General features: G+C 33.4%; 3 protein-coding genes across 3 annotated transcripts; all 3 read left to right on the forward strand.

Moving 5' to 3' along the window:
• The first annotated feature begins 541 nt into the window (after positions 1 to 541).
• Positions 542 to 2,780, forward strand: LOC119636765. The gene is made up of 9 exons (XM_038032363.1): positions 542 to 808; positions 934 to 999; positions 1,900 to 1,962; positions 2,029 to 2,061; positions 2,141 to 2,170; positions 2,262 to 2,282; positions 2,371 to 2,427; positions 2,501 to 2,530; positions 2,593 to 2,780. Exons 1-9 carry the CDS (start codon positions 701 to 703, stop codon positions 2,653 to 2,655), a joined length of 471 nt encoding a protein of 156 aa, XP_037888291.1. The 5' UTR covers positions 542 to 700; the 3' UTR covers positions 2,656 to 2,780.
• Positions 2,781 to 21,611: 18,831 nt separating this feature from the next.
• LOC119636351 lies at positions 21,612 to 23,111 on the forward strand. Its single transcript, XM_038031663.1, has 3 exons — positions 21,612 to 21,933; positions 22,008 to 22,137; positions 22,202 to 23,111. The coding sequence occupies exons 1-3, from the start codon at positions 21,612 to 21,614 to the stop codon at positions 23,109 to 23,111; spliced, it is 1,362 nt and encodes a 453-aa protein (XP_037887591.1).
• Positions 23,112 to 24,701: 1,590 nt separating this feature from the next.
• On the forward strand, positions 24,702 to 59,393 carry LOC119636352. Its single transcript, XM_038031664.1, has 6 exons — positions 24,702 to 24,765; positions 24,845 to 24,931; positions 24,988 to 25,326; positions 25,406 to 25,526; positions 25,589 to 26,511; positions 59,182 to 59,393. The coding sequence occupies exons 1-6, from the start codon at positions 24,702 to 24,704 to the stop codon at positions 59,391 to 59,393; spliced, it is 1,746 nt and encodes a 581-aa protein (XP_037887592.1).
• The last annotated feature ends 4,359 nt before the right edge of the window (positions 59,394 to 63,752 follow it).

Below are 63,752 nucleotides of genomic sequence, written 5' to 3' on the forward strand. Positions count from 1 at the left end.
GACTACGTTCGAGTTAACTTTAAAGGAAAAGACTCTTCTAACTTTCTACGAGATTGCGACAGTAAGAATCGATAAATAATAGTTGAAGCAAAGATTTCCATTAACTCACTAGATTCGCAATTAAGATAGAGCTTTCCTTCCGCCTTTCTCCATTAGATTGTACATAAAAAAATTTCATAGAAATTATACATCGAGTATGCTAATCGCACCAGTCTATCTTCGGTCTTGTTTAACCTTCTCTAACCCGTTCAACATGCAATGGAAAATTTTCCCAAAAAATGTTTACTTCAATAGCGTGCATGTTAAAGATAAATGATTAACTAAACGCAATTAAATAGAAAATATTGTTTTTAACAATTTAATTATACTTAATTTTTTTTTTTTTTTTTTTAATTTTCCAAAAATTAATCCTTTGTTTTTTTTTTCTGTGTTATCAAAAATCAATGCAATTCAAGCGGGAATTTTTCAATTATTTCGAATTTGCTTTTTTTTCAAAATTCGTTCATGTATAAATGGCGAACCCTTACTGGCGGGCATCATCAGTCGTTTTCTATTATTCAAGTCTCTAGTGTGATATACAATTTCATACGCGAAATAATTTTTGGGCAATTATTCAAATTTTGAAATTGAAATCTTTTTTTTAATTGAAAAATTTCCAAGTGGCATAACTATCGGTAGTGATAGTATTTCAACGAAAATCATGCAGCATTTAATAAAAGTGTTTGGTTTTATAACTTTGTTTATGCTGATTGCGTTGACTTACAACGGTCGACAGTCTTCAGTTAACGCGAACTCCTTGCATTCGAAAGTAAGTAAGAAGTGCTTGAAATGAAATAAAAAAAATTTGAATTTTAAAGAGAGAATTACAGAAGCTTTTCAAGGAAATCGCAAAGGAAAATAGTAAACATTTTCAAATTGCTATCGTCTTTTCAGATGGCTGAATTTTCTCATAGAATGAGGAGTGACGTTCCTGAACTTCATGCAGACGAAGAACCCCATGTAAGTGCTTTGTGATATATTTTTATTGTGAAATGAACTCAGCTTATGCTAGTTATGAGGAGCACAAAATTATTTGCAGAATGGCTTGTGCGTATTTTTGATAAGAACTCTGCAAGATATTGTGTTTTCGAAAGACTTGCATAAAACTTTTTGATATTAGAGCATTGCTCTTAAGAAGGGTAAACACTCGATTTCATATGCCAAGAGCCATACATTTAAGTTGATTGTCCTCTGGACAGAACCTGTAGTCTAAATGTTGCAAACAGCCATAAAAAGGTTCTTTAAACCAACATAAGAATTGTCGCCCTGCAGGCAACAACCGCACAGTTTCCAACGCGTACATCTGCTCAAAATTAGTGTACAATTGACTTATGCCAACAGAAGAAGTCGACTGTGTACACCAAAGTATTCAGAATTCGAGCGGTGACAAGCATGCGTACCTCCTGGACTCGGTTTATGCATAGCACCTACGGGTTCTTAAAAGATAAAGGCGGTTTATCAAACAACTCCTTCTTCCTCCTTTTGAAGTTTCCCATGCACTTCATGATACGCTATAGCTACGGATGGTTATCTTCCCGCTTTACTCGCCTTTTAAACCATCTATCTGCTACGGCTTTTTGCGCCGGTCCAAGTGTTATCACGTATATATATAAAAATACGCAACAGTCTGCTTCACCGTTCCTCTCTCTATAATATGTCCTCTATAATAAAACCATGTCCTCTATTGGAAAAGCATTGAGTAAAATAACGTAATAAGCTGGGTGAGGAAAACGAGGCTATATTTTGCAAGCATCTAATAGCAACGTCTGCTGATAGATGTAATCAGCGAAACTAGTGAAAAAGTTAAACTACTCTGAGTTTATTGCAAATGTTCATAGGATTATCTTCGTTTAATTGCAGCCGCCAGAAGTTACCAGGAAACGTCGTGAAGCTGCTGCAGATCCTCAGCCACAGCAGCCGGAAGTATGTAACTTTTTATGTTACTATGACTTTATGAAATCATATATTTTAAATTATTTTCTATTTCAGAGCGAATCCAAGATGGCCTCTCCACAAAACGCGGTAAGTAAAAAAAATTTTGGTTTACATCTATACATAATTCTGATAATATCGGTATGGTTTGTTTCTTTATTTCTAACAGCAAAGTGATGATTCCGCTCAAGGACCTAAGGTAAGTTGTAAAGAAATCATTTTTCAAGTTTTCTCAAAATTCAAATGATTTTAATTTTTTTTTTCTCTCTGTACAATCTGTGTTAAAACAGGCTAATCAACAACAAACCAGGGTGAGTTGAGATTATTCAAAAAGTAAAAAAAAGAATTGATTTATTAATAATAAAAATATTGTTTTTTTTTTCCTCCAATTTTTATTAGACTCGTCGCCAGGCACCACCCGAACAACCACCTAGTCGCAAATTTAATGCTGATATGGTAAGAAACATTTATTGATTAAAAAAGCATAATTAACTACCATTTTCTTCGTACTTTTTAATTACGTTTGCAGAGCGAGGACAAAGGATCCGGCATGATGCGTGTAAGTGAATAATTATTTAAGTTTTTTTGAAGAATTCTTACAAAATGTTATCGCTTTTCTAGACTAAACGTCAGATGCCAGCTCCTCCGTCCCCACCCGAGGGTATGCCAATGCCACCGATGTAAATTTAATTTATCGGAACCAGTATAAACAAAGTCCTATAGGTTCATACAAAAAAAGGGTTTAAAAGTTTAAACAGAGGGTCATACAGAATGTTTCATTAAAACTGTAAAAAAATAAATAATTCCAGCAAAGTTAGATATTAAGGATCACGCAAACAAATAAAAACCCAGCACAATATTTAAAATTAAAAAAAATCGCTTTACTTGAGTGTAAAAGGATTAATATATCATAAAAGAGACAGGGAGATCTTTCTAAGGGAAACATATGTCCTTGAAGATCATTCGTCTCATAGGTAGGTTGTATTTTTCAATTAAGAGCAAAATGACTTTACCTAAATCCCAATAGAATCTCACGGAATAAGTAAGTGTATTATCATCAAAGCGAGCGTTGAGCGGACATGAGGCCGACCTGTGTCTCGAAACAACTCGATAAAAACTAGTTATAAAGATTTTAATGTTAATTGCAAATTCGATAATTTACTTACATCTCTATGTTCACTTTCTCGATCATGCTTGCGTGTGCATGCTCTAACATGCAACGCGTAACGTATAAAACCTGCGAAGTTTTTTTTTTGAGAGAGGCGCCGAAAGCATTTATTTGTAACGAAAAATCTTCGAGAAAAGGGGTGAAGCAGTATATCCGCGTGGAGAAGCGTATTTCTATGTACATTGGTGTGTAAAAATTGCTACAAAATTTTTATAATGACTAAATAAGGAAATTATATTTGATCGTGATCGAATATTTTACACCCACCATCGTTGCCCTAAAAAAAGGCAAAAAAGGTAAAGGAACTAAGTTTTCATGCGCTATACTAGGGTGCGTAGGCACGTGGGCGTTTAGGCCAAAGAAGGAAAATCTGCTTCCCATTCTGCACCTAACATAAGCAATTGGAGTTCGAGTATGTCTTTGCCTTTTGTTTAAAAATCAAGCAAAAAGCCTTATAATGCTTGGTGTAGGGAAGACATTTCTCCTTTATTTATTTATTTTTTTTTTCCAAATAAGCCTGATTAGGAAGATACTATGAGAAAATTTTCTTAAATTCGCCTGTTTTTCTTACATTCCAGCCCACATTCAGTTAAACCGTTCAAAACGCTTGCAAAACATTTACTTTAAAGTGATGGTATACTTGGCATATGTAATAAAGCTTAAAGAGATCGTATTTATGTAGCAAATGCCAATACATAAGCATTATTACTTTGAAGCATCCAGGCGTACAAAGAGCAATACGAATAAGTGCATTGCCTGGTTTGTTCTCAGACATAGTTATTATTATTGTAATTTCAATTCTTTTTTTTCTCATATTCATTAGACGGAAACCATAATGTGCACAGCGAAGCGACAAAAATATTGTTTAAATGTGTAAATTTAAAGTGCTTGTGTACAAGTGTGTGAATGAATATATTCACATGTCCTCCTATAATGCTAACAATGCATTTGATAGCATATACATACGAACAAGTCTACTTAGAATCAAACGAAATCTTTGAGTATTTGGTTACAATTCCATGAGCAGCAAGCAAGCCAAGCCAGCCCAGTCAGTCTTTGAGTCAATATTGTTTTCTGTTCTTGTTGTTGTTATTGTTGTTATTGTTGTTGTTTACTTATGGTTGCCTTTGGTTGCAATATGTATGCAGAATGACGTTCCATTTCTTCTTTTTTTAAATTGTCGTTTACTTAAGTGGTGTTGTTTGCATAAAATTGTAATACAATATTCTTTAAATTGCGAGTGAATGTTATAGCAAATAAAAGGTACGAGCACACAAACACAAATATGCACCAATACCAAAGCCAATGTATATTCTACGCTCAGTTATTCGTATAGGAATGCATGCACATGTCTGCTCGCACATACATACATGAAAATGAGTAAGCTATGTGCGCCTTCAGGAGTATTTGGCATACTCAACATTTCAACATAATGTGTTCACTAGTCATTTGTTTGCCAGCTGTGTTCGTGTGTGTGTGTGTGTGTGTGTCAAATTTTCGATTCGAAGCTCAACGGTCTTTTTCACAATTCTAGTAAATATTTTGTAGGGAAGAAAGCAGCTTGTCGTCTCTTTTTCTATTTTTATTTTCCACGCTATTCCTATTAAAATATTTGTTTTTGCCCTTATCTCTCTTTCTCTCTCTCTCTCTCTCTCTCTCTCGCTCCATCTATTAACCTCTGTATATTTCCCTCTTTTGTTACTTCTCTGTCTTTGCTTTCGAATTTTTTTTTCATTTATATTGAACGTTTTATTTTATTCTTGATCTTTATCTTGCTCTTTGTCTTTGTCTTCTTTTTTATCTACAGCTTTGCTTCAGGCCTTGTTATGTCTACTCCTATACGCATCCACTTGATCATGGCTATGTCCATTTGTATCATGATCTTTATCTATATCCCCTACTAATTATAATCTTTATCTTTATTTTCCACTCCATCTCCATTTCTGCCTTTATATCTGCTTCCATCTCTATGCCTGTCTCTATCTCTTTTCGTTTCTATATCTACCTTCAATGTCATCACATTCCTTATATCAATTCCATTTTTTTATTTTTTTTTTCAAACATGGATGAACAGTGTGCTACAAACTCGTGGCTTTAAGAATTATAATACAAATATCCAACAACATAAGCTTCGATTATTTGACTGTAAGTTTGTATTGATCAATGACGAGATCACCATTCACTCTCCTGCTTAGTTACAGTTAGGAGTTCAAACAGGACAAACACCCCAGAGCCAGCGCCCATTACCTGATTGTAAGTTTGTATTGATCAATGACGAGTTCACCATTTACTCTCCTGCTTAGTTACAGTTAGAAGTTCGCTCTCTAGGGCAATTTTCTCAATTCTCGTTTTCTTTGAATGTCACTCCGTCTAAATGATCTCTTTCCAGATCAATTAAAAATGATCGAATCTAACTTAAACTCTATTCATGTTTTTCTCTACACGTTCTTCTATAGCCCTATGATCGTTTGACTCTATTCATTGGTTTGTCATCTTTTCTCATTTCTTTGCCATATACCAGTCAATGTATAATATTTAGCGGAGAAAGCACACAGAAATTTCTTTCTTTCCAAGCCAATATTTTGAGGAAATTCGAGTCATTCTGTCTAAGTAAATGATTATCTATTCGTTAAAAATATGATTTTTAGTTATAAACATCTTTCGCTTCAAAATTCGTGTTGTTGCAACTGATATAAGTTATTGTTACATTCGATTTGTGGATCTAGAAGTTCTGTCATTGAACGGCTGGACATGGCTATATGAGCCTAAAATGTTAGAATTGTTCAGAATATAATGAGTTTTTTTCAATTATTGAAACCAAAAGTGAGGATAAGGTTAGCGAGATATTTTGTTCGCTTTCGAACGGTTCAACCGGTAAAACACAGCGGGACCGCGCTTGGCAATAAAATTTGAATAATTGCAGAGCAACATAAACGTGGATAATGAAACCTAAAAAATGATGATTTTTAGAGTCAAACCGTTGTAAACGCTCCGACAAACTTAGTAAACTGGCATTGCATTGATGGAAGGTATAAATATATTGCATTACCATATAAGCATTCAGTAACAATATTACTATATGCAGAATGTGTACTTGTTTGCGCGAACCAGAATATTGCAAAAGGATTTCATTGCATTTTCAAATAAGTCGTTTGTTGTTTTCGAGGGAACACTTCTTTTTCCGGATTTTCTTTTATTCCTTTTTCTTTACGTATAAATATCTATCGCACACATGCACTATAATGTACGCTAATGTATACGTACATATGCATATATGTATGTTCGCATGCATGCATGTATGTATGTATGTATGTATGTATGAGAATGCAAAATATATATAATGTATGTGTACATTTAAGTACTTCCATATGTGCATATGTAAAGTTAACTGGAGAATAGGTTAAGAATATTTTCCCGATGTCTTTACAACGAATTCATAACACCTTACCAGTTTGTTTAGCAACTCGGTCCCAGTTACTGTCTAATGCCATTATGACATAAATTAGCTTAAGTTATTGCAGCGAAACAATTTTCTAATGAAATTGACTTTGTCTTGTCTCTAACTATGCGTAGCGACCGAATTTTCTTGCGGAGCAAAATAACAAAAGAAAACAAAATTAAAATTAAGAAACACAAATGTAGGTTGAAAATGCTTACATACATAAATATAAGTTAAATTATCTTCGTACATGTTTTATATATATATATATATATATTTATATACATATGATTTTTATTATTGTGGTTTTATTTGTTCCGTTGTTTGGTGCCACAGGACGAAGAAACCAGTTGGGTAAAAGTCTGACAACTTATGAATTTTCAAAAGTTTTCTTGCGTTTTTATTGCGAAAATATTTTAAATATTAATAAAAAGAAAGAAAAGGCAACAAATTGACGAAAAAGAACGATACGAGATAAAACCAGAGCTGAGTAAGTCTTAATTTAGCGGTTAAGTTGAATTTGAGAAAAGGGGCGAAAAATAATTTTTTAAATCTTTTAATATCGGAAATTTAATTTATATTAAAAGAAAAATAAAATAAATTAAAATTGAACTTAAAATTTTATCAAATAAAATGAAAACCATGAAAAAAGACATACCACATAACAAGCCTGACGTTCAAGGTTCTTCTGCCCCTTTGCTTATTATAGTGATATTATTATGTAATAAAGGTACAAAGCGCATAAAGCGAACAATGCTAGAATGAAGAATGCTTTCTGAGGATAACGAGAAGCGCTTTTCAGCTAAGTGGTTTTAATGTTCCCTGGCCGCCATACAGGGCCGAATGTCTTCATGATCGGCAAGTATGATATGAGATATATTAGCATCATTCGGCTCAGCAATGTTAACCGTTCTTGGGCAGCATTGGAGTGAGCATGGTCACGCTGAAAAATCAAGCTGTAATCTCCGCCACTCTGCTCTTTTCATTGTTGATAGCATTTTTCGGCGATAGTTTTTTTGACTTGCTGCACCTTCATCCTAAGTAAGGGTGCCATTTATGACGGACTTAGCTGTCATTTCATTCTTTTTTTTTTTTTTTTTTTAATATGACCTATCACCCAGGATATGTCAGCTCTTAGTCGGCAGAATATCGGCTGCGTGAGGATTGGTGTTGTGACTTTGCCGACTTTGAGCACTCCGAGCTCTATCGGAGTTCAGACTTGAACTTCTCGAACAGTAACTTGGTAGTCGCAGTTCTTACCTACTGGGCTACTCATGCAGAACGTTTGCTTTATATCATGGTTTGTTTAGCTTTGAATATTATAGGATATGCTCTCTTCTTTACCCGTCAAGAGTTAGTAGCATTTTCTTCCCAATTAGACAGGAATAGCAGAGCCCATTGTAAACGCGACTATTGTGGTCGACAACGATACGTTGGACTCGCTTCCACAGAATGAAATGAAGCGAGAATTACGCTTTAACATGAAGCTTATGATCTGCTTCGATTTAACGGTACGAGCGATCATTATTGCAAAATGTGCTTATATGTGCAAAGTTTAGACATCATTTTTAAAGTCATCTCTACTTACATAAAACTCATCTGCTAAAGAGCCAAAACCATGTAAACTTCTTCTTAAAAAAAGCGATTTCAATATAATTAGCGACACAAAATTGTCCTTTTTATGCTGTGGTCAGCATGGAAAGAGATATGATAAATTACTCGTACCGCGTGCAATGTTCAATATTGATCATAGCTTAACATTGAAGTGCTCTCGCAGAAATTCTAAAAACTCTGCAAGGCAATCTTCGAGAATCCGAAGCAGTAATGAATTCAGATTAGGGTCCAGTTCATACTCCGGAGATGTTCCGGGTTAACGGAGATATTTCTAAACAGATTTAATATATTACAAGAACCGCCTAGAGATCTCACCTCCTGTCTACCTAAAAGGAAAATTACTGTATGTTAGACAAATCTGTCAAACATGCTCGAGCTTGTGCATTACCGTAACCAATAAAACGCAAAGTGTAATCAAAATTCGTTGACTTACACATATATTATTATTATTATAACATGTTTTTCATTTTTTTTTTTTTTTTTTTTCATTTCCATTTTCTTCCATCCCTAAGGTCTTAAATAAAAAAGAAAAACAAAGCAACCGAAAGAGATAAGTTTTAAGATAAAAAATTGAAAGTAGTTAAACTTTTTAGTCACAAAAACCGTAAGTTTTAATGAGAAACTCTTTTCTTTTAAATATGTTAACTGAAAGTTGAAAGATTTTATAGTTTTACTGCTGCTAACAATCGCATCATTATTGTTGCCGTGATGGAACTTTATTCAGTTCTGGCTTATTGGTTTTCCACGACTCTGGGTACAATGCACATTAAAAACTTATATATTAATTTAATTTTTTTTTTTTTTCATTGAAAAAAAACCTTTCCCCTTGTTGGGCTTACTAAAGGAAGATATTTGACTTAACCGGAAATTTTTGGTTCAACTCCACAAAATATTTGATGTTTTTTTTTTTTTTTTATTTATTTTCGCTAACTACTCTTAGTGAAATAAAAAATGATTCTGGGAAAAACGAATCCCCCTAGACCACTATTCCGAGTGCACGCGATAACTTGGCAAATATGTTATAAACAGCATTTGCAAGTAGAAATGCTCAAAGCCGTTCCAGGGAAAAGAAAAGTTTTTTTCCAAACTGATATTTAAAACTTTAAACACTTGCTTCTTCAGTGTTAGATTCGTTCGCTTTAAACACTTAACTGAAGCTTTAACAATGAGAGTGAGCTCCAGTCAGCATCCAGCCTTTACTTGTTTATTGTTTTTCTTTTTATATTGTATGAGCAATTTCTGAACAATTTTTTTTTTTTTTTTTGTAAACGAAAGAAGCTGAAATTCATTCTAAATTCAAATTTTAAATCAATTTCTCAAGATATTCGCTAGACTACGTTAGGTTACAATGAAAAGTCGAAGCGGTTTTTTCCACGGTAAGGAGCTTCTTTTTGAAGGCTGCTCTCCTCAAACGATTCGAAACTGCCAAGCGCTTGAAGTTTATTGCCTCCGCTATTTCCTGGCAGTTGCAAAATTTCATCGACTTTTCCAATGACTGCGTGATGTGCGTCCTTGAAATTTTCGAAACGAAATCGAGGCAGTCACTCCTGTGTCCTTCGCTCACTCACCCCATTCTCAGCGTACACTTCACATACTGTTCGGTATGTTTTTTTTTTTGGCAACATTTTTATCTTTTTTGTAGTAAAAAAAAGCATCATACGGTGTATTTCTTCGGATATTTTACTCATTTCAAAATCGATATAACTTTTTATACGAGCAAAGAATAAGAAAACTATCTTCTGCTAAAATGTCGCGTTTTAAACACATGTTCATTCGAGACAAACAGGTGAGTGTTGACCGTTATCTAGGCAACAACACTATCCCGGGGAAAAAACCGCGAAGAGTTCTCCATATGATCTATTGTTTTGGGAACATTATTGTTTTCTCATGCTATAAACTAAATTGTGACCTGGACCGCCAACATGATCAGAGAAGTTCGAGAGAAGGAAGAATTGTTTAGCCAAAGCTATGATACCTTTACATTGGTTTTGAAATGCCTGAAAAAAATTTTTGACTTACCTTGAAGTTGATGCTCTCAAAAAAGTCACCTCGATGTCAAATAAAATACTAAATGATTGATATGCGTATGGAAAACTCTGTTCAAAATAAAAGTCTTATCTCTTGCAGATATATATATAAAATCGTATCACTAAACTATTCAGTGAGCTTTTGTTTTCATGCCTTCACAAACATATCAAAATTTTTGGTAGCAACAACTCATTTATCCATTCACATTCATTCCGCTGGACGATCGTGACAAACTCGAGTTGTCCGAGAATCCCTGGGTGGCCATTCAATGTCAGAATTTTATGAAATTAATAAAAAAATTCGATTTGATTGCTTATGTTTGTAACGAATCGCCTCCCTTTGCATGTTGTTGGCTTTAATCCTAATTTTAATTGAAACTGATAAGAGTGCAAACATATATCTCAGTGCCAAGCATTCACTAGCACACACTATTGCCAAATGACACCATTGACAAATAACAGCTTTAATGCTGTTGTTCAGTGATCAACAACAGTTGAAGAACGACAGCAATGTTTTCTGTTCTACAAGCATTATTTGCTCTGCCAAACCTTGGTTTCCCTTGAACAAAACCAGCTTATTCATATTTCCTCGTTAACCTTTGAATTATTGAGCCATTTGAACGATCTGCAACACGAAAACAACCAAATAAGAAAATTAAATTCGTTCGAGGCCGAATCCTTTATACCCATCACCGTATAACCCATAGATGGACAGACAAACATGTTTAAATCGATTTAGAATTTGACGGTGATTACGAATATATACACTTTATGTGGTCTCTGATGCTACCTTCTGGGCGTTGCAAATGTTTTGACAAACCGAATATACCCCTAGTACTTTGGTGATAGGTATAAAAACAATAAATTTTCCGAATATTGATTTTCAAGTTGGGATTACTTTAACTTTCCATTTCGAAAAATCCCTCTACTCTTAGGGAACTTGAAAAGAAAACTTGTCGTGAATGCTTACCAAAATTATTTTTAGGATTAAATCGACAGAATAGCATGTAACTTGTTTCCTAATATTAATCATTGCATTTTTGCACCTCTCAGAGTCTGCCAAATAATAAAAGGTTTATAGCGTTAAAAATATAAGTTAGAGCCGACATAGAGCAGGTACATACGTGATAGAAGGTAGCACTTTTCAAAGTGCTTTAAGACTTTTCTGGCATCGCACTGCCATATATATATAGGGGCATGTCATTGCGAAGTTCAGCCCGCAGGAAAGAGGACTTTATTTTTTTTTTTGCTCGTCGAAATTCCGTCCTGTCCGGATAGTAGTATATACATGAGGGAACCTCGGGTAAACACTTCCCCGCTACGACCACGTCACTCCTCACCCAAACAGACACGCAAACGGCTACGTACACCGTTCCCTCGCATGCATAACAGCTATCCTTCCCCTTCCCTTAAAGTAACTGCAGATGTTCTTTCTACAAACAATTCAAAATTCAACTCAAATTTACCAAGAAAAAAAAAAATTGTTCGTAAGGAAGTACGAAGAAAAATGAATAACATTATTACGTTGACAAAAGATGTCCTTCAATTGATCCGTTCTTTATTATATACTTCCCGATGAACAAATGACAAAAGGATTCTTTCAAGGACGCGAACGTGCGTATAAATACATGGATAAATTTCCAAGGGAAGATTACATTTTTTATATCGTAGTGAACGTATGAAAGCGTACGTGCCCCTGATTCCACATCAAAAGCCGAATCGATTTAAGCATGTCTGTCGGTCCGCCCGTCCATTTGTGTAATCTCAATAGTAAATATTTTTCTTCCGCAAAGATGAAGCTATCGGTTTCAAATTTGACAGAAAAATTCGAAGTTCTGACGTGCAGATTATATTGGAGAGGGGCCAAATCGGTCGAAGGAACAACATATCGTTTTCAAAAGAAAGGAAAAACTGATTTTTTGCCTATCGATCACAAACTACGGCCGATGAAACTATCAAAAATTTGCATGTATGTGCGTGCACGTAAGCGAACCTGTAGCGATTGTATAGAGAAAGGAAACCTATATTTTTTTGTCCAAGCCCTTATAAAGCCCAAAAGCAAACTCCAGCAACCTCTAAACCTCATAAACCATAGAAATTCTCGACCAATAACAAATTCGGAGTGCATCTAAGCATCTCAGCCTCTTCGTCTGTTTATCTGTTTGTCTGACAGTCTGTGCAATACAGATGATAAACAGGTTCCTATTCGTAGAAATGAAAATATCCCAAGGCAAGTCAAGAAATATCTTAACAGTGCAGCGTAAACTTTTTTACTCATTCCTCCTACACGAATTACGTGATAACACTTTTCATTTTCTACATAAATGGAGATGATCCAACCATGCCTATGCGATATTACAAAAAGTGAAAAGAGGGTGGGTATAAAAGATTCGGCCACAGCCGGATGTAATTTTCTTACTTGTTTTGATTATTTTGGGTTTTTAATTTCATTACGCGATCTAAAGAGATTCGAAAGGCAAAAAGTAAAATTCTTTTTCTCTCTTTTTTCTCCTTTTGTTGCATAGTTTCGTATCGTCGCTATGCTGTCACTTTATTAGTTAATCATTATTAAAGTATTTAAATAGAATTCAGGATTGAATTGCACAGATAATTAATATTGTCTGTTCCATCTTCGAAATTCTTTTCATCGCCTTCGCGGCCGAGTCACCAATAAAGTTAATTATCATGAAATAGACATTAAGCTAAATGCATCATTAAAATCAGAATTGAAATGTTCATGGTGAGGCCATTAAGTGTAGTTTTAAGAAGGAATACAAAAGAAAATGCTCTAGTAGAGGAAAATCTAACGACAAGAGCAAGAAAATCTTCTTAACTAAGTTTTTCGCTTCGTTTTGTTTTTCTCATTTCATTTTCTTTTTTTTTTTTGTTTTCCTTGTAGTTATTGGGGAAAAAAAGAAGCTATTAAATCAATGTTAAGAGTTTTCCACTGAAATCTATCCTTTATAAATATTATCAGAAAATTTATTTGACTTTTGCTCAGTTGCATTTTTTTACCGTTTAAATATATAAATTGGAAATTTAATTAGAAAATTTCGTAAAATACTAGCATAAAATAAATGCATTTTCGGCCATACTAATTCCCCTCCTTAACTCACTTATCTCACCATTTATCGCCCGCTTTTGCAACTATTGTATGACCCATGTCCACATTTCTAATGTCATATATCCTGACCGCACAATATTCGTTTAAAATTTTCATTTTCTACTTGAGTGCATTTTGTGTAACCTCTATCCAAAAGGTATTAGTGTACAGGGCACGACAGGTAACCGGGACAGATATATTTATATTTAGATTTATGCAAAAAGTTTACACATATATGCATATATATATATATATATATATATATATTCATAAAAATTTGTTGATATATATTATAAATGACAACAACATATGGTCAAAAGTTTGCATTGTTGAGCTGATTGTTGTTATTATTTTTGTTGATTACTTGATATGTTAGAGCGTTAAGCGTACCTGTAATTCGAAAATGTCAAAAATGCTGAAAACAGTCGCAAACTCCCTGGAATAGAATTTTACGAATGAAAAAAATTATTTTTGGAAAACATTTTTTCCAAAGGGAAGAAAAAATGAAGAAAAAGACGAAAAAAATTTAAAACAACTTCGCTGGTTTTTTTTTTTTTTTTTTTTGAATGCGATTGAAAGCGAATACACATGATAGCCTCAATAGAAACTCTTACACTAAGCAATGCTTACAGAATTCTCAAGTCAAAGAAAAAGAAAAAAAGTTAGTCAAGGCATTCGCAGAGATAACAAATGATATGAAGTCACGGTTTATGAATGAAAAGTTGACAATAAATGAGACGTTATGAAAAAGTCCTAAATCTCAGGAGGAAAGAGAATGAAGAAGAACATATAATCCTGAAAGGCAACCCTTACGATCTTGAGAGGACATGTGAATGGTAAAAATTAATGAAATATATACTACAATAAAAATGTATGGTAGCGTTAAAGTCCTTGTTCTCAAGACACTGTTTTGTAATCGGGCATGCAGCGTAGCTTGAACAATTTCCGTTCGAACTTTCAGTAAAATCTTTTAAATATTATTCTAAAGGAAAATATCGACGATATTTTTTATCATTTGTTATTGGAAGGGTAAGCTTTCTTTTATTTCAATTTATTTAAATTTACTAAAATCTATAAAACCATAGGTCATTATACATAATTACATTAGTATAAGTCATGGGCATCTAAAGAACTAAATTCTACTTGAATAATCATGTTGCTTTATCCCTAACCATTGTAATCGTTAGTTACCCTTATCAGACGTATTTAAGTGTTCAAGAATGAGGACCTCAAGATCAGCGATAGGACATAGGTTATAGTGAATGCTCAGTCAGTAAAAGCAACACACCATTCGTGCACCATGACTGCGCTACGATTATTCCCCATCTCTTTCTATTCCTCCACCTCTTCACGACCATCGGCGTGTTACACCTATAGGGGACATCCTCTGATCGGTCACATTAGGAAAAAAAAAGGAAATGCACAAAAATGCACTTGTTTCAATGAATTCATTGATTTTTGTTTATGATATGGCATTGTCCCTTTAAGGAATTGAAAAAACAAGCGCAAGATTATCATATCACTTATATTTCATTTAAATTAAAGCTTAAACTTACAATAAGTTATGAACGTAATTGTTTATAACTGTTGACAGATTCATTTTTTCTATCATCGTTAGGGCAAGAGGGCTTACACAAATATCCTCGCGTGAACTGTTAGCGTAGCAGTCAAGGCTATCAAGCACTGCTTTAAAGTAGATTTTTAATTATGACTTTTGTGGACGAAAATTCACATGTATATCTAGAAATAAATATTGAGCTCTAATCGATGCACTAACCTTTCCTAATGATGATATGTAAGCCGCAACTTTAACTTCTAATAGGCGTTAAGAGTAGAGAATTAAGCTCCGCACAGTGCATTGTTTTCAAACATAATATAAGCTTTTTTCTCTATATACCCATGAACGCAGGATCGGGGATCTATTCATTTTGTCAACACGTTTGCAACAAGGAAGCTTCAAAGACGCCATAAAGTATATATATTCTTGATCATCAACAAATCCTAAATCGATTTAAGCATTTCCGTCTGCGGGTCTGTCTGCCTGACCGCCTGTCCGTCTGTGTCATGTCTGTTATAACCACTCCCTTAGCCACAAAAATAAATCTATCGACTTTAAATTCGGCAGAAACATTGGAAGTTCTTGCGGATAGATTGCTACTGAAAATGGCCCAAATCGATCGAAGAACACGTTTGGAATGCAACGTTGGCTGGAATAAAAACTTGGTTTTCTAGACCATTAGTCATGAACTAGAGCAGATAAACAAAAATTGGAACGCATAATCCATGGGTGATATTCTAGTGCCTGTACAGAAATGGAAAAAAGGCTGACCACGCCTACCTCACATTATAATTATTCAAAATTTAGTTATTTTTTCAATGCCTTTATAACGCGCACAAACAAGCTTCAAAAACCCCATAAAGTGTACAAATTCTTGGCCAATTTCAAATCTTGGATGCACATACACATGTTCGCCTGTTCGTCCGTCCATCTGTTTGATTGCGCAACATTTAAGTAAATGCGGTAAACATTCCGCCTACAACGCCCACATGCCAAAAACTTTAATCTGGAAAATAGAAAAAATCGCCCGCGTCCACTTCATATTATAGACCCTAAGAAATTAGTTCTTTTACTTTTTTTGTCTTTTTTACGATAGCCGTGACGGATATAAAAGATTCGATCCCGAGCGAATTTAATTTTCTTACTTGTTTTTATTTCATAAGTTTTCTGAAAACTGGCTAATGGTGCAAACGGAAATATCTTTACTAAATTAAAAATTTCAATCCAATAATAAAAATTTTTTTTTTTTGACTTTCATTTCATTGAAAGCAAATTAGGACACTGGGAAAATTCCCAAGACCGACATAAAGGTTATATACTTTGTTCATTTATTACCTAATCTTACTTCTTCTATGTACCTGTGCAAGGACGCGCTGAAAACTCTTTCGAACCATAGGCAAAAAGTCAGCAGAAAACTGAACATTAAAGAATTATAAATATTTAGCAGGAAAGGCAAGGAAACACTGTCTCAATCATTTAAAAAATATACAAACAAACATTGATGTTGTTCATGCAGAAATGAAAACATACAACATTTCAAAAGCCAAGATAACATATAACAAATGTTTGCATATGCGGTACATAGCTATACTAGCATCATATTCACCCTTCTTTTTATCGACATGGATCATTTTTCCTGCTATTTGCACACGTATATATAATATAGTGCCAAGCAATGACTTACTTACTTGCTTACTTGGCTAATGTCGACTCAATGTGAACCACTTGATAGAACAAGTAAAAGAGAAAAAGAGCTTGAATTGGAAACGGAGTGAATGAAAAAAAAACACATACACACACACACACACACACACACACACACAAACATGTACGTAGCAGAGTATCACAAAACCACAACTACGTTGTACTTGCGTTAGAAGATTTTTTATTCATAGAAATTCACACACGTGCAAGTAAGAAGAAAGTTCGCCAACACTTACATAGTAAACATCCCTTTAAGGGGTTTACTTTCTAAATCTATCCATATATATATAAAACTTCTCTACTGCCATACTGCCATACGTGCATTCACAACTCCTGTTATGACAATATTGTCATCTGAGATGTCGGTACAATAGCTTTAAGGTATTTCATTATTTGTATTTCTGGTTATAACGCGACTAAAAGAGATTTTATGTTCACTTTGCTTAGGTGTCATCCTTAATATTAACTGATATCCGCATTTATGTGTGGCTGTTCATCCTTTTAGCGATTCTTTTGTAATTTTATGGTTAACATTGTTAAGACAAAAAGTGGGGAAATTTTATAAAAAGTCAATTTCACCATTAAATATTTTCATAGCGTTAAATTGCCATAAGTTAAGAATCGAATTATAATTTTAACGATAAATTGCTTAGAAAAAATGCATTTTATAAGTTATTTTAAAAATAGTTTTAAATGTATTTTAATTTTATTTATAATCATTATTTTACAACACACGACGAAAAAATTAAAATGTTATGGGTAACAAGTAACATCAGAGGACGCTGCTTCTGCTCCTCTAGTTATGGATGATGTCATGGAGAAGTTGGATCTTCAAAGATACATTGGAAGAAAAGTTAAAGAGAAAATTTTAGAAGGAAATTTACAATACCATCATCAACTGCTACTACTCTTCCATTAATTCTCAATTAACTCCACCTCTATATCCAACAAATGTTGAGAAAACCAAGATCCAAACATTTTCGAGAATTCGCCTTGGTCATACAATTGCAACTCACCAATGGATCTTGAAGAAGTCTTACTCCCTAATCTGCAGTTGTGGACAAACTCTCACTATAAAGCACATTCTCTACGCTGCCTTAACTTTTCTTTGGCTAGGAGTATTGCATTTGGAATTGGATTAACCCTATAGACATTCTAAAATCCGCTTCAGAAACGAATATCAATTCAATATATTACTTCATTAATACTACTAAGCTCATTATCTAATGTACATTTATTTAAATTAAAGCCGATAGCCGACAGTGTTGCTAGTGCTCAATGTCTTTTATTTAGTCTAAGAATTTATTTCATTAGTCTAAAGTTATAATAATAATAATAATAATAATATTACTTACTAGCGCCATCTATAGACTAACAAGAGAATTCAATAGAAAATCAATTGAATTTTGATGTTTCGTGTTTCCTACAAATAACGCTCTATCGTTCCAATCTTTCAACTCATTGGCATAAAAATACCCGCCCTAACCAAACGTGTTAAAGAGAAGGGTTTAGATATCATTATCTTATCAAATTTTCAAAGGAAACATGATCGAGGGAAAAAATTAATACATTGAGAATTTAATATTGAATTGAAATTTCTTTTAATTTTTATACCCGCCACTGTAAGATGGAGATATACTCACTTTGTTATTTTCCATAATGTACATGACACAAAAAGCGAAGCTGCAAAGACTCTACAAAGTATATATGTTCTTGATCAGCGGAAATTCTGGGTTAATTCAGCCATGTCCGTCCGTCTCGGTATTCTGTGTTATTGGCATTCCCCTGGTCAAAAAATGAAGCTATCGACTTCAAATTTTATAGAGACATTGGGAGTTTCTGCATACAAGTCGGTATTGCAAAAGGAGCTACATTGATCGGAGCGGAAGCGTCGAGTGAAGCGTAAACTGATCGCAGCTCCGTTTTTTTTAATAAAAATTTATGGATTTGTGCTCGTTACTCAACAATTATTAAAGCTAGAAGGCTGATAATTTCCGCATTTATTTTACGAAAGACTCTACTCTTTACGTCCAAAAGTAGAAACAATCGGCCACGCCCACACAAAGTTACAAGTAATCAAAATTTTATTTTTTTTCACTTTTTTTGAGGTTTTATGCTTATTTGTCATAAGCCAAGTAAGAAAGAGTATTTAATACCGCTTTGTACACTCCTCAAATGAAGATATATAATCTATCTAACCATGGGTTATTTCTAAAACGAATACGTTAGATACCACAATTACTTTTTTTTTAATAATACCAGCGATATGGGTATCAAATAAAAGAACTTGAAGAGTAGAAATTTAATTGATTCTAAGCTAGGCTCGGTAAGCCGAAGACCTGAACATGTCTTTCGCCGACTGTTACTGACGATGTCTATCGACGTCAATTACTTAAATTGAACAATGTATTACTGCAAAAAAGGCCAACAATTAGGTTAGTAAACGCAAATTCATCCTCTTGCTTAACAACATTCGGCCAAACGTTCGGAAGTTCTGCCGCACCCAGCATATTTGTCAGATATAGCGGCTTCTGATTGCCACTTATTCAAATTGATGCAGTATAGCTTGGCCGGCATGCAGTGTCGAAATGGTGAAGAGGCGTGAAAATGGGTTCATGATCGGATTGTTATTCCGACCCGGAGTTGCCATGCTGTAAAGAAGATGGAAAAAAGTTGTAGAAAATAATGGATAATATTTTCATTTATGTATATTGTACCAATTTTTCTCAATAAATACATTTTTGAACTGAAAAAATGATCAAAAGACCTGCAGGCATCTATTATTTGCCATTGCATTCTTTTCATTCCAATTGGGACGCGTCCAAAACACAGTTGTAAACGTATCAACGGTTTCTGACGATAAAAAATATTTTCCACGTTTTTCTATCTATTCTTCAAGTCCGCTTTCCAAATAAAGTCATTATGTACTAAATGAGCACTACACTAAGCGGAACAAAACCATTTTTAAACTGAAGCTATCGAGTAGGAATACATGTATCTTTATGTATTTATATGAATATTGTGGTGAATTTTTACTGCACTCAAGGCTTTAGTAACTGGTGCTAAAGTCCGGCCAGGCAAGAAAAAAATTTATATAGCACGGGACCGTTGCATATCGTGGACGACAGACAGAGCCTCTATACTAATTAATTTCTTGTAGTTAATCGTACATTGAAGCACTCTTCTTTACTTCACTTTTAGTTAATTTTACCTTGCTTCTACAAAATGTGATCTTGGCATGGTTTGCAATTTGGTTTCATGTTATAGTGACTTGCATGGAAAACAATCAGACTTTATATAATTTGACTTAGACTTTCTTCACGATGTCATTGCGTTTAATTTTTAGATCAACATTCATTTCTTTTGAAAATGCTTGGCAGATTTAAAAGAATAAATCGCATTTCACACGATCTCCTTTGATGAGCACAAAGTGCAATATGTAAGAAAAATTGAAGGGGAATTAGTCTAAATTTTATATTGGGAGGAGCGAAAATCGTTCCTCATTTTGATCTCACATGTTTTCTGAGTACAAGATGCTAGGAATTAAGTTAGGATACGTTAGTAACAACTAGCAGTAAATTAGCTTTAAGTAGAGTACAAAAGTGGGGGATTATTGGACACCTTAGCTGGAAACATTCGTTTTTAGTAGATATCCGGCTTTGCTCGCTCTCTTCTTCTATGAGTAATCAATGCGCGTAGGCACACCATGAAAATATTTGCGTAACTAAATTTCATTATCGCAAAGGGAAGGCATGATTTTACTTTATTATCCTCCTGTCAAACATTGACTCAAATGGCAATTATGTAACAACAAAATCTTTGAATAGCTGTTGCAATTGTTATTTTAGTACCAAATAAAAATGTTCATTGCAGCATTAATTACTGAACACTGGTCCTCATCTTTCGCATAAATAGCAAAGACTTCAGTTGCACTCGACAAAATAAAACTTAAGCAGGTGAAATATCGAGAATATATAAGTCTGATCGCATATATAATATATGTAAATACTTTGTAGTTATGACGACAAACGAGACCCTGGCCATAATAAATCGTTCTAGAATATTATCGAGTAAGATCACGTTCTACTCGCTTTGACACTGTTTCCCTAAAGCCTTTATTAGGCAACAAAATCAAAATTTTCGTATTTTACTATGCGAAATTTATCCGAAATAATATACAGTTACTATGCTAGATTTAAATCACAGCACCATATTCTTCGAGTTATATCCCATATGAAGATTCTTCTTCAAAATTCATCTGTACGTGGCAGCATGATCAAATTTTTATATCTTTTGAAAAAATTATAATATGGAAAGTGCGAATAGATTCTCTTATGTAACTTTTTAACTTTTTCAGCGAATCATTTTTGTTCATATTACTCTTCATAGTATTCTATAAAATTTCCAATTCTTGATTAATTCTCAATTTTGGATCGTAGCAGGCGAAGTGGCCTAGTATCGCCTATATATTTCAACTTGTTTTAAAAGAAAAATTTTTTTTTTTTTTTTTTATAAATGGTCACATAATTTTTTAATCATATTTGAATATTTAAAAAAAAAAAAAATTTCAATAGTTTTTTAAATGTTTTCACGTTTACATAATCGCGGGAATTACATACGAAAGAATATTAATTAGTCTGTCTTCCATATAATATTTGCGTATATTTATATTTATTAGAGAAATTCTAGAACAAAAGGAATTATTTTTCAATCAATAGAATGGATTCGCGTCATACGAGATTTGTGAGTGCAAGACTTGCGGTACCATTGTTCATGATTTCAAGTAGGTTTTCATTTAAGCAATTAACGCGTAAATAATTATAGTTTTAACGATTTATAGGAAACAATTTGAAATACAGCTACAGGAATACGTTGAGAAGATATTTAGGGAAAAATGTAAATTTGTATACGTCTGACTGCGTTTCAGGTAAAATTGTAGAGAAGATTGGTCGAATTACAAGATAAGTTCGAATATTTCTCTTTGCTTGCCTTCGACAGAAAACGCATTAGAGAACGAGACAGTTACTATGCGCCATTTTCAAAGATGTCTAAACGAGTTTTACTCAAAACCATTCAGCCAATGTGTTCAGCCGAGTCCACCTAAAGGCGATTGGCGCAGTTTAACTGTATATAAGCCGTGGCAAATGGCTCCTAATCGCTACGACACGCTAAAGGAAATGTATGCTAGCTTTAAGGGTTCAGGCGGAGCGTACTGGAAAAAGCTCTCAAAAGGCAAGCCAAGACCCAGAACAAATGAGGGCAAAGCACAGTTTAAGTTCTATAATATCCCGACCGAAATGGATCATTTATGGAGCAAAGCTCAAAAGCATAAAGGGGTAATGGGGGGAAGTAAGTGTGAAAATTGCGATTAACTCTTCTTTTCTTGATTGATAAGAACACCATTTGGTTATATTTCAAAACAGATGCTCGGCAAAGAAAACCCACGAGCCGAATAATGATATCGAATATGAGCGGTTGTTATAGAAACCCGGATGAGCCTGCACCCAATTCTTATCATACGCCCATGAAATGGGAAAAAGAAATCTTCCAAACGTAAGCGTTGCAATTAGAAATTTTGAAAATGCATTCGTACTTCAATGGTCCTTAACATTTTCAGTTGGGAAAAACAAAATCCTCATCTATTCTGTCGTTTTTCTTCGGCACCGGCTAAAATAAATAGCTGCCATCCCCGGCATGTGTCATTTAATCCTGCACCAGGCCGATATGAGATTCGATATCAAAAAGTGTGCGCCTGTAGTCCAAATTTGATATATCAGCCGGAAATCCAATTACTAATCGATCGTGAAAAACGCAACAAATTTCGTCGTCTGCCGTATGTCAAAATTAAAGCTCGTTTGTATTGTTCTCCCGACTGGCGTCATGTTCCCGGTCGCGGTTTTCGCCATCTTTTCAAAGGAGCCCCACCAAGGGCATCCAAGAAAACTACTACGAAAAAGTTGGCGAAAAGAGACATCAAGGTCAATTATGCAGATGCCAAATACATTCACAGTCTTAGTGATCCCTCTCGTCGTCTCATATCGTTGCGTTCTGAACCGTTGCCGCAAATACCTCCGCGCATAGAATTTAACACTCTCAGAAAGCCTATCATACGGAAAACACTACGGATTAATAAGAAAATCGTGTTTGGCAGCGGTCAGCCGCGCTTTAAAGAGGAAAAGCGTCTGGTTCAAACGCTTACAATCGCTCAACTTGAAGCTTTAAAAGAAACTCTTCCGTTAGAGCGTCAGTTGCGCGATCATCCAATAATGTCCAAAGCTCCGGAAGAAATTGCATCAAAACTGTATGTGATCACAAGGAAAGGACCTGAAATTGAAATACCGAAAAGTCTTAAAGACTTCAAATTTAGCCCATTACCTGATCCAAAAATTCTGGTCACCAGGGAAGATATACATGTTGAACGCTCGTCTCTACTCGGCCATTTCTTGCAACGCCCAAAACCTGAAACATTTTTCTTCACTAAAGAAGAAAAAGAGGCGATCGCAGCAAAGGCGGCTGCAGCAGAATAAAATCGAACAGATTCGAGTGAAATTAAATTTTTTACGTGACTATGAAAAATAAAAACAATACCTTATACATAACTTTATACATAAAACGGACGTCGAAGATTGGAAAAATTTTCAAAAGCTTTAGAAACTGCCACAACAAAGCGTCGCATGAAAACCTTAGGCATGTATTGGGTAGACTTACTCTAACGTAGCGATAGTTTGTTGTTTTGTTTACTTCTTTTAAATTGGCTTTAATTCACATTATAAGAACAGCAAAACAGGAAACCATAAACCTTCTCTTGTGAGATCTTTACATCAAAATCACACATCTTACGTTGTATATATCGATCTAATACTGAATATCATCTTATATCCACTATCCACATCGGAAGTCGTTATATTTGTAGATTCATTTTCATATGGTGTAGGTTATTGGGAACTGCGTGGTTATTAGGACAACGACTGTGCGGTGAAAAAAACCTGATCGATATACACTGCTTCATATACCGAGCGGGCCGTTCTTGTGGTCGCGTATAAATTTTCAAGTCCTTCGTCAAACATTGTATATCAATCGAAATTGATTATCTTGCTCTATTTCCCTATTATTAATTGCTGCTGGGAGGTTAATTTTCTGTAGGCTCCTACTACTTTTATTGGATCACCTTAAAACAGTCATGCAGTGTTGCTTTTTTTTAGAACTGGTTTGCCCAAATCCCATCGAGTGTGCATAATGTTTTTCAAAGAACACAAGGAGAGCTCTGAAGCTTTCTTCTCACAACTCTTGTGAACCATTCATTGAGAGATTTTTGGCTCGTTCGACATAGAAAATCTTCGCAAGTCTTTGTTATCTAAATTCTCACAGATATATAATGCTGACCGCCAGTCTTAAATGAGCTTCATATTGCTTGGCTCTGATGATAGATCCAATAGCATTTTTTTTTTTATGATATTTTGCACAATGCTTATCACTAGCGCTTGGATGCCTTTTCCCTACATGAAAACTGCTATCATGATTAAATTCGCCAAAGGCCTAACGACTAGAAGCCGTTGAAAATGTCGAGTTAAATTATGCAACTTTTTATTTAATGAATGTATTATTAATTTTGCGATGAAAATCTAAGACTACGCTTAAAAGTGCTGAGATCAGGTTTTCGCATTGCACACCAAGTTATTTCCCCTTTTTCCATAAACTAAGTAATAGATGCTTCCTCCGGAGTAGAAGTATAATTAGAGTCTTTTTCACATTTTATGCAACCCATCAAATTTCCTCTCTATCACGACTTAATTTCAACATCCTTCTTGCCAATCCTGCGTAGTTGAAGGTCTCTTTTTGATAACATTATTACCGAAAATCACCGTAACTTCATAAATATTTTCATAAATAAATATATATAAAATTGAAGTAGACCGGGAAGATGCCTTTCATGTCAATAGGAAAATTGATAAATTTCTTCTCATTTCTCGTTACATTTTTGCTTATGACAAACGGGTAGAGAAAATATATTAATTTTTATACGTTTTTTTTTTTACCTTTTTTATGGTTTTTTATATCACTTTTATATATTTTATATATATCTTGCGTTTTTTACATAAAATCAATTTTTCGTCAACATGTCTAAGATTAAAGCAAATTTTGTGCCAACAAAGTTAAATTTGCCTTTGTTTTTGATTTCGAGTAAGTTACGCTAATCGAAAAAAAAAAAACAAATTAAAGTCAAAATGATAGCAATATTGTGTGTCTCTTCGCTTTAAAGGAAATAGAATCAAAAGTGAACAATTGGATAATGCGAAGGGCTTAATAAGGAGAGGAGGCCTAGCTCAAGCAAAAAATTGTAAGAACGGTAGGTACGCAAGTGCGGGAATGTGAAGAAGAAGAAACGAATGTTCTTTTTTACAGAAAATGATATTGAAAAAGAAACAGTGGTCCAGCGTAAATTTCGCAATATGGTGGGCGATTATAAAGAGGATAAAAAGAAATGTATAGATAAGACGCACTTTAATAGCAGTGCAGGTCATTCGTTTAGAGAAGCGGCAGATCATTTACCACCAAATCGCTACGATGCTAGTGAGAAACCATTTTCACGTAAAACCGGTTCGAATGGCGCTTATATCAGCAAAATTGGGCGAAAACCTCTTCAAGCGCCTACTGGCATTAGCCCAAAGTGTAGCCCTATGGTTTCTTTCAAGGATAGATTGTATAATTATTCTAATAATTATAAAGGACTTTTTCTCAAAAGTGAGTAGGAATGCTTTTACTTTTTCTACTAATAGATCGATTTTTAAATAGACCGGAGTAAAATGTGACTTTCAAATAGATTCACCAATTTCAAGCAGCCGCACTATGGTATCGAGTTTAGTTACATGTCGAAAATATCCAAATGAACCCGGCCCAAGTGACTACGTAGTGATAAGAGATAAAAAGATAATATCTAAACCGTAGGTAAAGCGGCTTTATTTGGAAATCGCTTACTAACATAATTTTTTTAATTCATGCACAGGAGAGTGAAAGCTAATCCACATTGTTTTCATCGAAATTCTGTTGTACCGATCATCCAAAATGTGATACATAAGCGTCACACGTCATTTGCCCCTGGACCGGGACGATATGAAGCACGCTACTGGAAAATCTGCCCTTGTCCTTCTCACAAAATATACAAACCGAACTTGTATCTGTTGGTAGATCGTGAAGGGCGTCACAAATTACGTTGGGAGCAGTATCATAAAATAAATATTAAAAAATATTGTTGCCCCGATTGGGCGCATGTAATTGGGAGCGGCTACGCAAGGTTATTTAGAAGAATATTTAAGCGTTCGCAAGGTGAGCAAATTACCAAAACGAGTACACGGCGAACACCTCAAATTACTAAATGGGCGATTGCATTACATTCTATTCCGGCTCGAGTGAAAACACATCGGGAATTACCGGAAAAACCGAAAAAGATTATGTATAACACAACGACGGAGATCATAGTGCGGAGGCACTTGCGTTTAAATAAAGTCGCTTTTGGTAGCGGCGTTCTTAATCGTTTTTCTATTGACAGGCGTTCGAGAAAATCCACTGTAAGCGGCTTCGTCCCGAAAAGCCCCGTACACAAAACCAAATTGCGCAAAAAGATCAACTTTCCAATCTTGGACAAACCGTTTTCTGCGATCGGATCGAAATACAAAGAGGTGCCAACTCGTTACGCGGCATCTTTTCGGGTATTTTCGACAAAACATGAATTTAAGTTTCAACCTTTACCTGCACCTAAATTGCTCTTGTCCGATGAAGAGGCAACATTTACACGGAAATATCCAAATCTTTACAATAACCCACTGGATCCTCTAAAATATATTGACAATTCTGATCAAGTGACAAAAACGAAAGCTGCCGAAATACGCCACTTTGCTGCAGAAATGCAATTTTTCGGAACGGACAAGAGTGACCTTCTAAGCTTCGGCAGATTAAGCGTAATAAGATCTAAAGTATCATCGATGTTCTCATAAAACTTTAAAATTATTTTCAGTTTCATATTCTTATCGGTTAAGGCATTTAAAATAAATTCAAAATTTTCATCCTTTATAAAGTGTTACTAAAATCGATTATTTTAGACTTAGAGAACACACACGTCACATAAATCGCATATATTTACATAAATTGCTCCCATTTTACAAAGTAGTTTTACAAAGGTTTTGCAGACCAATTGTTTTAAGACTCACTTTGAATTTCAATTAATATGAGAGAAATGAAATGAACGAAAAGAGCAGACACAACCGCTACTACTAAACACTAAAGTCTAGATGGATTATTCGCGCTGAGAATGAAGTATCATCCCCACTATTATGCATTACTTGGAATTTATTCAATGATGCACTGAAATATAAAGTAAAACATTTCGCTATTCTTCGCATTCAAAGTGCGACAAACTTGTAACATAACATCTATTAACTTTACTTCTTGGCAAGAGTGAAAGTTTTTAACAGCCAGCTAAAGGCTAAAGGCTTCACAAATTTTGCCAGATAACTGTTTGGTGAGTAAAGCGATCATATTGAAGGCGCACGTCATCGATTTGTGGAAGGATTATGTTTCACTTAGCTTTGTCGATCCATTCTTTCGCATATTAATTTCTAAAGTATATTCTCAGACAAAGTTTGAGAACTGGAATGGGCGCATAATAGCAATAAAGATCTAAGAGCGAAAATTCACAGATAAATAAGAATATCACTGGCGTGTAGCCTATGAGAATTGGTCTTGTGCTTGCGGCTGAACGACGGGGGGATATACTCTTTTTCTTGTTGTGCATGAAGCGATCAAACGAAAGATTCAAAGACCCTGTAAAGTGTATATATTCTTGATTAGCATGATATTCTGTATTGACTCAGCCATGTTTATCCGCTTGCGGGCTTACATGAATTAGAAATTCTTCTGGTCGCAAAAATGGAAGAAGAAGTGCCCAGAAATCTCTTCACACAACTTGATATTGAAACTGCGACAAATTGCTTACATTTTACAAAGAGTACAAAACTTCAGCTTTCTACACATACCTCATGAAAAACTCAGCTATTTATGAGCAAAAACGGGAAAAATTGGCCCGGCACACGCAAAGTTATAACTGATTAAATTTCCGTTTTTTATGCTTATTAATCACGAGGCAGACAAGGCAATGTTTAAAGCTATTTTACATATTCTTCAACTGAAGATCAATTGTCCGCCTAAAAATGCATTACACGATCCCACGATCTGGACGATGGTGGATTCATTTATTCTTAATAATACCCGCGATATGGGTATCAAATAAAAGGTCTTGGAGAGTACAAGGCGACGAGATAAGTGTTAATTCTAAATTAATTATCGTGGTCGTCACGACGCCACGGATTAATCCTTTCGTTACAATACCGTTAATATGGACTTGAAGAGCAGGATGCAACAACCTAAATATGTTAATTCCAAATTAATTTTGGTGGACGTCACAAGGTGGTAGACTAAGCTTCCTTAACGATGACTTTTAATGAATTGAAGACTTTAATGGTGATGGGTAAGCAATATTTGGCCCCAGCCGGATATAAATTTCTTACTTGTTTTAACTAAACACCTTACATAATTTGTAGATTCCATTTTAATATTTTGCCAGCTTGAGATTCCTATCAAGCTTAACCTAAAGCGAATATACACAGAGCATCATATTGCAATCCTTAGGTGACGTAATCATTCCCAATAGCGTTTATATGGAAATTAAAATCTTGTGAAATCATACCACGACAACGGAATTCGATCGTAAATTAAAAGGGGAACATGATACCGGAAATACCAATTCTCTAAGAGAAACAATGGTAAGTTTTCTTTTGACCTTTAAACTATATCGTCTTGCAATACACGTATGACTACATATTTCAATTCATACATACCTACATATATATATATATACATATATATTTCTTTCAGGCGTGTCGCTGCTACTCGATCTGTATGCTTTAGTGAATTATGTGCTCAGTGTATTTTTAGATATATGTGAGCTGCAGTTTTGTAGACTAGTGTAACGGTGAAACATAAAAAAAAAAAAGAAAAAAAAATACGGGAAAAGCACGTGGAAACCAACAAACACATACATTTGAAAATTCGCAAACACATATGCGCATATCTATATGTGTGCGTCCATAAGCGATATCATCCCTACTTTAAATCGCATTAAATATTTAAAATCATAAAAGGTTTTTATTACAGTTGACAAAATAACAGCAAAACAAATAAAATCCAAGATTTAGATTAAATTTTCAAATGTTTGCAAAAAGCAAAGCTTTCAAACAAACAAATATTCTTTTTTATTTTTCCTTTTTTTTAAATATATTTTTTATAGCTAATTGGTCCACGTAGTGTGTTATTTTTCAAAGGTGAATAGAGTAAAGCAATGGAAACAAAAAGAAAAAGTGTTACAAAGTAAAAATGAAATTTTAGTCAAAAAGCCCCATTAACCGAGAATTAAACTCTTTAATCACATCTGGGAAAATTGCCGATGAGTAAAGGCGTAGAAAAAAAAAAAAAAAAACCATCAGAGCTGGAACAAAAGTAGGCTAAGTAGTCGTGACCTATAACCAATAATCTCAAGACTTTTACAAATGTCGTAATTCAATAAAAATTTCAAATACATATTAACTCAAGTGCATTTATATTAGTTTTCGTTCTTTTTCCCACTCTGCCTCATCTTCTGACACATTTTGTTCTTCTTGATAACACATTGTAGCAGACTTTTTAGCAAATTTTCAAACACTTGCAGTAATCTACTCTCTTACTTAAGTAAGAGGGAAAGAAAAATATATGCTGTTGTGACAAATTGTGCTTTGAGAAAATGTTTTCAATTATTCATTTGTAATCTGTCGCCAACACTGGGGATGGATAAATACGGAAAGGTTCCTTATGAACACACTTTCCATTTCTCTACCTCTTCCATTTACTGGGACATTCTCTTCTCTTCTTTTCTTCCCCTTCTTCTTACACTCTCACTCGGCCTCACTCACCCCCTCTCTCACCCACTCTCTCTTTCTTTTACTCTACCTATCTCTCTCTCTCTCGCTCTCTCTCTCTTATACTTTCTATTTTCCTTTCAAAAGCTGCTGGGAAGAGAAGATTTGAATAGATTTATTAACTAAGCGAAAGGTTAAAATAAGTTCACTAAAGATTAAAGACCGAGAAGATAAGCGCCATCGTGAAATAGGGTGTTTGGATTTGATTTGGAAAAAACTGTTGCTGCAAGGACTTTAATATTCGCCTGTAATTGCACGGATATTTTTCAATTTTATTCTGCTTCATAATATTTGTCACATACATTCCTCGACGAGGCCCGTACGAGTTACATTCAGTGTGTTCAACTTGACGTCAAAGTAAAAAAAAAGAGTATGAAAAAGCATTAAGAATTTGTAATGAATATGTTGGTGGGAATTGTTCTCTCATTTATTTTTTTATTATTTTTTTTTTTTTTTTGCGCTTTTTTAATAATTTATAAGATGTCCTTGCAGTACGTAAAGTAATTCTAAGAGAAACTATGCAAAAACAACAGTAACTTTACGAATTGAAAAAAATATCTTGCTTAAAAAGGTAGAACATGGAAATTCACTTAACTGATGTTAAACGTGTTATGAAACAAAAAGCCGGGCGTGTCAGAACTACGACAAAAAGACACTACGATGCCATACATTATCACGTTAGGTTGGCAAAAAAACAATATTCATTTCTTTTTTTTAATAGTATTTTTTCTCAAACGTTTCAGACTCTTTTTCCTTTGACTTTGAGTATTGATCGCGCGTACACACACACACACACACACACACACACACACACAACTAAATAGAAAAAATTTTAGATTTAGAATTCGTCTTAAACATGAAACTAAAATATTTACGGTTTTTTGCAGTCATAAAGCTTTTGCTGAGCTTTCAACTTAGCTCGAGGAGAATGACAAAGAATTACTCCAGACCAAGTTTGTTTTTCTGGGTAAAGCTTTAAAGATGCATTACGCTGCATACCAGAAGAACGGGAATTTCGCTTCGCATCCAGGATGACTTGTAAGCTAAAGCGAATGAAACTTATGAACTCGGGGAATTAATTATAAAGAACTTTAAAGACATAGAGCGTTCGTACTATGGAATTCATAAGCGCAGCTATTCATGAAGCTATACAATGTGTGTATATAGTGCAGACTCCACAAACGTTTAAAAAGTCGAAAGTCATTTGAAAGAGCGTAGATCGCTCCCAGCAAAGGAGCAGTATGAAGTATACACACACAGTTATTCCAATTTCTTTCCCGGATGTGTCAACTACAAAGTCACCAATTGGAAGGTGAGTTGATTCGTTGCGTACTTAGAGTCAACAGCAGATGATCCGCTGCATTATAAAGAAATTACCCGAAGTGAAAGCTTCTTGTCTGGACGTTACTGAAGTTAGAAGTTCGGTTTGCGAAATTTTTTTTTTATTATTTATTTTTTCCATATTTTGCTTTATTAAATCGCCTGTAAATCAATGTCTTATTATTTTTGCCTCTTTCGCGGCCACCGCGTCTTTTTTTTATATTTTTTTTTTCAATTTTTTAATATTTTTGGGCATGAAACGTCCGCAACGTCGCAAACAAATTCAAAGGCGCAATTTTAAAAACTTCAGATATGACGTTTGAAAATGCTGCTTTATTAAGTATTTCTTTGACAGACATTAATTTTGAGTGCTGTCCGTTAGTTTGTAAATTTAGGAAATGTTGGTCTTATTTTCGTGATACCGATCTTACATTTGAAAAGTCTTAGAACAATCGATATCAAATTTAAAAGCTAGTTTCTGGTCTAGAGCAGTTAAGTTGTTCGCTTAGAACAGCAACATATTATTTGGCGAATCTTAAACGAGGCCGTAGGAGCTGGCTGATATATGACAATCGTCGATCAAGTGCGTTCAACAAGCGGTAAACGCGAAGAAAAACTTCAAAGTCGTATTGGGTGTACGTCAAGCCACGTAAAGCATCCCGAAATGCAAAAAGCGCTTTACATGATATATCGGCTGAATATTTGGAGAAAAATTAGTTTCTATTTTAGTTTGGATCATCTTTACCTATTGTCGGCTAGTCTTAGTATGTCATTGGAAATAAATCTATGGTCTACAAAAGTAATTTTCTTCGCGAATGCTTTAACAGCATGGCCTTAGCCGGAACGTGTTCGCTTGAACTGTTTGCTACTAGTGAAAATTGACTAAAAGGTCATATCTCTAATTTTGCCCGCTCGCTACTGTGGTGTTACCTATCCAGAAATGACGGAGCAGTTGCTCGAGGGAGGAGTTTGGCTATATGTATACCTGTTAAATTCAATTACCAAGCTGTAGTACGAGTCATGGATGAAAGAACTTATGATTTTCTCTACTTGCCTAGAGGCTATATATTCCTCTTTGACAGAACCGCAGTGACTTGCTCTCTCTATTCAATAATATCACTGAAATGGGAAATTTTAACACTAATTTATTTCAGACCATTAAGCCTATTAATATCAAAGCCATGTTCTCGAAGAACGGCCTTTGCTACAGACATAACTGTCTTCTTTCAATACTCAACAGCAGTGTACTTCTCTTATTGATTATTTTCCCTTAAACGAGAATTTTAAGTTTGCCTGGAGCAGTTAGGCGGTAGTACCTGGTATTTCATATCATTCGTTAACCTTTCTTTCGCCACATATTAAAATTCCAAGGATGGAACCGATCTGCCACTATAAAAAATTTAAAAAGGCTTATTTGGACGCAATTGTTAAGTATGTGCATGAGATTGGCCTCAGCCCCCAGAGTAACAGAGTCGCAGAAGAGAATTCTTTACCGACTACGCTTATACCTTATACGGACTTATAATGCTACAAAGTTCATAATTTAGATATAAGCCACGTAGAATACAATGGGTCTCATCCGACATGCGAAATACGTAATTGATTGTGAATTTCTTTCTCTATATATGAATGAGAAGAATATTTGTTACATAAGCAACATAAACCGAATTTCTCCCTTTATTCTCTTCTAGTGATTGCCTGTGATGTCATAAGAAAAATGTGTTTTTCAATTACAAGAATTTTTTCCTAATATAAACTATGGTCTTCAACTTTGCGGAAATGCATTTCTAATTAAGCAAAGATGAGACAATGAAGCCGGACCATATAACATTTGTTAATTCTTTCGTTCAAAGCCTTCCTTCTCTTTCTCTCATTTCCGTCTACTGTTTTCACGTCACGGCCTTAATGAAGTTATGTCAAAATTTCTTTATGCACTTCCAATGCACATGAAACCTTGATTTTAAGACTTTGTTGAAAGGTCATCATATAACAACGAAGCAATTGTAGCAAAATTTTGATGAAATTTGCTTGTTTATAAAGGATAAGAGGGGTAAAGCGCTTGCCACTGATCTGTTGTTACGCTGATGTTGTTCAAATTTATTATTCATTTACTAAAATATGATTTAATGCTTTCCAGGGCAACACTACACTAGAAGTGATTAAGTGCTAATGCTATCGAGGGGAAATGAAAGAAAATGTAGCCGTAAAACGAGAACACGATATACAATCAAAAAAAAAAAAAAAAAACAAAAAACAAAAAACAAAACACGTCAGCCTTCGCAGTATGTCAATGCATGGTATTTGTATTAGTTACTCTTGCTAACGTTAAAACAAACGTTAAACAACAATTTACGTATTTTACTTTTCAGCGCAAAAATAACAATCGTTTTAGATGGATGGACTTGGATACATTGAGTAGTTTTGGGTTGAGGATAAAAGCTACCGGAAATGGATGGAATAGCAGCTTTTCTGTGGCAATTCTCCACAAATCGCCCCCTTTTGAAAAAAGTCTTTATATCAAAAAACATTGCAGTTTTTATAATGTCTTACCAAAAATCTATAGAAAATGGTAGTGTAGCATACAAAATATATGCTTGGATCGGATAAGACATTTTTTTTGACTTTCTGGCATATACAGACAATCTTGCGAAAATAAATTCTTATGTGGCAACAAAGTAAAGCTTTTCGAATTTAATGCTGAAGATAGGTCCGGGATATATAAGGATCTTTTTAGAAGTAAGACTTTGAATGTTGAAAAGAAAAGGTTCTTCAAAAAAAAAAAAAAAAAATTGATTTTATCCAATTTACACTACGTCGTTTCTTCTTTTGGTGTCTCTGTCTTCCAAGGATTTCCGAATAATTTTACGATTATAAAATTTTTGTTTGTTTCCATACTCTACACCAATTGTGATATATCAAGCTTGAAACTGGATGAGGAGCGAATATTTATTGAAAGTGCTCTAATGTAAACTTAGTACCAAAAGATAAAGCTTTATACGGCTACGAAATCTAACTTCCAGCAAATAAATGTTCTGTGCTAAATTTGGATCGCATGAGTATATATGTATTTTGTATCTTTGTAATGATTATCGTGAAAAAGATAGGCTTTATGCTGTAAAAAGAATCAATTTTTATTTTATGATGAAAGTAGAAAAAGATTGGAATTGATGCATTCAATAGCCGGTCTTGCCTGCCCATAAAGATGCGCCGTTCTTTTCTACTATACACCACTTGTGGCACAAGGAATAGCAGGATTGTGCACACATATGTAAGCTTGACTCACTTTTAAGACAGACTCACCTTTTATTATTCTGAGTCAATCTAAACTTGTCTGACCGTCTGATGTCTGCCCATGAATTTTTGTGTTCAACCTGGAGACCGAAGCCCTTGAGATATTTTAATCGAATTTGTGACACTGGCTTTTTTTGTACAAAGACGAATGCTATTCAGAATGAGTGCGATCGATTCACTTCTTCGACCACTCACCAAAAAATTCCTTATTTCGAGAAACCATTACATGGAAAAAAATTGCACTTTTTAAGATTTCTCGACAAAAGTCCATCTGTGATATTATTTCAAGATTCTGAATTAATACGAAAAATTTGGTTCGGCTGGAACAATATCTTGAACACCTCTTATTCAAACTTTTTTATGTTAAACTGGATCCTTATATGCTGTAAAAGTTGACTATGAATTTGGACTACTTAGGTCTATTTCCTTGATACCACCGCGTAAATGGTTTCTCAGGCAATGTAAGCCCTTATATGCCAAAAACGTGTAATTGTTAATGTTTTGTAAAAAAAAATTGGTTCATTATAACAGTTTGCCATAAAAATTAAGTAGACTAAATTTGATCTACAGGGGTCCACTTCTTGGAACCCATTTAACATACGAATTTTCACGAATAGTAAGCCGTTCAGAGAACAATATAATTTTTGATATTTTATAATGAAAATTGGTAGCCATCGTACCTACATTATTAAAAAAATTAATGGTAGAACATTTTAACCAAATAGTTCTATTTACTAAACCACAACAAATATAGGTGTTCTTGTGAACAACAAACCCTTATATGAAGAGAAAGTTTAATTTTGGGTTTTTTTGGGTTCCGCTAATATACGGGCTTTCATGAAAAATATGCCTTTGCCTGGAAGCAATTTACTGAAACGAGTGATTAACTGCATTAGGCGAAGTGATATAGTGCCGGCCTAGCCCGACTATAACGTACCTACATGTCTTCTCTTAAAGAAGTATCCTTTCAATAATCTTTAATATGTTGCCATAAACAACCTGTGTGCAACAACTTTATGCAAGTCACCCATTAGGATTATAAAAAAGCCTACGTGAAGGGAAAATATGTACATATCATGTTGCAAGTTTCTTGTATAACCTTTAACCTTTAGATTTCTTTAATTCTACAACATTGATGTAATAAACGTTGACTTTTAATATTGATTTAATTACACAATGAAATATAAATGCAATGTCTAACGTTATTAGCATTAATGCATGATCTTAGCGAATATATGAATGAGATGAATGTTTTCAAATTCCATGAATTATATTAGTTATTAGTTATCTTTCATTTTATAATTAAATAATAATTTTCCATAATTACTGAATCATTGACACATCACATCGCAATTGTATTAATTAATTTCATTGCTTTTGTCGTTGTTTTTCTGATTGTTAGAGAATGGCTTTATAATATTAGCTTTTAAGCCGCATATAAATATGTTTTTATTCCTATATCTGTAATTATAGGCCACGTAAGCGTTATCAAATATTCGCTAATCCATTCATTAGGCAGCTATTTATCTGCAATTAGTTTGTAACAATATGTTTGATTTTTGAAAAAAAAAAAAAAAAAAAGTAAAAAAAACTTGATTATTAATCATTGCAAATACGTTCGCTTTATTAGAAAATTCTTTAGCCATTATCGAGAATTTTCAAGCACACTACTTCAGTCAATCCATTTGCTTATATTATACATTTACTCATCACACGATTATATCTATATGTTTGTCCATTCATCTCAGGCATTCTCAGCTAGACAGTATAAACACGAAGCACATAGTTCATGAAGAAAAACCCAGAGAAAATTTATCTCGAGCACAGTGTCGAAAAATCAAATGATCTCTAGGATATTTTTAAAAGATTTCAATAAATAACCTACGAGGTTCAATCTGAAACTGAAAATAACGCTTTCTTGGGACACGTTGGCGCACCTATAACCTTATAGCTCGGCTCATATAAGTACAATTGCCATGCACCTGTGATGGATGGGTAAGATATGTACATTCCTACTTCATATTAACAGTAGGTCGGCGAATTTTAACATTTGCTGCAAACACTACTTTCATCCAATACATTCAACATATCAAAGTTTTATATTCAAATTAAGTTTTATGGGGCATAATTTTGACTAAAGACTGATTTTTTGAATAAAAGTCATGTACAGATAAACAGATAGTCTTAACCGATTCGAATTCTCACGGTAATTAAAAATATATATAAGTTAGAGCCATTTTCAAAAGTTACTAACATTTATGCCCTTTACGAAGGGCATAATTATAAATTTTCATAAAATAAGACCAAAGATTTGATTGTAAACTACACAAAAAAAAAAACAAAAAAAAATGGAAATGCTGTAGTCGGCCGAGCATTAGATATCCTACGTCGTTTCGCTACACACCAAAAATTATACATCATTTTTATGCAAATGTATAAATGCAAGGTAAATGCATAAATCAATGCAATGTAATGCATCCATGGTTTCAAAATCAACGAAATTATAGGTTTACGGACTTGAAGCAAGTTTTGAATGATCAGTTATATCTCCTTCCCACGATTAATCTAGGTCTAGTATTTTTATCGAATTTGTCAAAATCACATTCTCCCTAGAGAAGGAGATATAGAAGAGAATACGCGAAAAATACATTTCAATTATGACTCACTGGTCACTACGCATTTTGATCGGGAGTTCAAATGCTGGGTGCTTTCGTCATAAAACCGAATACAAGGCTTCTCTTCGCTAACATCATGGCTGTTTACTGGTTCACATAACTATCTATCGAATTAAATAAAGGAAGGAAAAATTACCACTAAATCATACATCAAGATATATCTTTTTACGAAATAAAGCTGTTGTGCAAATTTTCAAGGTCTTGTATATATGTTTGTAGCAGAACCAAATAAGTCATGGTAAAAAGAATCTATTCTAGAAGCATTCATATAATCTCTACTTTTCGGCTGCTTTTTACTTAATCGTCTTGTCGGGGAAGCAGCAAAGAGCACCAATCGCACGTTATGCGCGGAGGGCATTAGCAGCAAGTGCTACTTGAGAAAGTCGTATATTACGAAGCTCTAAATGGGCTTGTTTGTTAGGAGATTTTTCATGAGTTATCGAAAACGAAAAAGAAGGTGGACTGAGTTTAACAATTGGCTTATTCAAGGCATAATAGCGCAAAAATATGATTTTGTATCGACCATACGAAAGATTTTAGCTTCAATGTTAAACAAATCTTCGAGTATTATGAACTCATTATTCATTAAAGTTTACTCAATAACAGAAGCCATCGAATCACATTTGGGTTATTATTAATTAGGTGGGCAAGACATACTGCGATCTAGAAAATCTATTGTACACTACATTCGGGTTAGCCCGCTAATGAGAACCGTTAACTCAACTCAGTTGTTATACTTAACAAAAAAAAAAAAAAAAAAAAAAAGATCCGTCAAGAAACACCACAGAAACTTTGAAGAAGATTTAGAAAAATCAGAATGAAGTTTCAGAGACCCCACAAATTATATATATATATATATATATATATGAATATTCTGGATAAGCATCTAATTACGAATCGATTGAAATATGTCCACATGTCTGTTTGCTGTTTAATGTGCGTTATAAAGATTTCTTTGGTCGAAGGTATTAGTTATAAATTGGTTAAAAACACGGAAAAGTTGGTCCACGCACATTGATAACAAATATGGGCTGAATCGGTCAAGAAACATGCCCACAACACAATCTAAATTGAGAGTAACTCTATTTTTCAAAGAGAAGAAAAAAACATTTTTCCCATTGCTGGAGCGATACAATTATGTTCGCATATTCTGTTTTAATTAAAGAATGGCACGAAATAAAACATCCGGCTAAATTCGAATATGATTTTCTGATATGTTGATGATGTTGTTGTTGTTCAAATCTTTATCTAAGACTTTGCCAACTTCCCGTACGTAAGAAAGTCATGTGGAGAAATTTTGCAAATCATTACCCATAGATGGAATTTAATATGAAAGTGTACGGGGTGTTGATGTACTCAAGAAAATCTGAAAGCCTGCGCTGTAAAGATGATATCATGGGCGCATGCACATAAAATTTAATTATTATTTTTATTAAACACCATAAAAATGTCTACGAAATTCATTCAAGTTTAAACCACAATCCTTGGCAATAGTCGACTAATTTAATCGCTGACTATAAAATTCGCCATTAATGCTTTCTTCAAATTTTCGTTGGGGAAAGGAAATATTTACGCAATGATTGGATATTATTTTTTTTTTTTGTTTTTGTTACCGTCAGTACTGAACATTCAAGGAGACTTTGTTTTTTTGCTTGCAACAAAAGCGTTGAAATCTATTTTGAGACACCTCGCAACCACCGGGCCGAACAAATGAAGAGTTAACTAGGTTAGCTCTAGAATATAGGGGGAAAAAAAGCTTTATCGACATTTTGAAAGCAGTTATCGGTAATTTATACAATCAAAAATCAGTTGAAAAACTTTAGTTTCTCTTTGATTTTATTTCATTAAAGGAAGGCCTTCTTGAACAGTTACTGAATAAAGCCGCTTCCAACTAAATGATTTTTTTTTTTTTTGTCAAAATTCTTTTATTTTTCTTAAATAGTTCAGTTCTGAAAGAAGCTTTAAGAGAAGAAATGAAAAATTTATATATTCATGTCTTCATTATTATGTGAAGGGTTTTTTTTTTTTGCTTTCTTTTTCATGCTAAAAGTCTATGCGGACAGATACACATAATGTCATAGTTTGGCTACTAGAAGATATTATGTTAATGAGTATGTAATTCAATTTTTTTTTCTTTTATTCGTTCTATCTCTCTCTCTCTTTCTGTCTCTCCTTTACTTCTACTTTTTTTGGAAGTTCACTCTGCAAAAAAAATTTACATGATAATAATTTTTGAAATGTTTCGTACACTTATTCTTTGTTAGTTACGTTATGTTTAGTTACGTTGTATTGTTTCATATTTCTATGGTATTTGGTAAGCAGACCAGAGAAGAAAACAAAGGAAATTTTTTGCAAATTTGTTTTTATAAAACAAAAGAGACCATCCAACGCGACAAAAGCCCATTATCGTTGTCACACAAATATTTAATATATTTAAATAAAAATACTCGTAGCAAACTCTCTTATACTAGGGGGTAATAGCTATGGAAATAAATAGAAACAAAAAAAAAAAAAAAAAAAAAAAAAGAAAAGAAAAGGTCTTTAGCCATTTTCACAGGCGCCAGTCTAAGATTTTTTGCATATGTGTTTACATTAAAATGAAATGAAATTCTTGAAATTATTTGTTTCATAAAATGTAAGAAATTAAAAAAAGAAAAAGTTATAGGCTCCTTCAAGGCAACAATTCAATGAAACAATCAATTAGGAATTCGGCCAATGTGTAGCTAAGCAGCAGTCAACAAATACACATTAAAATCTCATCACTCATCGATCATAAGAGCGCAGACCAATAGGTCAATTCATAATAACTAATCATATTCAATATGAAGCCAGTTAATTAATAAAAAAAAAAATAGAAGAACATTACAGTGAGGCAAGACCGAACATTAAACTACTTCACCTACTACAATTCGGGTAATAATACACCAAAAATTACAAATTATTTTCACGCAAAGGCACACCTCTCATGAAAGCCCGCGTATTGGAGAATGCCCAAAACACCAAATGACGCAACGCAAATTTTAGTAAACATAAATTATTCCCCAACAGTTTTATTAATTTTCAGTTTCCATCATAAGAAACTAGAAATTAGACTTTCTCTCCACATAGCGGCTTGCTTGTCATGACAACCCTTACCATATGTTAATGTCTAAAAAATGGACCTACTTGGTCCAATTTCCCTACCGTTAATTTTTTGCCAAATATCTATTATGGACCAATAATAAATCATAATATATTAAGATTTCCTAAAGGACTTACTATTCACGTGAAATAGGATAACAAGCGAGCTCGAAGAAGTAGAACCATGTGGTTCAAATTTAATTCACTTAAGGTTTAACGTCAAATTACCGTCAGGAACAATTTTTCATCATAAAACATTAACAATTTAGCTTTTTTGCATATAAGAGAACCTTCCTAAGAACCCTCATGTCTTATGAATCCAGAGAAAAACTTACATGGTCTAAATTCCGTAGAGATGATCTCTTTGTTAATTTTCTATCATGAACCAATTTTCACCATGCAGTATTGCAAATTATATTTTTTTACCATGTATCTATTCAGTATTCTTAGGAACGCCCATAACCGACCAGATTCAAAAAATTGCCCCATCGAGTCAAATTTTTCATAAGCCGCTTTCGATATTCGAATTTTTCGCAAAAGTCTACATCTACGCGCACAAACGAAAAGGGGATCTACTACGATAACTCCAAGCGCAAGAAGTCAGGCTTTAGTTCTGCAGAGCCATCCACATCGCTATCGAACCAGAATATTCAAGATTATAAAGAGGAGTATTAGGAGCTGCTAAAACCGCAGGTGTCTACCGATGTTAATTGAAGAAACTGAGTGATGTATACTTGCGCAAAAAATCAGCAACAGCGGTTAACATAAGCAAAGTCATCCTTTTGCATGAGCTGTCAAGCATACACTGCTACAGCTCGAATGGCAAGGTCTGCCAGAATACTCACCAGACATAACAACTTCTCATTACCATTTGTTCAGATCGAAGCGGCATTACTTGGCTAGCACGCGGTTTCAAAATGCTAAAGAAGTGCAAAAACGGATCAATAATTTGATCGCTGCCAATCCAAGGCATCACTATGTTGACAGAACGTTCGGCAAAAGTTGTACAAAATGACCAAATAGGCTTTAATTAATGTTCCAATTTTTCTAAAGTGCTTCTTAAACCTTTTTCAAATGCAAAAATGATCAGAATACATACAAGCCTCTTTTGTATATATTCTTCGGAATTACTTGACTACTTGATTACTTGATTAGTTAATAAGAAATTTTTTTTATACCCACCACTGTAACATGGCGGTATATTCATTTTGTTTTTTCCAAAATACATTTAATACCCAAAAGGAAGCTTCAGAGATCCTATAAAGTATATGTATATATATTCTTGATCCGCGTGAAATTCTGAGTTGTTTTACTCATGTCCGTCCGTCTGAACGGTGTGTATTATTGGCACTCTCCTGGTCGCAAATATTAAGATATTGATATCATCGGTTATGCCCACACAAAGTTTCAAGAGATTAAATTTTGTTTTTTTCACTTTTTTGAGATGTTTTGCTTAATTATCATAAGACAAACAAGACAAAATGGAGATAAATTATCTGTCTAGGAATGGGCTCATTTTAAAACGAACAGGTTAGACGCGGCGATAATTTTTTTCTTAACAATACCAGCAATATGGGTGTCAAGCGAAAGAACTTTGAGCGTAGAATGCGAAAGGCATAGCGGCGGGTATGCGAGATCCAGCTCCCACCGAATATAATTTTCTTTCTTGTGTTTTTTTTTTTTTTTGTTTAGCATCGCCTGTTGACGATAGGATCAATACAGCCAGTAAGACGACGAGTTCTTATTATTTGTGGCTCCTTTGCTATTTATCAACGATGACGACAGGGCGTGATGATGTGTGGAATGATTGATGATGCACAACTGATTACAAACTTTTGCGGATTAAGAGTATTAATTAGACAATTGCTTTCACTTCGTTACTTATCTTTTAGAAATTTAAAATTTTTTTGTCTTGGTTCAGCTTATTGTTGCTTATAAAGAATTTTCTTTGCAATCCGTTTTGTTTTCCATTTACAGCTGGTTTCTCTTATCAATGCAACAACAATCAATTTTAACTCTGGCGAAGGAATACTAAGGCAAAAAATGAGCATTTTACCTTATGCCTTATCGTCTCGTATCTACTGTGCATACGTAAGGGAAAAAAATTCGAAAATGAAATTCTAGCTAAAGCCATACGTAATTAGTAATCGGTTGAACAAACATGAAACTTCAATTTGATACAATTTTCCGCCTAAAAATTCGTCTGTTATTAAGAGAATACTTTTTAAAATGATAAGCACTCAGGTTGCGAGCATGGTTTTCTCTCTTTTTTCTTTTGAAGATTTATGCAAAAATTTGTTCGAGTTCGAGTTATATAATTAACTGATACTAAATCATTTTATTTTCGATTTAAAATCATTTACTTAATACTGCGAACGTTTGAACACCAAACGCTATATTCGTTTAGTTAGTTGTTCATTTATGAAATCATGTGTAATAAATTTTTTTCTCATTTTTTTATTCATTTTTTTTTTTTTTTTTTTTTGTTTCATATTCTTTGTTTCATTTAATTTTTAACATTTATTATTTAATTACTGCGAGCGCACACACACACACACACGCAGACGCATACATACACGGAAGCGTATTCGCAATACACTTGTACAGCAATTTATGGTGTGAAAATTAATAACCGTAACAGCTGCTGTCTGTATCTATTTATGTGAATTTCATTATCTGTGTATGTGAGCACAATGATCCTGTCAGTCAAAGCCACCAACAGCAGCAATAACATTGCAAATGTTAAAAAACAAAAACGAAATGAAAAAAAAAAAAAAAACAAAAGGAAATTTAATAAACCACAATTTTCAAGCTTTCAGAATAAATTAATTGTGAATTTCAATTTGTATTTGCGTGTTTGTGCCTGTGTGCACATATATTTATGTAAATCATTTTGCTTTTTAGCGCTATTATGGCAAAACATTTGTTTTAGAGTTTTTTTCTTCTTTTTTTCTTTTGTTTTTTTTTTTTTTTTTAATTCATACTCGACTTAATTCTAATTTATCATACGCTTATCGACTTGACTGATTTTTTGCATCTTAAGATTAAAGATAAAAAATCAATTTAAAATTAAACAAAAAACTACAAAATTGCTTTAAATTCTTTTGGTTAACCACAAGTGAGCAAGTCACAAAACTCTGAGGGAAAACTCATGTAAGCAAGACACATAATTATAGTGATTGAAAATTAAGCTAAAGGAATGCAATAGCAATTTAACTTTTTACTTTATTAAGAATACTAGATTCAACATCTCTGCTTTTCTTCTCGAAAACAGAGTTGATAGCTTTTTTTTTTCCTTTGATTTAAAAATTTATTTCATTAGCCTTAAAAATTGTAAGAATATTATTACCCATCCGCCTGAGTGGCCGAAGGCAAGGAATCTCGACTAGCAGCTCAATGGTCGTGGGTTCGAATCTCAAGTGCGGTAGAGTTTTTAATAAAATCCGATAGTCTATGCTGGATGCTAGTGCTTTAAGAGTTTAGTCTTACAATAATAATAATAATAATAATAATACCAGTGATAAAACCATTGCAGGCTCATCAAGGAATTTGTCAATTTTCCTCATTGCATTGGTAAAATTTCGACTTGTACTTGTTGATTTTCCTTTCCTTTCCATATTAGCTATTATAGTGCGTCTATGAAAGCGGCTTACGGAAGTTCCAATCCTCAGTGCGGTAGAGACCATACTTTTATTAGAATAGGTAAGGAGTCGAGACTGTATTGAATGTTCGGTCTCACACCTCCCAAGCTGCGGTTATTACCTATCATTCCCTCGCACTTTCTTCCAAACATCGCTAAGCTGAAGGTATGTTATGTATCCCTTGAGCGATTAATCATAGAAAAAAAAAGCACTTAGCTCTTGAAAAAACAAAAATGCGCGTTATTTAAGAAAATTATCGCAAAATTGTCAAATATATAAAAACATAAAACTTGTGAAAATAAAATAAATTGAATTAAGAAAAAAATTGAAAAACTGAAAAACTTTCCACAAACGCAGGTAGTGGACGTGGAAAAAATTTAGATATATATGTAAAGTGTAAACGCCTAGAAGAGCAATGATAGCGAAGACTAAGAGCGTTGATAGCGAAGGTTAAGACGAACGAAGCAACATTGCAGAGAAGGCGAGAAAATCAAAAGTCTCTCATTAACTGGAAGTTGTCGATCCAAGTAGTAAAAAAATGGAGAAGTCAAACCTTTTCGCTTACTTTCCTTATTTCTTTATACTCAGTTACTTTACATTAAACATTAATCTAACAACTTTACAGCTGTCAATAAAGTTTTCAGCCCACGTGTACATTTACAATCAAGCTTATCTAACGCTACTAAAATGCAAACAAAGAAATTTATGTTCACATTGAAATGTTTCCACTCCCTACAATGAATCATTTGTTATTGATTTGCTGCATTCTGTTAAAGCATTTGGAGAAAATTGCCTACGAAAAGATGTTTGATTTTTGTTTGCGACATGAAAAAAAAGCCAAATACTAAGAACGAGTCTGCGCCGAATTCAAACCGTTTCTTGAGCCATTTCTTAGTGAGTGAGAAAAAAGGGGTAATGCATGATAAGAATATTCTATAATGATTATGATCAGAACTTTACCGTGCGCAATAACTGTCGAAAACTCACGCTATGAATAGGATAGATTTAAAAAAGGGCAATTGTAACTAACACTTCAAGAGAAGCATGCGAAATCTCTCAACAAAGAGGCTGACGCACCCCACTAGAACAAATTACTTTAGCCAGTAACTTCATTGCATATTCCACGGAGCAAACTCCAGCCAAAGTTTTGTCAACAGCTGGTGCAAAAACATTTTACAATTTCAAGGAGAGCTAGTGTAATCCGTTCCCTTGACAAGTGTCAAGTTTCTTATACTAAAGCCAAGATCTGCATTTCAGTTACTGTGTTTAGTAGAACTATCGCTACCTAAAGGTAAGGCCTCAAAACATCAAGATGGGCTTTTGGAGACGCCCCGTGACGTTAGTGAAAACCTTGAGAAGCCCACCTTCCTATATTTTTCATAAGGTCACTGTTATTTCCTCATTTTCCTTTTGCATTCATTTAAATATTCTGTCATTTATGAATTCTTTGTTCGATTAAATGTAAATTTTATTCGTTAAGTTTTATGATTGTAAATATATTTAAAATTCGTTAAAATTCCCTGACGTTACATAATTAGTTAATACCTGATGCCTATGTATATGTATATGATATTTTCAGATATTTTATTTATGTTAAATCTGTAAATTTCGTATAACAAATACAAAATTCTCTAAATTAACAACAATCTTAACACGTAATCATATAAAATATTACAATAATTTATATATATGTATGTAACAGGTTTAGCTACAAGCGAATTCTTGTATATATATATATATATATATACATGTATATTTAAAATGCTAATCGAATAAGCAGAAGGAACGCTACTCAATGATTAACTGTAATTGAAGTGAAAATGTATTCGAAGCTCGCATTTGCTTGCACATGCACACATGCATATATATAGACCATAAACAAAATACAGCCAATATCTACATTAGTTATAAACGAAAATATTATATTACTGTTGTAGTTGTCGTTGTAAGCGTTGTACCAATACAAATATTTGTGTTAATTTTAGCATTTTGGCCAAAAATTCCATTTTCATTTCTTATTAATTAAATATACAAATAAATGATGCATATATATATATGTATGTATATATATGAGATATATATTTAGAATGTATGTAAAGGTTATAGATATTTTAACAAATTGTCATTTAAATAGAATGAAAACAAATATTATTTTTGTTATTTTTGTTGTTGTCGTCACTAAAATTGAATTGTTTATCTAAGCAAAAATGTTTTTATTATTTGAGTTCATATGTAAATGTAGATGATAGTAAGAACTAAAGTTTAATTGTTTGTCTGCTTAAGCTAACTATCATCTATCTATCTATTTAGTTTAGCTTATGCATTATCCTTATTAAATGTTCGAGATTTAATAAGTGTTTTGTAATTTAACATTTATATTTAATTAATTATATTATAAATGTATATATGTATGTATATATAGAAAAGTTAATAAATTATTAAAATTTCCTTCTCTTAAAGAGAAACAATTTCGATAAATTAATAAATATGTAACAGATTATTAATAATTAATAATAAAAAAAAAGAAAAGAAAAGGAAATCAAATAAAAATAAAAAACTTCAAATCTCCTCAATGAGGTAACCTTTACACTTTGCTATGAGATGATTGTAGTTTGACTAGTAGTTTTCCACCAATCGAATATATAAGTTTCCATTTTCGAGCAGTTTTGTAAGCAAGAACAGTCGCCATTTACTCACAGTCTTGATAGATTTGTCAACAACAATCTGCTACTTGATGATTCCATGCCGTTGTATTGCTTACGAAATGCTTAAAATTTTGAATTATTTTGCAAATTTATCACATACATATCTAGGCAAAAGTAGTTCAAAGATATCTATATATTTAATTACAAATTTCTCTAAGGCAATATTTTGTTAATATATTTACACACTTACAGAATAGATAACAGAATGTATTTAGAGAAATTGCTATCGTGTATGTTGCAAGGAGAACTTTTCACACTTCTTTGTTAACAAATTAATTTGATTGAAATCAAAGATATCAGCTTATATGTGCCAACTACTTATGAAAGATAATTAAGTCGAAACACGAAAGTTATATTCACATCGAGATACATCTATTGAATATGCTCAACGATATGCTGCGAAGTCGTAAAGGTAACAAGGGTTAGCCTTACATTGGTTATGATATATGTGAATGTGCACTTAAAAAATAGACGACTATGTGAATTTTAACCTTATGTCAAAAAAGTACCAGGAATTTCAAAAGAAGTATCTGTTTACTTGCTCTTTGTGGCCTTTATTTTGAGAATTTTTTCAGCGTTAGCAACATCATGCGTTTTTTTTTTTTTTTTGTTGCTTTCTGTATTTTATTAAGCAATCTCTAAGCTAAACATAATTAAGCGAAATTTTAAAAGAAAGGAGAGGAAAACCGTAGAGGCCTATAATAGGATAGCAATTGGAAATGGAAAAAATTTTGAAGACAACCCTGCCCTTCTACATTTTTAGTAGTAAGGACAGTCATTCCACAAATAATGCAGCCAGAAGTAGCAAATAGGTCTTATCCGGCTCAAAGGCGAAGGAATCGTTCATATTCATAATCTCCTTCTGGCACTACAAGATTAGATTATTTAACTTGAGTGCCGTCATTATACAGACAACATAGGCATCATAAGTTTTTTTATGGACATACCCATCTTTTATACCCACATATACAGAGGGACATGCTTAAATCAATTCAATAGTTGACGCTGATCAAGACTATATACACTTTGTAGAATCTCTGAAGCTGCCTTCTAGGCGTTGCTAAAATTTCGACAAAATCTATATACTACTCATTCTTCCATGATGAGTATAACAAATAAGAAGATTATAATGGGTCAGGTCACCCAGCTCTAGATAGATAGATGATTACGTCATCGTCTCTCTTTAATTTTTTTTTGCTTTTGGGAGAGAGAGTGAAGCATAGCGAAACAAACTGCCTGCTTTATTGCCTATAATGTCTAATAAAATGTTTTGCGCGAAAATATCATTTAGTGAATTTAAAAATCTGAAACACTGTAGAACATTGTGCGCAACAACAGAAAGTAAATTGAAAAATCTTTATATTTCATGTGTTGCTTGGAATTTGCAACGATTCTAACATAAGCATACAATCATTTGTTAGTAAACCAATTGGAATGAGTCTAATACCTATTTCTTCTAAGCATTCTATACCTGCTGCCCGCGACCACATGTACAAAATTTCTTCTTAACTTTCTATCCCAATCTTTGATTGCTATGAGAAAACGAACTTTGGTCGAATAGACAAGAGGGGATAGCTATCACAAGATTTGAAATCGATCCTAACTAGATCGTCTTATGAAATCTCTAAAGAATAGTTGCGAAAGGAATGACAAAACGAACATATTTTCACTTCAGATAATACTTACAAGAGTATAATCTTTAAATACGTCATATAAGCCAAGGTTGATAATTTTTTAGGCGAAACAAAACGTGTGTGCGTTAAAAGAGATTCATTAGAAAAACCATCACCATGACTTGATTAGAAATTCCATTTATTGCTCGAAAGAATTCTCATTACATAGAAAAAAAAAAAGAAAAAGAATAAGAAAAAAAACAAAAACAAAGACAAAATAATTAAAATCTCACTTCAAGGAAATGAATCGGGCTTGGCATACATGTACATACATGAACGCACATTTCCTGAATTATATAGATAAATATATGGCCGTGCAGTTCTTTAATAAGAAAAATCATAACAATGATAATCATTATCAGCTTGACATATATACCCACTGCCTGAGAAATACAAAACTAAGAATACAATATTAAATACCCCGATGAGATACGATTCATTTTGTCATATATTGAAATAGTAAAAGAAAAAGATCATAGTTTTATTTATGTATCACATAAATATGCGACACAACATTCTTATAAATTTTTTCAATCCTTGTTCCTTCCTTCCTTAACCCTTTCAAAAGATTGCTTACTCTCTGCCACGCGGTAAGCATTATTACAATTTAAAAGCATGATGTAAGCAAACCATTGAAAAGGGGTTTCGGTTTTCCAGCATATCGACGGTTTTCTGCTGCCGCACAATATTAATGATGAATGTACGTTGCGTATGGGTGGGTATGTGATTTCCTGTAATCAACATTGCAAACGCATGCAGCTACATCGTATGCGTAAGCTTTAAATAAAACACGGCTGCATTAAATCTTTTGCAAAAACAAAGGAAAAAAAAAAAAAAATGTCAAAGTAATAAAACATGAGACTTAATGGAGCTGCCAGTCGGCTAAATTTACGGTATGCTCTAGTCTCTATACCGTTACCCATCTATCTGGACGTCTGTAAAATTGTCTACAATTGCTTTAAAAGCAACATCATTGAGACAGACATAATACATATTTACAAAATGTACAGCATGGCAGACATTTTTAAGCTGTCAGAGGAACGGGCTTTTCATTTAGTTAATGAAAACATAAATACGCAACATTCTATTATATTTCAATAAAGCTTATGCAAGTCGAGAGTTAAGATTTGCTTTATACTTTAAAGTATACAAAAATATATAGAGAATTTCTTTGTTGTTATTGCTCCTCATTCATCATCTTACATATTGGCGTTTAAATGAGAAATACGTAGCGTTAGAATAAGTCTTCGTAAGGCATATTTACTACAAAAAGGAATTTTAAATAGCGACCAACCTTTCGAAAGCCTTTTTATATATCAAAAGTAACTTTCGCCCGGAAGTAGTTCAAGAAAAATCTATTGGTTAAGTCGAGTATTACACTTCTTTGAATAAGGGATTTTTAAACCAATAAAAGTGGGTGTACTGTACTGTAGTACAATTTCTTATTTTTACTACATATAAATACCTAGCGGAGAACCCACAAACTAAATGGAAATTTAATCAGTGAGAAATCTTAATCAATTTACAGATATTTGCCTGACTGTCTGTTTGTCTACTTAATGTTTGACTGTCCTTTGAATTTGGTATTGCTACACTTTATAAATTTGTTTACAAGAACTGATTTGATTCGAAGTTTTTTCTTATGAATCTTGAGAATTAGGGAAACTAACCTATGACATCCGTTCCTAATTGCCAATGAATTCATAAATTTTGTGTTTTTCTAAAACGTACGCTGAAAGTTGCACAACTTTTACTTTAGAACTGTAAGGTTTGGCTTAAATGGTTTTCTTAATAGTATTTTCATACTAAGTTTGAAAATAAGCTGAACCTGATCTGCGATTGCAGAGCTTACCACATCTACGAAGAGATGCAAGAACACCGAATTGTTTACTTTTTTCAAAAGTAATGGCACCTTGTTCTGCTTGTAGAAAACGTGGCAATGTCTCGACCAGTAACACCTTAAACGCTCACCGAAGAATTTTTTTTTCTAAAGCAACCGCCTAAGCCAGCGTAGGACTTTCACTGCTTTAAAAGAAGTTGTTAAGTCCGACGTCAACTCTCACGAAACCACCGTTAAGTACTATGGGGGGGTATTAGGAGAACCGTCTAAGCTTCAGCTCAAATCGTGTTGTTATGTAAGCCTTCGTAAGCGCACTTCTGATCAAGGTTTAGCCATTATTATTTTATTTACCCCCTTTACTAAATTCAAAATTTCGGGCTGACGCAGCATAGACGCTACTAGATTTTTGTGTGGCACTCTGCCTCCTACAGCTTAATTTTCTATCTCCCACTGGACACTGGAACATTATATGCTCAGCAATTTCATCTTGTTCCATACACTCTGGGTAATAAGGCTTCTTATGTAAGTAGTGCCGAAAGCAACCATGAGCAGCTGAAATTTTCGTTAAGTAAAAGTCAACGTTTTCCTACTTCCTGTCTCTCGATTCCTTGACATTAGAGATCAATCAGCAGGTCCTTCTATCTGCATTGGGGTTGTCCCACAAACCTAGGCATGTGTTCAAGTGTATATGTGTATGTGTTTATGTGAAATTAATCTAAAAGTAAATATTCTAAACTGTAGTGGTAGAACAAAGCTTTATCGCATAAAAACTGAAGAAACTCATGGTGCAACTCCATGTTTCTTTCGCTTGATGGTTCAATTTTAGAAGAAAATTTTCCCTTCATTCCAATCTGTGATTTTTGTATTATACTATTACGCAAATCTCACGTTTGATTGAATATGAAAACTAATAATATTTCCTAGCGAATGAAATGCTTAAAGTGGGGAAACTGACTATAGATTCACAAGGCTATTTTCAGGCGTCATAGAGTAAAGAAGCCGACGATTGGCGAAAACGCTGACGGGAGTCTGCAGAAAAAGAGATTAGCACGATTAAAACTTGATATTGATTATTTGCTTACAAAGCTTATATTAGCAAAGTATCTGCGAAATGCAGTCAGTCGGACCGATAAGGTCGAATAATACTATTCGGACGGACAACACCAGAAGAAACGTTAAAATGTTGCAAGCAACAGTTCCTTTACCTTCGTACTGAAAATATCCAAAAAGGATCCATTTTTCTGGGCCCACGGTTCTAAAAAATTTTGTGACTATAAAAAATAGAAAACAAAATAATGAAAGAAGCCAAGGTATCGAGGATATCAAAATTTCAGAAATTTCATCAAACGAAGTCTCCAATGGGTATCTTGAGGCTGATAAATAATATAAATATATTAATGCACATTAATAAACCTAGTACACATATAAAAATTGTATATTATTTAAAGTTTTTACGGCAATGTTCTTTCATTTTTATGCTCTTTACTCATTGACGGAAAAAAGCATAAAAACCAACAATAGAATGTTCTTTGTGACGGATTACTAAAAAATATATTTAAAAAAAAAATGAAGAAAATAAGCAAATTAATGTGAATAGGTGGATTTATTACATAAAGTAAACGAAAAAACTTTCAAAAGAGAAACCGAGAGGGAAACCTAATAAAACTTGCCATGCGTGGAGTACAGAGAAGAGAAAAGTAATTCCATCTCCCGCATTACTGAGAGCAAGCAACTGTTATTTATAATTCTTGAAGCTGGCAATAACCTAATGTTATGTAAAAATTAAAAGAAAATTTTAAAAACAATAACATTTTAATAAATAAAATTTATGTAAAAAAGAGAACAGCAGATAATGGATCTAGAAAAAAACATTCTTTTCGATTACAAATGGTACGCAGCAGTAAAAAAAAGCATTGATCATAATTAGTGCAAAATACTGAAGCTGGAAATCTTGCGTTTCACTTACATATCTTTATGAATCTTTATCATATGGTCTTTAACGCTGCCACTGACACTTTTTTCCTTCGTTTTTTTGCTGAATATCGCAAAAGTACTTTAATTGATGCTAATAGATCGATGGTGTACACGTTTTCACAAAGACACCACATTGATACTTTTTGAATTGTAATAAGTGTGAACAAAGCGAAGACTGGAAGTGTATGAGAACCATAAGCGGCCTTTAGGGAGCAGTATTCTTTTTCGGGCACTTAGACCTGTATGAATTGGTTTGCAATAGAAATTCCCGTAACAACTAACAAAAAACAGAGTAGATCTACTAATTAAAGTTTTTCACGTTTAAAGCTCATCTAACGAAATAAACTTATGAGGTCACTTTTTGACTACCATAAAGTTCTAAATGATTTTGTTACTCGTAAACCCATTAGGTTGCCCTGGCTGAAAATAGCAAAAATTTTCATGATCGGCAAACAAGCCCACAACCCGAAAGTAACCTTGGCATTTTTGCCAAAGCATCGAGTAAGTTTCCATGACAAAGTTTCTTCTAATTTAAGAATAAAACTAAATGCATCTTAGGCAGAATCTTAGATACCGACTAGTATAAAAAATTTCTGACTCATATGGCACCGATTGGAGCGATCAATACTATTTCGATTACGAAAGCTAAAAGGGTTCCGAAAGTTAAAAACTTCATGTCATGTATAGAAAATAGAGTACGACTTTCAGTTGTCGCCCATTTTTAAAATGTAATCTAATGACTTTATCAGGGAATGTATAGTTCTAACTTTCCATTTTTTGGAAGTGTGGCCAACGACCTATCATACCAGCGGCCGTACGACGAATGATGAGAAGGATAGGCGCTAGTCGGACAGGCACTCTTGATAAAGGAAGAGCAACGATACGCAATCAAGGCGATTCGAATCTCAAACTAATCACAAACGTATAGTTACATAATGGAGCCTTTTGCATTTAACTAGCTCTGCTTTGCATCATCAAGCGGCCAATAAATTAGCTGACACATTCATTAGAATTTGTCAACAAATTAGCTTAACATGCTTAACAAATTAAAGGTTAAATGCATTTAATAGACTCACTTTGAAAAGAAACGCAAATCGGTTTTGAAAAAAATACTTAAAAAAATCAAGAAGAATTGCAATACAACAATGCATTCTTAACAAATTTAATCTTCGGAAATTTAATCTGCGGATGCCAATAAAAGCCTACAGTTAACTACATACTTTGTGAATGCCAAAGCGTTTCCAAAATTTCGAGTTTCGCATTCAGGATATCTAACTACCTGCAAGAAGGTAAATTTTAAAAAAATATTCAACTTAATTAAAATGATTAGATTATTATTTCTTTGATCTAAATATATCATAATAATAACAATAAATTTACGTACATGTTATATGCTTAGAAACTTAGTATCGAAATTTGAAAAAACAAGATAAATACGCAGAACAATCCCCTCATCTCTTACTTTTTCTCTAATTTAACATATCTTTCCTTTTAAGAGCACCCCGTTCAAATGTTTCGAGTTTTCGTTTCAGTTAATATAACATTTGCAGACTTGGAACAGAAAGCTATAATTACGAGTCGGATTTTCCTCTGTTTTATAATAACATTATGCTAAATGTTATTCAACAGAATGAATACTCAAAACTTTCGCTAGCGTTTTAACAGGTGTTTATAGTAAATATAGTCGAGGTAGTAGTAGTAGTAGTAGTACTGACCTATGACAATAAGTTTACTCTTTAGCAAGACAGTTATATTTAGACATTTTAAGAATGGTAGGCAAACTGCTTGACTATATAATTAAAAGAAAAGAAAAGTCTTTTAGAATAAAATTTCTTGTAATGTTAGTTAGTTCCGTCTACTAATAGGGATATAATCTACTATTATTTAAAATATGAGTTTTGTTGCTTTTTTTTTTGCAAACTTCATTTACTGAACAAAAAAGTATTCTCGCTTGCACTGAAAATTTTTATAGCATGTCTCAGAAAAATTTATATACTGATCTTTAGGTTTTTCCGTTCAAAAAGAAGGCTCGAAGACTCAGACATGAAAATCTTGATTGATTTGCTATATCCCTTATTGAAATTATGCCAAATCGACTCAGGCAGGTGGGTCTTGAACACTTCAAAGGAAATAATAGAACTATGGTTAGCTGCTTTCCTTAAATAAAATATGAAAATAGATCGAAACAAAGTTAGAAATAGCCAAACACAGCAATATCAAATATTGATTAGAATACGAAAATTTTTAGATAACCAATTTCCGTGATTCTTCTCGAAACGACTAATTTTCTATATAACAGAATAAAGAGCAAAGATAAAAATTTATTAGGTTTTATTATCGTTTTCATCCAAATTCATAAAATAAATTTGACGTAAAAACAAAAAAAAAATACAACAGAGGGAAAAAGAGTCAACGCATTTTAATTTTCCAATCAATTAATTTCTTGCTTTGAGTTTTACTTGTGCTTTACGCATGTATTGATTTCACTAGATGAACGAAGAGCCAGAGAAGCAAAAAAAAAAAAAAAAAAAAACAAAAAAAAAGCAAAAAACCCAAGAAGAATACAAATAAACGAATGAAAAACGTAACAGCACATTGACTTTACGTTAGCCTCCCACCGCACATACGAACGCATGCAAAAACATGTGTGTGTGTGTGCAAGTTTATAAAATAACCCATATGTACTCTGCTTACAATAAATGATGCATGAAAACCCATGGACGTTATTATACCCTATACCGCTTTCAATGCAGAATACAATAACTTTGTGCGGACGCATGTAACATCCAGAGAAGCATACGATAATCTAAACTTTTATTACATCAATCGATATATGATGAATGACTTTAATCCCATCTGCCCATCAATCGGATGACTTTTTTTTTAATATTTTATCATGACAATTTGTCCATGGTAACCGTTTGACTTAAAAAGTAATTGTAGGAAATTTCGATCGCGTAGCTCCGTTGATGAACTTCACTTCATAAAAGTTTCTCACGTTGGCGTAATGAAGATATCATTTTTCAGCAAATAGCTTAAGAATCATGGAATCTTTGATGAAGATATTGGGAATATGTCAGTTCACCGTATAGGTTCCACGCCATGAAATCTACATATTTCACGGAAGTCAAGCATAATTTTTGAAAATAAATTGTAATAAATTGTAATAAGTTGTATTAGGCGAAGCGGTGTAAGGTATTTAATGGTCGTGGTCGCTTGCAATTGTCTCACTTGTTTTTACAATTGTTTGCTTACCGAGTAACGCATACAATAAACCAAATTTAGTGCTAGTAACCTTTTTTGGGAAGTCGAGTCAATTATGTGTAGCTTTGACTCTAACTGCATACGTATAATCAATGCTTAGAATGTATGTACACGAATTTGAACTAATATTGATCGAGTGTTTATGATTACCTGTGCATCTGTACATTCTGTTCTTTTTTTTGTTTTTTTTGTTTTTAGTTTTTTTTTTTTTTAGCTTGTTATAGTTTATTGTACATATACAGGTTATAGTTGCTAGTGTATATATTGTTTTTTTTTTTTTTTTATTATTTCGTCATTCAATGATGTTATTGTTGTAGCTCGGTAGAGATTCAATCAAAGAACAATACAATTGCCTGCACCTTCATCAGCATATAAAAAGTATTACAGCAAACATCTGTGCTCTTTCTATGTACATATATAAGTGAAATATCAAAAGCCAAAAGTTGCATTCAACCGTAAATGCTTCAAAATGTTTGAGTTGCATGATGTATATTCTATTGAAAGTTGATTGGTTAAAATTGTTGGGCTTTCTATTTGAACGCGTGTGTTTATAAATCATGTTTTGGCGTATCGCTATGGTAATATTTCTTATTTATTTTTTATATACATATATACTCTTCTTTTTTTCTTTTTTTTTTTTACACAAGAACCACTTAGTCAAACTCTTTGCAAACTATTTGCAAATGAAATTTAAAAAAAAATCTTAATATATTTTTGGAAATAACAACATATTTCAGTACATAATAAATCTATCGCTATATGAAATATAAAAATGTTCTGAAACTTCTGAAACTGATCCGTAATAAATTTTAAATATCGTGAAAAATAATTTAAATAATGAAATTGAGACAATTGTAATTTCTTCACGGGTTCAAAAGGGAGCACAGTATGCATCTGCAATATAAGTGGAGCTTTCTTCAAATAGGTATGCGAAGCGATCATACAATTTGTGTGGATATCTTGTAAATATGATTAGATATACCAAACGGGTGAAGCTGGGCACTTCAAGAGAATTGCGGAATGCTCCACTATAGATTGGGAGAGCAGACAACCATATTGAAATCTTACCTGAATAGTTCGGATAAATGTTCATGGCTTTGGTAAATCGGTACGCTTATCGCTTCTATTTTTCTCTCTTTCTCTTTTTCTTATTCTTTGTTCTTATGGTTTGCTCTTTATTCTTTATAGGTCTTTGCGCTTCACTTTTTAGTATTTATTCTCTTTCTTGTTATTTTTTCTTATTACCCTTATCTTTACCCGTTCTTTTAACCTTCTCTTTTCTCTTAATCTAGCATATTTCGTTTCCTGTTTTTGTTTTTCGCGCTTTCTTCCTTGTAAGATTATTTTCAATAAATTCGCATTAGGTGTATAATTAATTAATTAATGATGAATTGGTCAGTAAGTCCCGGGACATTTTTCTTTCATTGCAAAAATTCGACTGATCAATATAGTTTCCTTCAAATATCCAAACATTCTCTAAAATTTCGATGTCTTTTCTAAAGAACGATTTCTCAAGAACCTCAAAATGAACTTCCAGTTTCCAAAATAGTCTCATCGTTTTATCCAAATCTTCTCTATTAAGCAACCTTTGGAGCCAGATAACCATGCAATTTTATTTTAGTCATAGATATGTGGCGGGATACGTTATCTTTCTTATTTGCCATTTATGGTAATATTTTTAGAGCCTTTCTTTAATCGAACCAAAAGACCCATAGAACGTTCGCTATACATCGGATTATAAGGCGATTTTTCACTTTTCTTTCGCATTACTTCGTTTTCACTAGTTTTCCTTTCCAATCAGCGAACTGTCGATTTGACAAGTGACATGTTTAATGGTGAACACGTGCGATGGTCGCATCAAGCTTCGTATAGTTCATTAATTTGCTCCACTATAAGCGAAAAATAGCTTTCTTATACCCATATTTTTAAGCAAAATAGTGAGTACACGGCTTTTCGATATCTTGAGGATGCGAGCATATCTCTGGCAACTTCACTTTTCGATCAGGTTTGTTTTAATAAGGTTTTCTTCTGAAGAAGACACCTTTCGCTCAGCATCCCGACAAAATTTCTGTTTTCGAGGGAGAAGAGTTGCTGTAAACCTGTTCAAGCCATAGTTGAGTTTAAACGATGTTCTTTCCCACTAAAATGTTCATTGTTAAAGTAACACACAAAATCAAAATATTTCCGTGGTATTCGAAAAAACAAATTCAGTATCGAGTTTCAATTTAGCTGTAAAGGCTGTAAAGAACATACCTAGAACCTAAATCATTTGAACTTTGCTTTCATGTCTTGCTTTCATGGTTCTGAGTTTTTGACTTGTAAAAAATTGTTCAAGCAGCACAGCAGAGAAAATTACCATTTTCAAAATAAAATGAATATGAGTCATGCACAAATCACTGAAATGATATGGAATTTTCACAAACGTTGTAGATACTTGCTAAATGTGATATGAATGCAGCTTGTTGTCAATCCGAACAATTTCTTATATCATTTACCGCTTTGAATTGAAGAGAGCCCTAAATGAAAGTCTGCTTTAATACAATTGATTATAATACAGTATTATTCTGAATTCGTTCAGAAATCAAGTGGAAATCTCCTTTTATCTTACACATTATCATATAAACTCACCTTTTTGTCATGAATGAAATTTTCAATATTTTTTTTTTATTATAAATTTAGTTGCTTTAGAGAATCTAGTTTGAATCAGCTTTAAGCTTCTCGTTATAGTGTACGTTATTCAACTGTTTAAGAGAGCATTTTATAGCTAACGCTGGCACTAAGCAGATGATGCCGAGAAAACATGAATAAAGTAATGAAGATATTTAAAGGATCAAAGTGTTGCTATATGCTAAGCGCTTGATTATTCTGAATATTGAAAAGTAAAAGTAAGCATGCCCCTTACTGTTAATGTCATCTTTCGCGTTCTCAACAATAATGAAACTTCAAATGTTTGTTCGTATTGCGAAGAACGTATGGCGCAATGTTAGCAATTAAGTAACAGAGAAGACTTCAACACGACTGCCTTTTGATAAATTAAAAAGTTTTCATTCTTAGGATAAATCGTTTTAAAGGCAATTTAATTAACAAAATAAAATGATGGAAGTTCAATGAAGATTGACATATTAACATAACAAAAACAAAAAATACTTTTAGATAATTTGCCTTTACTTGATATTCCAAAGGAAGAAGCGTTAAAATGGTTTCATCATTTTCTAATATTAAATTACAATAAATTTTGGGCAGAGTGACTTATTTTAATTAAAAGCGACATTTTTTCCTCCTTATATTTAACATGGGCAATTCAATCCCTTCGCTGCATCAGTAATGATCTTCTCTTCTCTTCTCTTCTCTTCTCTTCTCGCTTTAAAGTTAATTATATGCGAATTCCCCCAGCTATCTCACCAGTGGCATTTTGTGCGTATTCAAAATGAAAATTATTAGCACACAAATGAAATGCTCAATTGGACCACAAAACCGCCAGTCTTTAGTTAACCTCAACTCAACTCAGCATCAACCATCATCGCTGCCTCAACTCGACAACCACAAATAATTATAAACAATGGTTTGATTATTAAATATGGAGCAAAGTGTGTGTTATCGATGCGTCGATGTCATTCATTCATCCGTTCATTCACTCATTCGTTAGCTGTGATAGATAATGAAAAAATTAAATATTGAAAATTTACAACAAAAAATTCAAAAACCAGTGGGAATATGAGGAAGAAACACGATTATGTATAACGAAAACATGAAAATAAACCATAATTAGATATGTATTCGTTGTTAACATAGGGAAAAGTAGGAAGAGCTGCATATAAATTGTATACATTACAGCAACTCTAATAATCAACACATAAATATAGACATACAGACATGCATACATACATACATACATACGTACGTAATATTGTCTAAAATAATAAAATTGTGTTAACAGGAGCGTGTAATGTGCAGATGAAAAATGCATCCAAATAAATATTGCATCGCTACTATCAAAAATTTTTCTTAGTTATTGAATTTTTATTTATTTATTTTTTGTTTTTGTTTTTTTTCTTTTTTTTTCTCTTTTTTCATGTATTGCCAAAATTAGCAATAACAGAAAATGCTGATGACACTAATGATACAGCAAAAGCAACACAGCGTAATTACGCTAACAATGACAATGATGATGGCAATGATGATGGCAATGATGATGATGATGATGATGACGATGATCCTGCTATTCATAATTGTCATTATGACGATGACTACGGCGATGATGACGGTGGTCATTTGATGCTTTGTGTATCTGTTTTACGATAACGTATCCCATTATTGAACGACGCTAGGAACAACTATTATCTGTCTACTGCATCGTAATGAATGCCTTATATGCTTAGCAGGCAGTGTGCTTGTGCGCTTATTGATGATTATTAGTGCAACTATGACACCAACAGTTTCAGTCTGTCATACGAAGCGATATTTTCAAAAAGAAATTATTTATGGTTTATTTCATCAAATGTTTTTTTTTTTTCTTTTTTTTTTACTCGACCGATAACTTATGATGTGTTTTCCTTTGTCTTTGCAGGATAAATGAATGGAGATAATTTATTTAGGAATTACGAGAATCCACGTACAAATAGGATAGAAAGCGCGTCCTATAAATTAATAGAATTTGATATTTTATATGGAAAAGATTTGTAAGGTTTTCTTATTAAGGGCATCATCCTCTCCGATTGAATTGCATTTCCCATAATTCGAATCGAATGCTTCATCGATGCGATGACTCATTGTCCTGGCTTCCTAGAGCACCTGTCATAAGCATCGTATTCTTCTGAAATGTGCAAAAAAAACTTGAAAGGGAGTGGCATTTTCTGTTAACTGCTGTGACCTGAATTTACTGGTTGAGAAGGAATACAGTTATGCGAAGCTTTTGGAAGACACATCCATACAAATAAAAGCCAACTTTTATGGGTGGCTCTCCATAAGTCGTTAAGAATAATTTCGCGTCCAAAAATACTTACGTAATCCAAAAAAGTTTGGAGTCTGAAAATATCTCATAACTCCTAAGTTCGACTTAATGTCCAGCATGTCTATATTTCATTATAGCGAGACGTTTTTTAATTTTTTTCAGTGTTGATTTGCTCTAAACACAACTTTTCATAAAGGGTTCAATTATTTTCTAAGGACGTCATACGAAGAGATACAATCGAAGGCAACCCTCTAAGACCGTAAGAAATGAAAATAGTACAGAATTTTTAATACCTATTAGCACCAATGAGTTTTGGGCTTTAATCGACTGCTAACCAAAGCGAAAGTCCGTTGATGGTATTGTTTAGACTTGAAGTTATATATATGCACAACGCTCTGTATATATATATATATATATATATATACATAAATTTTTGAAAATTTTTTCATTAAGAAAAAAAGAAAAAGAAGACAAGGATCGTGTCAAACATCGGATTTAATAGTTGATGTAAAAGCAAGTGAAACGCTGTTGTTATCTTGCCCTGCACCATTCCGCTTTGTGTAGTTATCCATGTAAAAATTTTTCAAAATGATGCGTAAGAAGTAGTCAAAAAATTGATTCGATCCGAATGGCTCTCGAAATATCTGTCCTTCGATCAAAACGCGCCTACCAAAATATCTCAAAAATTGCAACCTGTAGATTGAACCTAAGAACACAAGACGAACAGACGGAGAGACGGACAGACAAGCTTGAATCGATTCAGAAAAAAAAAGGTGGACCTGCATCAAGTCCTTCTGGAAGTTGCATACATCAACATAAACTTAAAATACTCTTGTACTTGTAATATAACCTTGTACTTAATATACCCATGTACGGGAAGCTTTGCATTTTTCATGAGTTTTCTTTTCCTTCTCGATTTCCTGCATTGGTTTTAGATGTTTTTACTTAATTTCACTTTTTCCACTTTGAATTTTTTGTGGAACAAATTGAAATACAGATGAACTGACGCACTATCTTGAATATATTTACTTGATGTCTCTAGACTAGATCCACATTATCTTCATTTATATGATAAAGTTGAGTAAAGCGTTCGATTTCGGTAGAGAGCGAGATGGCCCAATCCACCGACACAATATTATCTAATTTACTAAAATAAAGGTCCATTTCTGGGATAGCACAAATCTTCTATGATAGTAATAATATCACGTATCAACAAATTTTGATCATCAGGTTTTAAGTGAAACAAACAATAAAACCAAAACTAATTTATTTTTCTTTTATTTTTATCAATAAAAGCAAATGTAGTAAACATAAAAAAGAAGAAATCGTAAAAAAAGAAGAACTTCGAGTTATTTAGTGAAATATGAAAACTTTAATGAAAATAAACAAAAAAAAAAAAAACAACATTCCAAATGATATTTCTTTCTTGCATCATCAAAGTTGAAGAGAATCGAAAACGAAGACTAACGAAAAATTCTAGAGATATTTAAGTGTTGAATTAATTAGAGAAAGGCAAAGTGTTAAATGAATTTGAAAAGGAAAAATAAAAACCAAAAGAAAGAAGAGTAATGGAAAAAATATGTTTGTAATGGAAATGTAAAACTCCATAGGAAAAAAAAAAAAAAAAAAAACCATAAATCATATTAACAAGAAAATCATCATAATATAAAGAGAGGAAAGAAAAAACAACAGACAAGAGACAAGAAAATCTCGACCAAAGGCATAATTTAACTAATTTGCAAATTTCAAGAAAAAATTTTATAAGTACTTGCGAAAATTTTTGCAATTACCATTGGAGAATGAAAACAATATTAAATTTGTTCTTTCACCTGCAACGTCCGAAATTATTCGCCAGAAATCTTAGAAGACATGTATGCGCAATACTCAAAATTGATTCTTCTAAGCTCTTTCAGCGATCACCTAAGGGCCGTTACAGCGCTCACAATCGCCAACATTCGGGGTCACATATCAAGTTTGAAATGGGTATCGAATAAAAAACTGCAAGACCTATCACTTCGTGGTTAGATGTTGATCTAAAACATGATTGAAGTCTTTAGAGTCCATAGCTAAGAACTGAATGTAAAAACCCAGCTAAGAGGTAAATCTAGACCAATTTCTTAGTGAGTAATGAAGATCCAATGTACAAATTTTTATGTCTACCCTTTTGTGCGTATTGTCGGTTACTTTTTGACATTATATGGTTTCTTTTCGGATTATGGAGAATATTGTCCTGCATATCACCTTGCGAAAATACGCAGTTGCACAGATGCACAGAAACTGCTTAGACTTGTCTGAAACACAAATGGACAAATTTTAGTGGGCAACAGCCTATCATTATATAGCCTCCATCACTTCACTTAATACAGTTGTTCATATAACAACTTTTCAAAATAGGACTTTATACGGGGAGCGGTCAGCCCTGTAGGTTGAACATAAAAGCTAAGACAGACAAATTGTATAATAATAAAAAGTAGGTCTATCTCAAGCCCTTCTTTAAACTCAATACACACTTGTTCCTTCGTGGTGTTGGGCGTAATTGTGAATATATTCGGAGGACGCTTCGCACATAAAGAAGCATATTTATGGTACCGTGCGAACTATTCATAATGTAATTGAAAAATTCGAGTCAAATAGTAGTGCCTGTGATGTTAAAAATCCAACCTGCCGAAAACGCGAAACGCACTGCTAGAGAAATCGATGTATGAACCAAAGCTTAGCTAAACCATCACATTGCTGTTACTGTCAATGAGAAGCGCACAAAAGCATGGTTATTCCTATTCCGTGCCATAAGCTATATGATTTCGAGTTGAACGATATAAAATTTTAATAAAACAATGCAAGCAAGCATGCCTTGCCTCAATCAATTTATTGTTAGAAAAGTTCAATTATCGTGTGGTCTTCAAAAATGACGATGAGAACTGGCCACGATGCGGCATAACTTCATTGAAAATTATCTCCTAGGATTATATTAAGTGATACCACAAACACTCAATAGTTTTAAAGTCAATTATGTTCATGTTATTGGTGAAATAAATACAGATTTTTGTGAGAAAGTATCTAAAAATAACTGCTCCAGATTAGACGAATTTTAGAGAAATGCAAAGGCGGTAATTTCTTTATTTATTTATTTGTTTATTTACTTATTTATGTATTTAAAGATTTTCGCTACAAATATAATATATTTAGTCAACTTATTCATCTAATGCTTACAATTGCAATTATAATCGTAAAGATAACAATAATAACAATGCATCCCATAATAAACTTAAATATAAAACAATAACTTAAGTACATATTCTTTAGCAAGCATTTGCGGGGAAAGGCACGATCTTTTAAGCACCTACGCATTTAGTGCACTTATGTGAGAAAGGAAAGCCAAAGGCAAAAGAATATCTATCGTAAACATCAGCGACTACGGTGAACCCATAGTAGTTGTCATTACACATTTGACAAAGGATATAAAAAAGATTAAGTCAAATAATGCCAAGCACACCTTTCCGGACACACATGTGTCTGCATGAGGTTACCTGTTATTAAAAAAAAGTGTTGAAAGAAAAGCAGTCACTGATATGGACAGGGATTGCTGTCAATAATTTTTCCCCAACAAAAGCATGTACTTACATATGTATCCATAAACGTGGGTTCAATTTTTCGCAAGAAGTTTTAACAATCTGTTTACGCTATGCAACTATGTATGTCTTCGATTCCAT

The sequence above is a fragment of the Glossina fuscipes genome, unplaced genomic scaffold, assembly GCF_014805625.2.
Source record: "Glossina fuscipes isolate IAEA_lab_2018 unplaced genomic scaffold, Yale_Gfus_2 28, whole genome shotgun sequence".
Lineage (NCBI taxonomy): Eukaryota > Metazoa > Arthropoda > Insecta > Diptera > Glossinidae > Glossina > Glossina fuscipes.

Coding starts and splice junctions, on each gene's coding strand:
- LOC119636351 (XM_038031663.1), top strand. CDS start 21,612: ATGCGCCATTTTCAAAGATGTCTAAACGAGTTTTACTCAAAACCATTC. Junction 21,934..22,007: donor TAAAGGGGTAATGGGGGGAA/GTAAGTGTGAAA, acceptor ATTTCAAAACAG/ATGCTCGGCAAAGAAAACCC. Junction 22,138..22,201: donor GAAAAAGAAATCTTCCAAAC/GTAAGCGTTGCA, acceptor TAACATTTTCAG/TTGGGAAAAACAAAATCCTC.
- LOC119636352 (XM_038031664.1), top strand. CDS start 24,702: ATGTCTAAGATTAAAGCAAATTTTGTGCCAACAAAGTTAAATTTGCCT. Junction 25,527..25,588: donor AAAAAGATAATATCTAAACC/GTAGGTAAAGCG, acceptor ATTCATGCACAG/GAGAGTGAAAGCTAATCCAC. Junction 26,512..59,181: donor ATTTTTCGGAACGGACAAGA/GTGACCTTCTAA, acceptor TGCCAAAATTAG/CAATAACAGAAAATGCTGAT.
- LOC119636765 (XM_038032363.1), top strand. CDS start 701: ATGCAGCATTTAATAAAAGTGTTTGGTTTTATAACTTTGTTTATGCTG. Junction 2,283..2,370: donor CTAATCAACAACAAACCAGG/GTGAGTTGAGAT, acceptor AATTTTTATTAG/ACTCGTCGCCAGGCACCACC. Junction 2,428..2,500: donor GCAAATTTAATGCTGATATG/GTAAGAAACATT, acceptor TTACGTTTGCAG/AGCGAGGACAAAGGATCCGG.